This window comes from Gossypium arboreum, chromosome 4 (genome assembly GCF_025698485.1).
Source record: "Gossypium arboreum isolate Shixiya-1 chromosome 4, ASM2569848v2, whole genome shotgun sequence".
Lineage (NCBI taxonomy): Eukaryota > Viridiplantae > Streptophyta > Magnoliopsida > Malvales > Malvaceae > Gossypium > Gossypium arboreum.
Window position 1 is genome coordinate 85,577,119 of NC_069073.1, and position 72,089 is coordinate 85,649,207.

The following is a 72,089-nucleotide window of genomic DNA, read 5'->3' on the forward strand; positions in this document are numbered from 1 at the left end:
AGATGGCAATGCTAACCGATAAGCTATTGGTCTAACTTTTTCAATTATTTCATACGGTCCAATAAAACGCGGACTCAACTTGCCCTTCCGTCCGAATCTAAGAACTTTCTTCCATGGAGACACTTTTAAAAATATCTTATCACCAACTTGAAATTTGATTTCCTTTCGTTTCAAAGCCGCATAAGATTTCTGTCTATCCGATGCAGCTTTCAAACAATCTCGAATCACTTTCACTTTTTCTTCGGTTTCTTTTATTAGATCAACTCTATAAATCTGATTTTCCTTGAGTTCATTCCAATACAATGGCGTCCGACATTTACGACCATACAATGCTTCATAAGGAGCCATCTTCAAACTCGTCTGATAACTATTATTATAAGCAAATTCTACCAACGGTAAATATCTTTCCCAACTACCCTGAAATTCCAATACACAACATCTGAGCATGTCTTCAAGAATCTGAACCACTTTCTCTGACTGTCCATCAGTTTGTGGATGAAAGGCAGTGCTGAAATTCAATTTAGTACCTAATGCCTCTTGCAACTTTTGCCAAAACCGTGAAGTAAATCTCAGATCTCTATCCGAAATGATTGACAAAGGTATTCCATGAAGTCTAACAATCTCACGGATATACAATTCAGTCAACTTATTAAGAGAATAATCCGTACGTACCGGAATAAAATGAGCCGATTTAGTCAGTTTGTTAACTATTACCCAGATGGCATTTTTCTTCCCTGAAGTTAACGGCAACCCTGATACAAAATCCATAGTAATCCGATCCCATTTCCATTCAAGAACCATGATAGGCTAGAGTAGTCCTGAAGGTACTTGGTGTTCAGCTTTCACTTGTTGACAAATTAAGCACTTTGATACAAACTCAAAGATATCTCTTTTCATTCCACTCCACCAATACATTTTCTTCAAGTCATTATACATTTTCGTACTGCCCGGGTGAACTGCCAAACAACTATTATGTGCTTCATGCAAAATCTTTTGAATCAATTCATGATTTTTCGGTACACAAATCCGATTTTTAAACATCAAGCAACCATCAGAACCGATTCTAAAATCTGATCCCGTATCAGCTTCACACTACTTTTCCCGTATCAGCTTCACACTACTTTCTCTTGGCTTGCAAATCTTGGTCATTTTTCTGAGCTTTACAAATCTCTTGTAAAAACATCGGCCTTGCTCTTAACTCTGCTAGAATCAAACCATCATTTGATACCTTCAACTGAGTATTCATAGCTCTCAAGGCAAATAGCAACTTTCTACTCAAAGCATCGGCAACCATATTTGCTTTTCCCGGAGGTAGTCAATAACAAGCTCGTAATCTTTCAATAACTCCAACCATCTTCGCTGTCTCAAATTCAAGTCTTTTTGTGACATCAAGTACTTAAGACTTTTATGGTCGGTATATACTCGGCATTTTTCACCGTACAGATAATGTCGCCAAGTCTTCAAAGCAAACACTATAGCAGCCAATTCCAAATCATAAGTCGGATAATTCCTTTCGTGAGATTTTAACGGCCTCAAAGCATAAGCCACCACTTTTCCTTCTTGTATAAGTACACATCCTAAGCCATTTCGAGAAGCATCACTATACACCACAAATTCTTTACCTGATTCGGGTTGTACCAACACTGGTGCTTCAGTTAATAACTTTTTCAATTCTTCAAAACTCTGTTGACATTCTTCCGTCCATTCAAATTTAACATCCTTTCAGAGTAGTCTAGTCATAGGAGCATCAATTATAGAAAATCCATTTACAAACCACCGATAATACCCAACTAGCCCCAAGAAACTTCTAACCTCGATTACACTTTTTGGTGGTTTCCAATCAACAATGGTTGAAATTTTAATAGGATCAACCCGTATACCATCACCTGAAACAATGTGACCCAAAAATCCAACTTCCCGAAGCCAAAATTCACTTTTACTAAACTTGGCATATAACTGCTTATTTCTCAAAGTTTGCAAAACTATTTTCAAGTGCTCGGCATGCTCTGTCTCATCTTTTGAATAAATTAAGATGTCATCTATAAACACCACAACAAATTTGTCCAAGTATGGCCGAAATATGCGATTTATTAAATTCATAAACACAGTAGGAGCATTTGTCAACCCGAATGGCATAACTAAAAATTCATAGTGACCGTACCTTGTTCTAAAAGCAGTTTTAGGCACATCCGACTCTTTACTCGCAGCTGGTAGTACCTAGATCTCAAGTCAATCTTTGAAAACCATGTCGCTTCTTTTAGTTAATCAAACAAATCATCAATTCTTTGCAACGGATACTTTTTTTTTATTATCACCTTGTTTAATTGCCGATAGTCAACACACAATCTCATAGAACTGTAATGACCCAAAATCCACAGGCACCGGAAAAGTGAGTTATAGGGCCTCCATCTTAGTGAAATAAGTTCGAAAATAATTATTAAAAATATTTATGAGCCTAGTGGTGTGTCTAATTAGGATTTAATTAGGCGAAATTAGCTTAATTTAGAATAATTAGCAAAAAGAACTAAATTGAAAAAGGGGTAAAAGTTTAATTCTAAAGTAATAGAAAATAAAAAGGATCAAAACGACAATTAAGCCATTTACATAAATTGAGGCGGCAAATGGAAGAAAAATCAAGATTTTTCTTGAATGTATGTATTATATATATTAAAATTATTATGATTATTTAATGAATATTATATTTTAAATAAATTAAATAGTTGATAAATATATGGTAATAAAATTTACATGTGTAAAAATCATATTGGTACATTTGTAGTTTAAATACTAAATTACTTATAATTTAAGTAAAAAGATATTTGTTAATTAAATAATTAAAATTTTAAATTATGAGATTTTTGTTTGAGAAACAAATTAAATAATGACAAATGTAATAAAATTATTGGTACAAATGTAGAATTAAATATGTGTACAATTGTAAAATATGTAAATGATGTTAAAATAGATATTTAAAATAAATATATTATAATATATGCTAATTAAATAAGTAAAGCAAATAAATATAAAAGAGAAATAAAGAAACAAAAGGGAATAGAAATGAATTGAAAACGGAAGCGGGGGAGAAAAAGAGAAAAGGAAAGAAAATAAAAGAGAAAACTAAGGATTTGAAGCTTGGATTTAATTTGGTAAGTCAATTAAGTCTTTTTAGTTCATCTTGATGTTTTAGAAGCTTTGAAACAAGATTTTGATGATATTAAGTTGATAGTTCAAGAGTTCATATGTTTCCAAATATGGTTCATGTTGGACAAATTATGGAATTAGGGATTTAATTGAATGAATTCTAAGTTAGAATTGATTAAAGGATTAAATTGTAAACTAGGCTATAAGTTTTATGTTGTAGGGACTAAATTGAAGAAATTTCGAAATTAGGGAAATATGCAGGAAATTTTATAGTTAAATATAAGTTTAGACAAAATTTGAATAGAAAAAGAGAGTGAATTGGATTAAGAAAATAATTAAGTTTAGTTAGGATTAAATTGGGAATAAGGTAGGAATTGTTTAGAAATTTAATTATTTATTATAATTAATGCTGTAAATAATAATGTAAATTACTATTATTTTCGTAGCCAACAAAGAACTTGAAGCATTAGCATCAAAAGCAAAGGAGAAAGTCATCGAGGACTAAAACGGGACAATTACGGTGTGTATTACTATAATTAAAATTTTAATTATTATTGATTGCTGAATTTTTAATTGTTATGTATAGTAAGTAAGACTTGAGGTAAGTATGTGAAATTGATATGAATATTGAGTGAAAATGAAAGTGATGCAAATTAAATTAAATTGAATAGAATAAGTGAATTATGGAATATGTGATTATTTGAAAAGTGTATTGATTGAAAAATGAATGGTGATTTGAATTGTGAATTGAAAGTGATATAGAATTGAGAAAGTGAATTGAATACCCTATTAACTAGTCGGGTGAGTCGGATATAGTTGGCATGCCATAGGATTAGAAGTGTTCGGGGATGCTTCGACCTCGAGTCAATGAGACACTGGGTGTCACTAAATTTCTTCGGATAGATTCGATGAGGTCTTTGGGTACCAACTTTACTTGGCTAGGCCGATGAGACCTTGGTGTCAATTAATACTGAACTATCCGATGAGGCACTGGGTGCCATATTGATGTGTTTGGTTGGATTCGTGTATCCACCAAAGTCCGAGTTACGTTAATAGGGTGAAAAATTGAAATGTGAATTTAAGGCATTGAAATAAAAAAAAAGAAATTGAATTATGAATAGAAATTGGAATTGTGATAGAAAGAGAAAAGTATGAGCTAAATTTCATAAGTGGTTTAAATTCAAGTTTGTGAAAAATACATTAATTGACGAATAATTAAATTGAATTGTTATTATGAAATGATGAAAATAAAATAAAAATAAAGTATGAATTAGTATTTACGAAATTAATTGTTATGTATTTTAATATTTATATTTTTGTTATTGATGATATATTTTGAATTATGGTAATACCATGAGTATATCCATACTCAATGACGGTTGTTTCGTATGCGAGTTAGTAGAAGTCAAGTGTCCCGGCTCAGCATCCGAACAATCCCGACTCCAACACAAATTTGGTGATGTATATTTTTCTTTTGGGTAAAGGTGGCATGTACATAGGTGTTGTTTAGTCACTTGAATATGTATATTACTTTGGGTAGTGAAGGATGAATTATAAGATTTAGATGGTTAAATGAATGAAGTTTTTAATCAATTTAGAATGATGCTATGATAGTTATTAAGTTAAAAATTATGTTAATGATATAAATATTAGTTATATGAATGTGAAACATTGGTGTTGGTTGTTTTGGTTTGAATTTGCAGGGCGGTTTAGGTAAAAATAAGCAGAAATGCTGCTGAAATTTTTTATAAAAAAAAAATTCCTGGAATACTCAAACAAGTCTCGTTCTACTTTTAATATGTGTTTGAACTTCAAGAGTCCAATATAGGGACTTAATTATTATATTATACTATGAAAGTTATATTAATTGTAAATTATTCGTAAGTTGTCTAATATGTCCGGTAATGCCTCATAACCTCATTCCGGTGACGGTTTGAGGTTATGGGGTGTTACAAGAACCATCCTTCTTTTTCACAAATAACACGGGAGCACCCCAGGGTGAAAAACTCAGTCTCACAAAGTATTTGTCAGTCAACTCTTGCAATTGCGACTTTAATTCTTTCAACTCTGCTGGTGCCATTCTATACGGAGCAATCGAGATTGGAACTGTTCCCAGTATCAATTCAATACTAAATTCTACTTCCCTGACTGGAGGTAAACACGGCAATTCTTCTGGAAATACATCCGCAAATTCACACACAACCGGCGCTGATTCAACTTTCTTTTCAATTTCTTTTGTATTAATTACATACGACAAATAAGCTTCATAACCCTTTCTCAAATATCTCTGAGCCAACATCGAAGAAATCATACTAGATAATGCCTCTGATTTGTCTGGTTCAACCCGCAGAATTTTACCACTTTAACACTTTAATTCTATAACCTTTTCGTTGCAATTTACTATAACATCATGCAATGTCAATCGATCCATACCCAAAATAACATCAAATTCATCAAGCAAAAACAACATCAAGTCGGCCGGAAAGTAATGACCCCGAATCATTAAAGGACATTTATTGCATACTTTTTCAACTATCCCACATTTGCTTAATGGATTCGACACTCTGATCATAAATTCTGTGTACTCAACAGGTATATTCATACTAGACACCAATTTCATGCACACATATGAATGAGTAGAACCGGGATCAATCAAAGCAATAACACTAACATCATAAAGAGGAAATATACCAGTAATCACGTCGGGTGATGAAGCATCTTCACGTGCCTTTATGGCATAAGTTCTAGCTGGAGCCCTTGCTTCAGGTTTAGCTGCTGAATCTTTGACTACATTCTTGCTACTTTCTTCATTTCCAGCTTTTCTCGAATATCTTCCCCTCAAGTCTGCACCACTAGCTTTTACACTCTGAAATTTTTCTTTCTCGACTCTCTCTGGGCAGTCTCTAATAAAATGATCCAGAGAACCACACCGAAAACATTCATTCACTCTACATGGGCCAAAATGATTTCTGCCACACCGCTGGTACTCGGGCTTAACAAATCTCGTATTTCCCACCCTAGCCGCAGAAGTAGTTTGAGATTTAAGACCCACATTTTTCTTCTTAAAATTTCCATATGATTGTCCTGCCGAAACTTGAGAACGAGGATTCATATTTCTAGATTTTCTAGATTGCTTTGAGAATGAACTACTCGTCAATCTTTTCTTCCAATTTCTAGTCTCAGCCTCTACTTTTTTCTTCTCTTTGAGTAGTTCTTCTGCCTTGCAATCTCGATCAACAAGTACTACCATTTCTTTTAATTCGAGAATCCCAACAAATACTTTAATGTCTTCATTGAGTCCGTCTTCAAATCGTCTACACATTTTAGCCTCTGTAGGAATATATTCTCTAGCATACTTACTCAACCTGACGAACTCCCTTTCGTATTTAGTAACTGTCATGTTGCCCTACTTCAATTCAAGAAACTCTTTATGCTTTTGATCAACAAATCTTTCACTGATGTATTTCTTCCGAAATTATTCTTGAAAGAACTCCCAAGTTACTTTCTCTTTCGGTACTACTGAAATCAATGTCTTCCACCAATGATAAGCTGAATCCCTCAACAATGATATAGCACATTTCAAGCATTCCTCAAGTGTACAAGACAATTCATCAAATACCCGAATAGAATTCTCAAGCCAAAACTCTGCTGCCCTGAATTCTTCGGCCCCTTGCTTACGGATTCTGTCAACTGGAGTTCTGTGAAATTTCATCAGATCTACGCCTTGAGACATCGGGGGTACAGGTTGAGGATTAGTGGGAGGTGAGGGAGGTTTTGCATTCAGGTTCATACGAACGAACTCAATATACCAGGCATTCATCATCTGGAGAAAGGCTTCCCGAGCCCTTTCTCCTCCTCCTTGACCAACAGTAGGAGGTGGATTTTTAGTTGGCACCACCCCTTTAGCCGGAGCTGGTGCATTACTCTCTACATCATCAGCCGCAACTGGAACGAGATCCATTTACTATAAAAAAAATCATTTAAAAGGTCAGAAGTCATCACACTATCACAATATATATATATGGCATGTATAGCAAAACTCGTACATACAACACGTTAGTCCGAGAACCGACTAAACCTAGCTTTAATACCACCAAATGTAATGCCCCCGTACCCGAGACCGTCGCCGGAGTTGAGTACGAGGTGTTACTAAACTTAATTCATTAACTAAACAGCTTAAACAAATATATTTTAGAATTTCCAGACAAGCTGGCTAACTACGTCACAGACGCTTAAAAATTCATATCTCAAGTTCCAAAACTCAAAATTAAGATCCGTAAATTTTCTCTGAAACTAGACTCATATATATATATCTACTAAATTTTTTCTACAATTTTTGGTCAAGCTAATTAGTAAATTTTATTGATTAAAGTATCCCCTGTTTCATGGTTCGACTACTCTGCCCCTATGTATTACGAATCATATATCTCTCTGTACAGAGTTTCAATGATTATTCCATTTGTTTCTAATAAAACTAGACTCAATAAGGAATCTATAAATATAAAACATGACTTCTAATTATTTTTTTACAATTTATGGTGAATTCTTGAAGTCAGAACAGGGGATCCAAAAATCACTCTGGCCCTGTTTCCAAAAATTCAAATATCTAATAAAGTATAATTCATATATCTATTTTGTTCAATCCATATGAAAATAGACTCATTAAGCTTAGATTGCTTAACTTATTCATCATTTAAGTCAATTTCTACTATTTTTAGTGATTTTTCAAATTCACATCATTGCTACAGAAATATTCTATTTTATAACAAATTTCACTTTATTATAGATTTCCATGGACTAAATAGCATTTTAAACATACATGGCATCAAATATGATTTAGATTGGTCATTCCAACTGCTAATCATTCACAAACCCTTTTCTTACCAAACCATAACCATGTCATAAAATCATTTACACAAAGTGAGTATTTTGCCATACATGCCACATTCAAAATACACAAGCCATTTTACCAATTTAGGCCTTCGGATAATGTGAATGAGTCTTCGACCTATCCCGATTCTCAAGCCGGCTTGTCAACAACTACAATGAATGAAAAGGAGGGGGTAAGCATAAACGCTTAGTAAGTTCACATGCAAATAGCAAGTAACATAATCATGCAATTCCATATAAAACATAATTTGCATAAACAACATCAAGACAATCGTGTTTCGTTTACATTTAATATCTTTCTATGATTTCATCATACCAAGTTCTCAACCCGATGACTTAAGCACATACCTGTCAAATTTTCTCATTCACCACACTTACCAATATATCACCTTCGTTTTAGGCATTCTTCTCATTCACTTAAGATTCACCCATTGAACACATCGGAATATAATTCGAATATGCGGATTTCATGAACGTAAGTGCCATAGCCGCAGCTAGACAAAACACAATAGCCTGCGGAACTTATGTATCCAAGCTACCATGTAACCCGCCCATAAGTGAACCCGGACTCAACTCAACGAGCTCGGGCGTCGCATCCATAAGTGAACTTGGACTCAACTCAACGAGTTCGGATGCCTAGTTACATCTCACAAACTCGGACTCAACTCAACGAGCTCGGAACTCAAATATCCTAGTGACATGTCACTTTTATTCTAATCTATTCCCAAGGTTCAAACGGGCTTTTTCCTCGATTACACATCTTTTCCGTCTTCCATGGAATATCGAAATCGATACTTCGGTGATAGTTCAAACTTATCAAGTAATTCACATAATTACATATTATTCAACAATAAATGCAAAACATAACATTTCATGATATTAATAAGCACCATATCATATAAACAACATTAAATTGCTCAAAATGACAATTATGTTACTACATTTACACATGAACTTACCTCGATACAAAATATTAGCAATCGAGCCTATTCCTCGTATACTTTGTTTTTCCCTCAATCACGACTTGAATCTCATTTCTCTTGATCTATAATGCCAAATTAATTTATTTAATACATACATTCATCAAAACAGCCCTTAGTACAAACTTTGGCAAAATTACCATTTTACCCCTAAACTTTCACATATTTTCACTTTTGCACCAAGGCTTGTAAATTAAACCTCGTCCTATTTTCTTATGTTTTATGACATGCTGATCATTTTTCCCTTCTATGGCAACATCAAATTCACACTCTAACATGTACTTATGACTATTTGGTATTTTTACCAATTAAGCCCTTTTACTCGTTTTCACTTAAAACCGAGTAGTACAAGTTGTCTAACATAATTTAAAACCTCATAGTCTATCATAAAACACCAAAATACACAAATTTCACCTATGGGTATTTTTCCAAATATGAACCCTAGGCTGAATTATTGCTAGCATAAGCTTAATCGAGCTACCGGGATTCCAAAAACGTAAAGAACATTAAAAACGGGGCTTGGAATCACTTATTATGGAGCTTGGAAGCTTGAAACGAACCCTAGCTATGAAGAACCCTTGAAATTTCAGCCTAATGAAGAAGATGGACAAAAATTGGCTTTTAATTTTGTTTTTAATTCATTTTAATAACTAAATGACCAAAATGCCCTTCCTACTAAACTTTCAAAAAAATTCCATCCATGTCCAATTTTTTGTCCATAGACTTAGAAATTGGTCAAGTTGCTATTTAAGACCTCCTCATTAATATTCCAAAGCAATTTCATACTAAAAACTCCTAGAATGCAAGTTTTGCAAATTATTCGATTTAGTCCCTAATTTCAATTTAAGCACTTTAGGCATAGGATTTCATCACGAAATTTTCGCACAATCATGCAATCATATTATAAACATCAAAATAATTATAAAATAGTTATTTCTATCTCAGATTTGTGGCCACGAAACCACTATTCTGTTTAGGCCCTAATTCGGGATATTACATGCACACCTACAAGGGTTTTTACATGGCCTGGCACACGCCCGTGTCCTTGGCCCCTGTCCTTCACACGGCCATGACAAGCTCGTTTCCTAGCCCGTGTGCAAAAACATGGACATTCTATTTCTGAAGTCAGCATCCCCAAAATGTCACTCAGCCAAGGCACACGCCCGTGTGCTAGGCCGTGTCCATCACACGACTGAGACACACAGCTGTTTCTCTGCCCATGTGTTTACTATCATGAATACTGACTTGAATTTTTTATGTGCAGGGGACACACGGCCGAACCACACGCCCATAGGGCAGATTGTGCGTCACACACGTCCTAGACACACGTCTGTGTGTTTACCCGTGTGGACAATATGAGGCTATTTACCAAGCCTATTTGCCACCCTTACTTACACAACCTACATATAGCAACCACACCAGTACAAGAATAATTTATTTAAACCAATCAGCCACAATAGACTACATATGAATTAAGCAATTACTCATTCATGAGAGTAACTTCATTTGCATATATCAAAATGAATATTTGCCATCATTCAAGGCTTAATACAAAATGAAAGGTTTCCAACCCAAGCCAACACATTTGGCCAGTTCTCAATGACACAAAAATAGTAAAGCCTAAGTCCTATACATGTCATATTCAAAAATATAAATCAAACTATACCAAATGCTTCGATTGATAGTGTGATCGATATCTCTGACTTCTTTTGGTCCTTGAGCCAGATAGGCAGCACTATAAGAAAATGAAAAAGGAAGGGGAGTAAGCATAAAGCTTAGTAAGTTGCACATAAATAAATATTCAACATAACAGCATAAAGCTTAGTAAGTTGCACATAAATAAATATTCAACATAACTTTACCATTCATCAACAAGTATCATAATACACAAGTGGCATAAGCAAAACTTACTCATCAATATTCAATACACCTCATATAGCATATATTGAGCTCACATTTCATACATACCATATAGGTACCTATACCACTCACAACATGGTTGTACTTTCCTTGTTAACTTGAAATCATACTTTCACTGTTGAACTATTTGGAACATTATTGGATATTCATTTAGCCTCAAACATGGGGTCAGGTGACGATGCCATGTCCCAGACATGATCTTACACTGACACATCTCGTAGCCGATGCATGTCCCAAACATTTCTTACATTGGTTTACGTCTTGAGGCCGAAGCATGTCCCAGACATGTCTTACACTGGTACTCATCTCAATGCCGATGCCATGTCCCAGACATGGTCTTACACTGGCTTACGTCTCGAGGCCAAAGTATGTCCCAGACATGTCTTACACTAGCACTCGTCCCAATGCCGAAGCCATGTCCTAGACATGGTCTTACACTGGCTCTCATAATGTGGCCGATGCATGTCCCAGACATGCCTTACACTATCTCACACAAGTGACCCAAACGTCATGGCATGAATATCCGATTTATTTCCTAAGGTTCAATCGGAAATTCTACTATCTCTATTCTCATCACATTTTCTCATTTCCACAATCAAGCAATTTATGCTATAATAATTTCAATACAAATCAAATACATATACTATTAATATAGTTATACTATTTATATGCAACTTACCTCGGATTACAAAATGTGGCGACTAGTCGATTTGCTTAGCTTTCCCCCGGCCTAGATTTGGATTCGGTATTTCTTGATCTATAATAGTAAAATGAACTTATTTAGACACTAAATAAAATTAGGCAATCGAAATTTCACTTTTCGATGAAATGACCATTTTGCCCCTAGACTTTGACAAAATGACTATTTTGCCCATAGGTTCGAAAATCGATTTTTAAAGAATTTATTCATATCTTGAGCTTAGCCAAACCCTTTTTACTCTTATAGCAATTCCAAATTCCCACTGTTTCACATATTTAACATCTATTTTACAACTTATGCAAAATGGTCCTTTTAGGTGTTTTCATGGAAAATCCTTTCACAAAAGTTGTTTATCACCCAACTAAGCTTCATATTCTTCCATAAAATTTTAGAAAACACCCTAAATTCTCTTATGGAAAAACCCTAGAGTTCCAACCATTTTGCAAAATAGTCCCCTCATTTGAAAGCTTATGCTATAAGGGTTCTAAAAATGCAAAAATCATCAACAAAGGGTATGGAAATCACTTACTTGTGAGAGGAATAAATTGCTGCAATTTTTAAAGCTCAAAACCCATAAAAATGGCAGAAAAATTGGTGTAAATGAGGAGAGAATGAAAGAAAAAGATGATAGCCAGGCTTAGGTATTATTATATTACACCTTATGTCATCAAAATTACCTAATGTTGATTTTTCAACATTTTATCTCCATGGCCGGCCAAGCTATCACAATAGGGTCTAATTTCCCTTTAAAGACCCCCAATATTTATTCTCTAGCTATTTGAAACCATTAGCTATCAATTTAGGACTTTTGCATTTTATGCGATTTATTCCTTTCTCGCAATTGGACTCGCAAACGTTAAAATTACTTCACCAAATTTTTCATGCACTATTAGAAACATGCTATAACATCTAAATAATTATAAAATAATTTATTCAACTCCATATTTGTGGTCCCGAGACCACTATTCTAACTAGCCCCAAATTCGGGCTGTTACAGTGATTCCATCTCTTCTTGTATGGCAAACATCCACTTTTCTAAGTCTTCACAGCTAATTACCTCAGAATAAGTAGATAGCTCTTGATTTGCATCTATATCTTCAAGCACATTTAAAGCATAAGCAGCTAGATCAGCCTCGGTATATATATTTGGAGGTTTAATTTCTCTTCTAGTTCTATTTTTAGCAATAGAATAGTGTGGTAAAGAAACGAGTCTGTTATGAATTTCTGTACTAACTTGAGGGGTCAACTCTGTTGTAGATATTGGATCAATCTAAAGCTTCACCTACTTTTGTTGTTCTTTATTTGAAAAGTCTTTAAGAGATAAGTTAGGCAACGTAGTAGTTTCATCAAAAATAACATCTCTGCTAATCACAATTTTTCTATTTTCATGATACCATAACTTATACCCTTTTACACTAGCCCTATAACCATGAAAAACACATTTAATGGATCTCAGTTCCAATTTTTCATTATCAACATAAGCATATGTAGGACGCCCAAAAAATTTTAAATCATAATTATCACCAGGATTACCAGACCATACCTCTTATGGAATCTTTTTCTCAATGGCAACAGATGGAGATCAATTGATCAAAAGACATGCAGTAGAGGTTGCTTCAGCCCAAAACGACTTCGGTAGATTAGCATTTGAAAACATACATCGAATCTTCTTCATGATCGTCTTGTTCATTCATTCTATAATGTCGTTTTGTTGTGGAGTATGACAAACTGTCAAGTGTCTCACGATCCCTTCTAATTTGCACAATTCGTTAAACTCATCAGAACAAAACTCCAAGTCATTATCTGTGCAAAGGTGTTTTATCTATTTTCCTGTATGTTTCTCAACCATAGTTTTCCAAGACTTGAATGCAGAAAACACATCGCTTTTCTGCTTCAAGAAGAACGTCTAAACTTTTCTAGAAAAATCATCAATAATTTTTAATATATAATTAGATCTATTTCTCGAAGGCACTCCAAATGGTCCCCAAATATTAGAATGAATATAATCCAACATTCCCTTCATGTTATGGATTCTTCTGGTGAATCAAACTCTCTTTTTCTTCCCAAAAATGCAGTGCTCATAGAACTTCAGTTTGAAAATTCCTTGCCCATCAAGAAGTCCTCTTTTGCTCAATTTTTCCATGTTGTTCTCACTTACATGTCCTAGACGCATATGCTAAAGTCTAGTAACATCATCATCTGATAAGAAAGAGGAAGAGAAAGCGACGGCTACAACACCAATAATAGTAGAACCCTATAAAACATATAACTTAGTAGTTTTTCTCTGCCCTTTCGTTATAATGAGGGAACCCTTGCTAATCTTCAGAACCCTACTTCCAGCTCTGTATTTGTGTCCTTTTGAATTAAGAGTACTCAACAAAATCAAATTCCTCTTCAATTCTGGTACATGCCATACGCCACTAAGTGTTCTAACGGCTTCATTAAACTTCTTGATTTTGATTGTGCCAACACCTATGATTTTACATAAAGCATTACTTCCCATCAAAGCAACACCTTCAGACACTGTTTCATAAATTCTAAACCAATCCTGACTGGAACTCATATGGAAGGTGTATCCAAAATCAAGAATCTACTCCTCGCTCACTTTAAACTTTCTGGTAGAAGAAACTAGGAGTTCACCATCACTGTAGTCTTCTACAACATAAACTTCACTAGTTTTCACTAGTTGTTTTTCCTTTTGATTCGTAACCTCATTTTTTTATCTTGTTTTGCAACTTATAGCACTCAGATTTAATGTGCCCTTTCTTCTTGGAGAATTATAGATTTTACCATTATTTGAAGATCTCGATCTACCTTTAAATGTATTTTGAGGATTTCGATCCTTTGTCCTCCCAATATCATCATCAGTATTTCATTTTTGCCACCCATGAACAGTGAGACCCTCTCCATGAAAGTTGGATCCAATCACAAGATGTTTCATCTTGTCATACGAGACTACTGAAGCATAAACCTCATCAACTGTGAGAGATTCGTAACTATACAAAACTTTCACTCTGAACGTGTAATAAAACAGGGGCAACAAGCAAAGTAGAATCAACCATAAATCTTCTTTATCATACTAAACCTCCATGTCCTCCAAATCTGAGACAATTTCTTTAAACATAAGTAAGTGTCCATGCACAAAAGCACCTTCCTCCAAATGATGAGCATAAAGACGTTGTTTTATATATAACTAACTAGTCAGGGTTTTCGACATGCATAGCTGCTATAGTTTCGCCCATAATGTAGCGACAGCCTTCTCCTTCATCACATCCTGTAAAATTTTGTTAGACAAGTGCAATATAGTTGCATCAAAGCTTTTCAATCTTTAAGCTTCTTTTTCTTCCTCTATCAACGTTGAAGGCAACTTATCTATCCCTAGCAAGGAAATTTCCAAATCCATCTACACAAGAACTACCTGCATCTTTATCTGCCACAAAGCAAATCTGGTGCTTCGATCGAATAACGAAATTTCATACTTCAGTGACACCATTATCGTGATCAAGATAAGCAACCCAAAAAGCTTTGATACCAATTTATGAAAATTGAACGTTGATAATGGCAATGAACCATAAAGTTAGAGAGAAAAGAACATGCAAAATTTTACGTGGAAACCCTTTCGGGAAAAAGCCACTGGCAGAGGAAAAGAAAATTCACTATATCGAATTCAAATGATACAAGAGGAGTATAGACTACGTCTATTTATAGGTTTGTAAAACCATTTTCTAATGTTCGTAAAACCATATTCTAATCAAAGTCAACTAGAAGTAATATAGTAAGGTTAAAAATCCTTATTCTAATCAACATCAAATAGAAGAAGTAAACTTCTATACGAAATTCACTTCTGTAGCCTATACCATTGATCGCGTAATTCGTAACAAGTAATAAATATTTATAATGAAAATCAAACCTAGACTAACTATTATCACGATGAAAAGGCAAACACACCTATCGAACAATAGTATAGTCATGGCAAGACCGGGATATCGTACCCAAGGGAACCAAAAGTACTAATAATAACTATCTTTTTATTATCTAGCCTAAGAATAAAAGGGTTTGTTTTAATTAACTAATTATTTAAACTAAGAATGCACAGAGAAAAGAATTAGGGAATTGCTTTTGGGAAAATCGATTGACTTGAGACAATACCTAAGGAAAAATCCACCTAGACTTTACTTGTTATTTTGGCTCCGAATCGGACGATTTATTCATTCAACTTGTTCCGTAGAGATCCCTAAGTTATGTTATTATCCCTATTCAAGACTAATAACGTTTAATCCCTAGATTGAAAAACCGAGACCTTTCACTAATTAACACTCTAAGGTTGCATTAACTTGATCTATGGATCCCCTTATTAGGTTTCACCCTAATTCGGAAAAATCTTGTCACCCTATTTCTAGGCGCGCAATCAACTCCGCTTAATTATGGAAATTTTACTCTTAGACAAGGTCTATTCCTCCTCTGAATAAGAGCGTGTCTTGAATCAGTATCCTGGGATATCAAAACAAGAATTAAGAACAGATAATTAAGAACAAGTTAAATATTTATCATACGATTCAGAAAATAATAACAAGATTCGTCTTAGGTTTCATTCCCCTTAGGTATCTAAGGGGTTTAGTTCATAATAAAATAAGAGTACATCTCAAAAATATAAAAATAACAAAACATGAAGAAAACTCTAAAACCCCTGAAGGAATTCTGAGAGAGATCTTGAGTCTTGGAGTAGCTCCGGCTTTTGGGATGGATCGTCTGGCTTCCTTCAAGTAGTTACTGGCTTGTGGTTCTGTATTCCAGAAAAGTTCTAGAAGAGGCCCCCTTCGAGGTCACACTTAGGGTGTTTATATAGGCTTTGGATTGGCTTTCTTACTCCCTAAGTATCCTTTTCCGTGGAAAATACAACTCTTTGAAAAAGGGACATGCCCGTGTGCCACGATCGTGTGACGTGATTGGCAGGCCATGTTCGATCGATTAAATTGCACACGGCTGTGTCGGCTCAATGGCCTGGCCGTGTGAATCGTAAAGCCACGGGCGTGTGAGATGCCCATGTGGCAAGGCTTAGGCTGTATGATCTTCTCGATTTGGTATGTTTTGTCCCTTTTTAGCTTATTTTTGGCTCCTTTTGACTCTTTGTGCTCTCTTGAGTACAAAACATGAAAAAACTAGATTAAGAGCACCAAAATCCACAAATCTAATAGTAAACATCCATAAATATGCTAAGTATTTTGGGTTTAGATATGTATAATTTGGCGTTTATCAAATACCTCCACACTTAAGCATTTGCTTGTCCTGAAGCAAAATTCTCATTTACTGCTAGAATTCATTCTTTTCAATCACATGATTAGTATTGATAATGTTACAAACTATTCCACAGAAAATCATACAGTGAGAATTTAACTATAGGGTCGTTAAAATCCTTAAACAATCTAAATCGGATATTTTGATAATAAAATCATAGGTAATCTCCTTCCTCTAAGTAATTAACTTTAGTCCTAAATATACAGGAGATGACATCCTCACTAAAGATTCGCTCAAATCACTCAAAGTGTTTAAGGTTCAAGATTAAGCACTCGATTGTCTAACATGAAAAGTTATTACCATAGGCTTGCATGAAAATCAAATCTCCACCACTTGTAAATGATACGATATACTAATCAAAAGGTCTTTGCATGGTTGTAATGGGGTTTAGGTTACATGTATGGTTACAAGCTGAAGAGAAAAGGGTTAGAATCGAGATAATTTCAATATATTACCCCACTATCAAAAACTTAATTACTGAACCACAAACAAATATCTAGAACTATTTTACATGAGTTCCTGACAACTTTAGCTTGCTGAGAATTACAATAATAATACTGAGTTTTTTTTTTTAAGAACAAATCAAGTCAATACAATATGGAAATCAAATTTCATGATTCAGTAACAAAAAATGGTAAACATAGTGAGGTAACAGTATTAAATTCAATCTCGATAAAAAGGGTCAAACTAAGTAAGAGGATTTCAACAATAATGGGTTAATAGGTTAATGATGAGGGTTAATCAAAGAAAAGGGTTAGTAGGTTCAAAGGGGTTCCTTAAAGGTTTAATTATGTGGGAAGGCTTTTTATTGAGTAAATAGGTTAAATCTTAAGTGCCTTTATCATCTCAGTATATCAAATCATATGTGTGATCTCGACATGTGTAATCGAAGCAAGTTCTAGAATAACAGTTCAATGTTGACACACTCAAACCACAAAAGAAGTGAGCAAGAAAGAAAGCTATATGCTCAAAAGGCTCAAAAATCTCACCAAAAATTTGGGTTTTTGATGTCATTCCTGTATCCTTAGGATTTCAAGATAATACCTCAATTTAGGAAAAAATAGTCTAAAAACTTTTATTTCTCAAAATATCAACTTATCATGCTCGATTCTTTAAGGTCCTATAATCAAATAATCATGCATAATTCCCTTGGTCTAATTTAGGACATATCAATAATAATTATAGATCAATCAAAATTCATTCTATCAATATTATGAGAAAATCACTTAAGCACAAGACCAAATTCAAGGATTTGAGAATAATGTAAAATTTTAGTTTCCATGTTTACCCCCCCACGCTTAAGATATACATTGTCCTCAAAGTGCAAAGATAGATTATTTAAAATAAAGAAAAGAGGAAAGGAGGTGAAACTCCCTGTTACATGGATGCGGAGCTTAATTCTGAGGCTGGAGTGTTCGGGGAAAGTGGTAGCTACTATTGTTCTTGGCTAGATGAAGAAATTGGGTCGTTGAACATGGCACTCGTGAGGTATTGTTTCCCTTTTGTTTCCTTATTCTGTAAAATATTCCTAGCACCTTTGCTTGGAAGTCTGTAGAATCATGAAGAGCTTATTAAGAGTTGGTGTGGAAGAAAGCGTAATGGAACTACTTGTTAGAAAAACCAGAAAATGGAAAAAAGTAAAATTTACTAATATAGATATGTCTTTCAAAATAAAATAATAAAATTGAAATGAAAATAAAAATCAAAAGAAAAAAATAAAATAAAAATAGGTGGATTCAATGATCCTCGTCGCAGTGGCGATGTGAAAGTGTTGGCACAGCTGCTGCATCATGGCCTACATATCGTCCATCTGTCGGTCCCGTCGCAGATCTCGCTCGTGAATCATTTCGAACTACGTAGTGCAATACTGCTCGAAGTGGGTGAGTCGGTTGGAAAGATGTGCCAATGAAGCAGCCGCATGAACTAGTCGTTCCCTAGGTGGCACAGTGGAATACTCCTCGTGTTGTGGGGGAACATCATCAGGGATGTCGTCAAGATTCTCCTTGTCAATGGCATGCAAGAGACGGTACTAAGGAGGATCAGTCCCACGTCGGCGCTCGATCATCCTCATGTGTAACATAGTCGTGATGCCTTGTGGGGATATCTGACCTATCAGGGTAAGCACTGATGACTGGGCCGCGGTGTTGAGGAGGCCAAAGTGTCTGGCAAGGCGCGTCATGAAGGGGCCGATAGAGATCACTCCCTTCTTATGCCACTCGGTCTGATGGCGAATGGCGAAAGCAATGAAATATGCCAAGTCAGTCACATGTGCATTAGCCATGCACCATAAATAGTAGGCGTCGTGGGTGTTGACTATGTCAGTGCTCTCTCTCCTTCCGGTCAAGGTGTGTGCCAATATGGCATAGAGATATCGAAGGGAAGGGGGGAGAGCTGAGGCCTTTGGGGGTCGTAGGTGGAAGAGAGTGGTGCCAAAGCCTTCCAGCACAAGAAGGGGGAGATGTGGTTATTGCGTGGTAGTGCATTCATGTCCTCCTCCTCCATAAACTCATCGGTGTAAAGTCCCAGAGCAACTCCAAACTCTGAGACACTCATCGCATGAACTAGACCACCTAATCGGAAGTGAATGGTGCCTAGGTCGTCATTGTTCATCATCACCACCTATAAATGAAAAGTAGAGCATAATTCTAAAGTTAGCTCTAAATAAGTGGGCTTGGTAATAGCAAAGAACCGTTCCCATGGGTTTGTGGACAGGAGGGCGCAGATGGAATCAGCGAGCTAGACTTGCTCTAAGGCAGCCCAATCAATGCAGCGACCTGTAGTGATGGGTCGCGCGCGTAGTATCTAAAATAGCTCCTCCTGCGAAGCTTGTGGAAATTCAAGGAACGAGTGCCGAACTTCAGCTGCAGCATGCACCGAGGAAGAACCCGGTCCCCTACGTCTCTTTGAGGATGGGACCGCGACCTTCTTTCCTCTCAATGATGACATAATGTACCTGAAAATATATGAGCATTAATAGAATTCAAGAACATCAGTAGTTAAGCAAGAGGCCAAAAACTAGTATATTCTATTTAGTGGCTTAAATAATTCAAATATAGAAAATTCTAAAGCAAATTCCTAACTTGTCTAAAGCAAAATAGTACAATATCTATGTAAAGCATGTAGAATACTAATGTAGCAATACAAATTGGAAAAATAAAGATGAGAAAGTGAACCAAAGGCTACTGTATGGTGGTGCACGGGCGTGTTGATGTCGACCACGGGCGTGTGACGCGGGGATATAGCCGTGTGGAGGAAAATGGAGGGTATAGGGAGGCGAAAATAGGGATTAATGCAAGGGGGTGGATTTGAGGGTGGTTTGGGGGTTAGGGAAGTGAGAATCTAGGGAATGGTGGCTGGAATAGGGATTAGGGGTTGGGGGAGGGCAGATTTCGGCTAGGGTTTTGAAAGGAGGAAGAAGATGAACAGTGGTTTGTTTATATAGGGGAGGGTCAAACGGCCTAGGGCCACACTCGTGTACTTTGAGGTTGAGCCCGTGTTTTTCAAATTTTGCAAGTTAGGTCGTGCCCAGCTACTATCACATGCCCGTGTGTCTTGGGCATGTGTCAAACACTGCCATGTCGCACGACCATGTCGAGCTTTGTTCGCTTCTCCCATGCCCGTTTTTTATGGTAGCACGCCTGTGTATTGTTGTACACGACTGAATGGCACGGGCATGTCGCACGCCCGTGTCGAAGAAATAAAATCAAGCCTTGTCCCTGGCACGCCTGTGGTTTTCTATCCCCACGCCCATGTTTTTCCTATGAAGTTCACCCACGGCCATGTCGCATGCCCGTGGGGATTTATTGTACCCTGTGTTTTGGGGAAATCATGTCCTACTTCAACACGGTCGTATCGCACGGCCGTGTCTCTTCCCCTGTTTGGCCACAGCTTTAGGCACGCCCGTGTGCCTGGCCGTGTGTGCTGAAAAACTTTACAATTCAAAGATTAAGTTAAGGATCCAAAGTGTTAGAAAATAAAAATAAAGAAATCAAAATATGTTAGTGCTCGGGTTGCCTCCCGAGAAGCGCTTATTTATAGTCTAAGCTTGACTTACCTCTCCGTTTAATGATCATGGTGGTTTGAGGAGTTCATACTCCTCATTCTTGCTTTCAATCTTAAAATAAGGTCTTAAGGGTGTTGTTTACCTTAAAAGTTTTGAACTTGGATGACTCACCTCCACCGTACCGAATGGAAAAATGCTGAGTACCGTAAGAGGGATTTCCTCATTTGGTGTGGTAGTGACAATGTGGGGATCTACGGCATCTAGGAAGACTTTATCGCCAACCTTCAGTTGATTGGGAGAGGTATCGGGCTTGTTTTGGCGTAGGTTCAGTTTATCATATGTTCTCGGTTTGTATGCTCGCCATTTATCTAGCTCCTCTATTTGAAGCCTTCGTTCCTCATGGGTGTCTTTGTTCGCTACTTGATAATAGTGAGCTGCCTCCGTTGTCTTGGTTCGAGGAGGTTCCTGCAAGGGCGATTGAATATTAGTTTTATCATTGACAAGTTTCATAGCAGTATCTTGAGTCGTAGAGGTTTTGACTGAGTCTCGTGCTTGGAGTGTTACTGCATCGTCACCTACACGAAGTGTTAGCTCTCCTGTGCCGACATTAATAATGGTTCTAGCAGTTGCTAAAAATGGTCGTCCTAAAATTAAAGGTGCCTCATTATCCTCATCCATATCTAAGACAACGAAGTCTACTGGGTAAATAAATTTATCAATTTTAATAAGAACGTCTTCAATAATACCCTTAGGAAATCTAACTATTTTGTCAGCCAATTGTATGCTCATCCTAGTCTGTTTAGGTTTACCAAGACCTAATCGTTTAAACATTTTATATGGCATAACATTTATACTTGCCCCTAGATCAGCTAAAGCATTATTCACAGATAAACTACCAATTAAGCAAGGAATTGTAAAACTCCCTGGATCTTTCAATTTGTTAGGTAGCTTATTCTTCAGAATAGCTTAGCAGACTGCATTGAGTTCCACATGCGATGTAGCATCTAATTTTCTTTTCTTAGCCAGAAGTTCCTTTAAGAATTTTGCTGAGTTAAAGATCTGCGAAAGAACTTCAATAAAGGGTAAGTTAATATGTAATTTCTTTAAGAGTTTGACAAACTTACCGAATTATTCTTCTGTTCTGTCTTTCGTCATTGCTTTAGGATATGGCACACGAGGTTCATAATTTGTACTTGCCTGTTTAGGATCATTATTGTTTACCTCTGCTCCCCCTTTGTTCATCGCGTTGTCTTGTTGTAATTCTGGCTTTGGTGCAATGAATCCTTCTTTATCTTGGGCACTAATTTCATTGAGGTGTTCCCTCGGATTAGGTTCAGTATTACTTGGTAAGCAACCTTGTGGTCGTTCAGAGATTAGTTTGGATAGCTGGCCTATCTGAGTTTTGAGTCCTTGGATCGATGCTTGTTGATTCTTAAGTGCTATCTCGGTATTTTGGAAATGGGTTTCCGACACAGAGATGAATTTAGAAAACATCTCTTCAAGGTTTGGTTTCTTCTCCTGTTGATAAGGTGGCTATTGAAAACCTAGAGGATTTTTTGGCTTTTGATTCCTTTGACCACCCCAGGAGAAATTTGTGTGGTTCCTCCAACCTACATTATAAGCATTACTGTATGGGTTACTTTGGGATCTAAAGTTATTATTACCCATATAGTTGACTTGTTCTTCTTCAGTTGTAGGAATGAACGGTTGGTATTCTGTATGTACACTTCCGCCACTTGAGTCACACCTCATTACTCGATGTACCTGCGTAGAGCCAAGTAAACCGTCAATCTTTTTATTGAGAAGTTCTACCTTATTAGAGAGCATGGTGACTGAATCGATGTTATAAACGCCGGTCGTTTTTGTCGGCTTTGTCCTCATAACTTTCCACTGATAATTATTCAGTGACATCTCCTCTATAAATTCATAGGCATCTTTCGGTGTTTTATTGTTGATGGTTCCGCCAGCAGCTGCGTCAATCATTTGTCTTGTCGAGGGATTCACACCATTGTAGAACGTTTGAACTTGCAGCCAAAGCAGTAATCCATGGTGAGGGCACCTTCTCAGTAAGTCTTTGTATCTCTCCCATGCATCGTAAAGTGTTTCTAAATCCATCTGCACAAAAGAAGAGATATCATTACGTAATTTAGCCGTTTTAGCCAGTGGAAAATATTTTAGTAAAAATTTCTCGGTCATTTGTTCCCAACTAGTGATAGACCCTCGTGGTAACGAGTTCAACCACTATTTAGCTTTGTTTCTCAGTGAAAAGAGAAATAATCGAAGACGAATGGCATCATCAGAAATGCCATTGATTTTGAATGTATCGCAAAATTCAAGAAAATTCACCAAGTGCGTGTTGGGATCCTCATCCTGCAAACCATCAAACTGAACAAACTGCTGTATCATTTGAATTGTGTTAGGTTTTAGTTCGAAATTATTCGCAGCAATAGCAGGTCTAACTATACTAGACTCAGTTCCTATTAAAGAAGGTTTAGCATAGTCATACATAGTACGTGGAGTAGGATTTTGATTAGCTGCAATTGCAGGAAGTAGCTGGTCGCCTAGGTTTTCGGCCATCTCTTCGGTTGGGGTTTGAGTATCGTCTTCTCGCTCGTTCTCTGTGTATCGTAAACTACGCCTTATTTCTCTTTGATTTCTACAAACTGTGCGATCGATTTCTTCATCAAAAATTAATGGTCCTAATGGCTTTCTTCTAGTCATAAACTATAAAAACCTGCCAAGAGAGAGAAAAAGTAAATTAATAAATAATAAAATAAAATAAAATTGAAAGAAAAATAAATGGCTAAAGTAATAAAAATTTAGTGTTCCTAATATTTCAGTTCCCCGACAACGGCGCCAAAAACTTGATCGTGTGATTCGTAACAAGTAATAAATATTTATAATGAAGATCAAACCTAGACTAACTATTATCACGACAAAAAGGCAAGTGCACCTATCGAACAATAGTATAGTAATGGCAAGACTGGGATATCGTACCCAAGGGAATCAAAAGTACTAGTAATAACTATCTTTTTATTATCTAGCCTAAGAATAAAATGGTTTGTTTTAATTAACTAATTATTTAAACTAAGAACGCACAGAGAAAAGAATTGGGCAATTGCTTTTTGGAAAATCGATTGACTTGAGACAATACGTAAGGAAAAATCTACCTAGACTTTACTTGTTATTCTGGCTCCGAATCGGACGATTTATTCATTCAACTTGTTCCGTAGAGATCCCTAAGTTATGTTATTATCCCTATTCAAGACTAATAACGTCTAATCCCTAGATTGAAAATCTGAGACTTTTCTCTAATTAACACTCCAGGGTTGCATTAACTTGATCTATGGATCTCCTTATTAGGTTTCACCCTAATCCGGTAAAATCTTGTCACCCTATTTCTAGAGGCGTAATCAACTCCACTTAATTATGGTAATTGTACTCTTAGACAAGGTCTATTCCTCCTCTGAATAAGAGCGTGTCTTGAATCAGTATCCTAGGATATCAAAACAAGAATTAAGAACACATAATTAAGAACAAGTTAAATATTTATCATACGATTCAGAAAATAATAACAAGATTCGTCTTAGGTTTCATTCCCCTTAGGTATCTAAGGGGTTTAGTTCATAATAAAATAAGAGTACATCTCAAAAATATAAAAATAACAAAACATGAAGAAAACTCTAAAACCCCTGAAGGAATTCTGAGAGAGATCATCAGTCTTGGAGTAGCTCCGGCTTTTGGGATGGATCGTCTGGCTTCCTTCAAGTAATTCCTGGCGTGTGGTTCTGTATTCCAGAAAAGTTCTGGAAGAGGCCTCCTTCTAGGTCACACTTAGGGTGTTTATATAGGATTTGGATTGGCTTTCTTCCTCCATAAGTATCCTTTTCCGTGAAAAATACAACTCTTTGAAAAAGGGACACGCCCCTGTGCTACAGCCGTGTGACGTGATTACCAGGCCGTGTTCGATCCGTTAAATTGCACACAACTGTGTGGGCTCAATGGCCAGGCCGTGTGAATCGTGAAAGCCTTGGTCGACACCCTCGAAGGCCACGGACGTGTGAGATGCCCATGTGACAAGGCTTAGGCAGTGTGATCTTCTCGATTTGGTCTGCTTTGTCCCTTTTTAGCTCGTTTTTGGCTCCTTTTGACTCTTGGTGCTCTCCTGAGTACAAAACATGAAAAAACTGGATTAAGATCACCAAAATCCACAAATCTAATAGTAAACATCCATAAATATGCTAAGTATTTGGGGTATAGATATGTATAATTTGGCGTTTATCAACCATACCGAGGGGCCCTAGTCCATTATTTTGCTTATTGGGAATCTACGATTGGTTGCTGCCTTCACCCTCGTAGATCCTTCTATCTTGCCACTTGTATTTTATTTTAACAGGAATTTGGGTCACACAACTTCTAACAGTTATACGTGAAAGGTCAATATGTGTTAGTATGAAATGAATTGACATTATAATGTGGTTCTGTTAGATATAATGGAAATGTACCTTGATACCTTATGACGTAGCTTGATGTTGGGAGTTCTCGATTTTGAAGAAATTTAACTTTTGGGATCATCCAAGTATTTTTGTTATTGATGTTAAATATTTTTAGCATTATATTCCCTCATTGTTGTATCTCGATGAATGACATTTGTATTTTTCAATCTAACAATTTATTGTAGTTTGGTTATTTTCAATTTGGCCAAAGACCTTTTAAGTTGCTAAGGAATTTGGTTAATAAAACTGTATATATGTTTTGAATTTCTAAGGTGCAATTTTGTAACTCCCCGTACCCGAGACCGTCGCTGGAGTCGAACACGAGGTGTTAACAGACTTAATTCATTACTTAAACAGCTCAAACAATTTATTTTTAAAATTTTCAGTCAAGTTAACAATCTCCATCATAGTCGCTTAAAAATTCATATCTCGAGTTACAAAACTCAAAATCCAATTCCGTAAATTTTCCCTGAAACAAGACTCATATATCTATTTACTAATTTTTTCCTAGAATTTTTGGTCGGGAAAATTAGTACAGTTTATTAGTTAAAGTCGCCCCTATTTCAGGGTTCAACTACTCTGACCTCTGTGTATTACAAATCAGATATCTCCCTGTACAGAGCTTCAATGACTATAACGTTTGTCTCTAATAAAACTAGACTCAATAAGGAATCTGTACATATAAATAATGACTTCTAATTATCTTTGTAAAATTTATGGTGAATTTCCAAAGTCAGAACAGGGGATCCAGAAATCGTTCTGGCCTTGTTTCACAAAAATTTAAACATCTCATAAAGTATAGCTCATATACCTGTTTCGCTTCTTCCATATGAAAATAGACTCATCAAGATTCGATTCCATAACTTATTCATTACTTAATTCCATTTCTACTATTTTTAGTGATTTTTCAAATTCACGTCACTACTGCTGTCTGAATCTATTTTATGGTAAATTTTACCTATTTCATGGTTTCCATGGATTAGCTAGCAATTTCACATACATAACACCAAATATGATCATGATTAGCCATTCCAATGGCTAATCATTACCAAGCATTTCCATACCACTCAATAACCATATCATAAGACCATATATACAAAATGATTATAATGCTATACATGCCATACTCAAAATATACAAGCCATTATGCCAAGATGGTATACGGATAGTGTGAGCGAGCCTCCGACCGTTCCCGATTTCCGAGCTGGCTTGTCAAAACTACAAGGAATGAAAAGGAGGGAGTAAGCATAAATGCTTAGTAAGTTCACATGCAAATAGCAAGCAACATAACCATATAAGCAAACATAAAACATCATTTGCATAATCATCACCAAGACATTCATATCACATTTTCATTTATCATCTTCCCATATTGTTGTTATATCGAGTTTTCAACCCGAGGGTTAAGTACATACCTGTTCAAAGTATTCATTTCACAACACTTACCAATACGTCCCTTTCATCTCGAGTATTCATCCATTTGAGTAGAATTTTACCCGTTGAACACATCGGAATATAATTCGGATACATGGAAAGTTTGCACATAAGTGCCACATATGTAGCCAAGCTACCATGTAACCCGCCCATAAGCGAACTCGGACTCAACTCAACGAGCTCGGGCGTTCACATCCATAAGTGAACTCGGACTCAACTCAACGAGCTCGGATGCCTAGTTACATCTCTCGAACTCGGACTCAACTCAACGAGTTCGGACATTTGCATCCATAAGTGAACTCGGACTCAACTCAACGAGTTCGGATGCTCAACCATCCTAGTGACATGTCACTTGTATCCTAATCCATTCCTAAGGTTCAACGGACCTTTTTCCCAATCATGTGTCTCAACCATCTCCTCGTATGCTGAAAATGGCTACTTTTACCATTTCGTCCACAACTTGGTATTTTCCCCATTTTAGTCCAATTTCAATTTTCCTTGCTAATCGAGCTTGGAAGCTTGAAAACCCTAGCCATGGTTTCTCCTTGCTATATTCGCCATGGGGTTGAAGATGAGCAAAATTGGCTTTTAATTTTGTATTTTAATTCATTTTACCCTAAATGACCAAAATGCCCTTACTACTAAACTTTCCAAAATTCCATCCATGTCCAATTTTTGTCCATAGACTTAGAAATTGGTAAAATTGTTATTTAAGACCTCCTAATTAATATTTCAAAACAATTTCATACTAGAAACTTCTAGAATAAAAGTTTTGCAAATTATTCGATTTAGTCCCTAATTTCAATTTAAGCACTTTATGCATAAAATTTCTTCACGAAATTTTCACACAATCATGCAATCATATCATAGACCTCAAAATAATCATAAAATAATTATTTCTATCTCGGATTTTGTGGTCACGAAACCACTATTAAGCTAGGCCCAAAATCGGATATTACAACTCTCCCCCTTTAGGGATTTTCGTCCCGAAAATCTTACTAGAAAAGTGGTCTTCACTTTTAATCTCATATTCGTGTCGAAGAACTTTCACTTAGGTGTACCTCCAATACATCTCTTTAATTTCTCATATGATCCGAAAGCTTACGGTCTCAACTCTCAACTGTTCTTAAATTTTCAACCCTTCTCAGTTTCCCATGATATCATGACATAAAACCCGGATCTCAACTTGATTTAATGGAGACCGGAATTCCAAGAAATCCAACAATCAAAGAGACCTGAAATTCCATAGATCTGATGAGTAGAAATTCATTCAATACCGATATGATTTATAGATCTCGCCAAACATTTAACAATAGGATACATCACATTTTCCTCTTTCCGCCATAGAAATAATTCTGATACGGCCTCAAGAATAATCCTTCTCATTTCTATCCCAATATCAACACTGACAAGGATAATTTTGATAGATCCCGATGCTCGGCTTTAACCCCTTTAACAACTCCGATTTTATGTAACATCAGATGCTCTAAACTATCACATTACCTCACTGTCTTGAAACACATCACAATTCATACAACAATACATTACTGAAAGTCAGGAAGTCTTTGTGCAATGTAGACTAGTCTAGTTCAGACGCTTCGGTTACCAATATTCTCATCTATCCGAACTCTGTCAACATGTAATAAACTTTTCAGCTTTCACAAGATGGAAACCTTATCATTCGTAGTGACTTAAACTAATATCCAACTCTTTCTAATAAATATACACTTCTCGTTCAAACTATTTACTCTTTTATCCGTACAAAATGAAATTCTATTATCGACTTGGGAAAATAATCCGACATAATTGTCACATGAAATCTTTCAAATAGATAATTCACCATACCAACCTGAAACTCGCGCTTTTATCACTTATGCCTTTCTCGATGTCAAATCCTTACGAAATTAGAAAAAAACCCAATACTAAAATCACCACATTACCAATATCAAATTAGAAGTATAGTCATATTTGACATGATTATCACGAGTGAAGAACCCACTTGAACATGAGTCGAATTGACAAATTATGGAACAAAGATAACAAGAAAACCGAATAAAGAAATCCAAGATAGAGAAACCGGAATAAAGAAATCCGAATAAAGAGATCCGGGATAAAGAAACCCAAGATACGATACTATCTTTGGAGAATCGAAAACCAAACTCATAGAGAAAACACGGAATACCCCGATAATTCTTCAAAGAAAGAAAGTCCGAAGAAAACATCATTTAATCCCATCGAAATCAAATATAACAAGATCAATATATCTTCCCATACATATATATCAGATGAAGCATCAAGAAGAAGAAACAAAATCATAATATCATATGTATTCTCTCATCAATTCTTATCAGACGAAATGAAATAGAATACCCGATGAAATAGAGCAATATAAATTATAAACCAGTCAGACTACCAATGCTTTCATCCAACACCGGAATTAGAAGACATTCCCATATAACAAGAATTTCTTCAGAAGATCAATAGCCATAGAAATATTTTTGAGAACGGGTAAACACATAGAACATCTCAAAAGAGACTGCTAAATCTGTCCAGTCATAACTGTCACACTAAGATAGTTCACATTTCAATTATCATTTCCCCAACTAGTTCTGCCGTCACAAATTTCATATTAAACCATTCACTAAAGAATGTCAGTTCTGAATAAATTTCAATTTACACTTTTCTCGACTTTGCACCTGAGTAATTCGATTTACCAAAGAGAATTCCTTCTCTAGCTGGGACAGTGCATAATTCCAATAATCTTTACGTCAATCCGATACTTTACTGGCTCTGACTTTACTTATCAGCTCATTTTCAATCTCTAATCATACTTATAATTATTCTATCACTGTACTCTTTGGGTTCTCAACCGGAAACTTATTCAATACAAATCTCATGAAATTCCATTATAAGTACCACTTCGGTAAGGGGGAGGGGTTGTAGGACCTCTGACTCGACTTTCTTATACATACACATATGACACAACTTCCATCATCATAGTAACATCATAAAAATCATGTCATTCCTTCATGTTGGCTTACACCAATTTTCCTATTATCCCATTTAGACAATATACTTATGCATACATTCTATGTTTTCTAGATAGCTTTACTTATCCATTCATTTAATTAATTTAATTCATGCTCATGACATCATATAAGGCCAAACAAACATAGATATTTGCATCACAATCACAACTTTCATTTCGTGCATCATCGTGTACATATCATTGCAATCATATAATTCAGTCCAACAATTTAGCATAGATAAGTTCATTTCATTATAATCCTTTATCTCATAAAATTATATATCATTAACATTCATCAACATTCGACGTCCAAATCAAGACAAGGACATTTTCATTCAGTATCATAATATTATGATATTTATTCATACCTCTACTACTTTCTATTTTTTCCGTTCATCTTATCAAGTAAGCCACATACACTACATCATATGAGCATTAAGCAAATATGAATATTTATCACATATGTATCATAAACTTTTATTCGTACTTTTCTAAACCGAGACTTATCATAATCATAATTTTACTCAAATACCTTCACATAACATTAAACATGGTCGGCGAAGCTCGGTTGGAGAGTACCCTGTCTAAATAAGACGGTATTGTACTCATACGCGTTGGAAGACATCACACTATCACAGATCAGTGGCATGTATAGCTAAACTTTTACACATGCTAGGTTAGTCCGAGAACCGACGCTGGAGTCGAACACGAGGTGTTAACAGACTTAATTCATTACTTAAACAGCTCAAACAATTTATTTTTAAAATTTTCAGTCAAGTTAACAATCTGCATCATAGTCGCTTAAAAATTCATATCTCGAGTTACAAAACTCAAAATCCAATTCCGTAAATTTTCCCTGAAACAAGACTCATATATCTATTTACTAATTTTTTTTTAGAATTTTTGGTCGGGAAAATTAGTACAGTTTATTAGTTAAAGTCGCCCCTATTTCAGGGTTCAACTACTCTGACCTCTGTGTATTACAAATCAGATATCTCCCTGTACAGAGCTTCAATGACTATAACTTTGTCTCTAATAAAACTAGACTCAATAAGGAATCTGTACATATAAATAATGACTTCTAATTATCTTTGTAAAATTTATGGTGAATTTCCAAAGTCAGAACAGGGATCCAGAAATCGTTCTGGCCTTGTTTCACAAAAATTTAAACATCTCATAAAGTATAGCTCATATACCTGTTTCGCTTCTTCCATATGAAAATAGACTCATCAAGATTCGATTCCATAACTTATTCATTACTTAATTCCATTTCTACTATTTTTAGTGATTTTTCAAATTCAGGTCACTACTGCTGTCTCGAATCTATTTTATGGTAAATTTTACCTATTTCATGGTTTCCATGGATTAGCTAGCAATTTCACATACATAACACCAAATATGATCATGATTAGCCATTCCAATGGCTAATCATTACCAAGCATTTCCATACCACTCAATAACCATATCATAAGACCATATATACAAAATGATTATAATGCTATACATGCCATACTCAAAATATACAAGCCATTATGCCAAGATGGTATACGGATAGTGTGAGCGAGCCTCCGACCGTTCCCGATTTCCGAGCTGGCTTGTCAAAACTACAAGGAATGAAAAGGAGGGAGTAAGCATAAATGCTTAGTAAGTTCACATGCAAATAGCAAGTAACATAACCATATAAGCAAACATAAAACATCATTTGCATAATCATCACCAAGACATTCATATCACATTTTCATTTATCATCTTCCCATATTGTTGTTATATCGAGTTTTCAAACCGAGGGTTAAGTACATACCTGTTCAAAGTATTCATTTCACAACACTTACCAATACGTCCCTTTCATCTCGAGTATTCCTCCATTTGAGTAGAATTTTACCCGTTGAACACATCGAATATAATTCGGATACATGGAAAGTTTGCACATAAGTGCCACATATGTAGCCAAGCTACCATGTAACCCGCCCATAAGCGAACTCGGACTCAACTCAACGAGCTCGGGCGTTCGCATCCATAAGTGAACTCGGACTCAACTCAACGAGCTCGGATGCCTAGTTACATCTCTCGAACTCGGACTCAACTCAACGAGTTCGGACATTTGCATCCATAAGTGAACTCGGACTCAACTCAACGAGTTCGGATGCTCAACCATCCTAGTGACATGTCACTTGTATCCTAATCCATTCCTAAGGTTCAACGGGACCTTTTTCCCAATCATGTGTCTCAACCATCTCCTCGTATGCGAAAATGGCTACTTTTACCATTTCGTCCACAACTTGGTATTTTCCCCATTTTAGTCCGAATTTCAATTTTCCTTGCTAATCGAGCTTGGAAGCTTGAAAAACCCTAGCCATGGTTTCTCCTTGCTATATTCGGCCATGGGGTTGAAGATGAGCAAAATTGGCTTTTAATTTTGTATTTTAATTCATTTTACCCCTAAATGACCAAAATGCCCTTACTACTAAACTTTCCAAAAATTCCATCCATGTCCAATTTTTGTCCATAGACTTAGAAATTGGTAAAATTGTTATTTAAGACCTCCTAATTAATATTTCAAAACAATTTCATACTAGAAACTTCTAGAATACAAGTTTTGCAAATTATTCGATTTAGTCCCTAATTTCAATTTAAGCACTTTATGCATAAAATTTCTTCACGAAATTTTCACACAATCATGCAATCATATCATAGACCTCAAAATAATCATAAAATAATTATTTCTATCTCGGATTTTGTGGTCACGAAACCACTATTCCGGCTAGGCCCAAAATCAGGATATTACAAATTTAGTATGATGTATCTGAGATGTAACTAGAATATGATATTTAGCTAAGGTAGCCTCTCTGACCTTATATTCACCCTATATTTACTTCATACTCAATCGAATTATTGAAAATGTTGAAGAGAAAGTTAGCCTGTATTTCCATTCATTCTTCTTTAGGTCTATCAATAATATACCTGTTTTAGATCCATTTTTACTAGTAAACTTGTCAACATTTAATGTTCACATTTCCTTTGGCAGGATTTTTACTAGTTGAACGCCTAGTTGAAAGAACTTCTAGATCGAGGATTTATTCAACCGAGTGTATCGTCATAGGGAGCCACGATCCTGTTTGTGAAGAAAGACTGTGTATAGGTGAAAACATTTTTAAACATGGAAAGGTGAAAGAGACTTTGAACATGATTGAATGTTAAGTAATTAGATACTTGAATTGTTTGCCATGATGTTGGTTTCATGGTTACATTCTTGTATAAGGTTGATGAATGAAATTGATAATGTTTTAAAGTTCATTGAATTACACTTTGTCTCAAGAAACCTAGTTCAAAAGGTATGCACAAAAATTATTGAGGGTTGTATATCCTTAGAATCTTTTGCATAGGAGACCATTCTTTCTAGAAGGTTCACCATTTCACCTCCAACAACTATTTCTATATATGATATTGCCCCAGGAATAGTTGCCATCCCATATTAATTCTTAGGCACAAGTTCATTTGGCCGTCAAAGTGGATCCTTCTATATGCCTCTATTATCTTGGTTATTGATTCTTGGTTTCCTTCTTATCTTGTCGACACAAAACCTTGGCTGGAAGAACTTTCTTTCGCCTCTGCATAGCGATGCGCTTTTTTATAAAGGGCATACAACTTTTCTGAATGGTGTTATATTAATGCATGTTTCATATTTCGTAGATTACCTAACTCCAAAGGCATGAATCGTCCAATCATTTGTTAGGCCTTGGATTTCTTTTGTAGGCATGTCAAACTATTAAATGTATTTTTGAAAACCTTCTCATTCCTTTGGCCTCATACTAAGAAAAGAGGTGAGGCTTTTCAATACATCCGACAACTTCTGCCTAAACAAAATCGTACAAAAACAAGTTTCCTACCCAAAAACTCACCGAGTTTTGTCTAAAATAATACCAAATCATTTTTAAACATTAAAGAACATTATAAGAAAGTTTTAAACACTATTTTAAGCATATCTAGACACATTCAAACACATGATCTCAACTAAGAACACAACATCACCAATTCATATGTCAAAATCATTTACTTGGTATGCAAACAACACCTCAAATATGACATAAACATGGAAATATGAGCGTGCATGCTTTCGCAAGCATAGAATTACCTATTTACACATCATTAACATATAAGATCACATACCATTTAAAAGATTCCAACATTGTAGATACCAAAATGATAACAAGGACTATGACACTAGGTACAAGCCAACTTGTTGAAAAAAATACCAAAAGCTATACAAATTAAGAATTGAGTCTTGAATGTTCTACTTTTCAAAACCTCAAGTTCAATCAATACTTGTGTACGTAAATAAACAAAATCGTACATTGAGCCATAAAGCTCAATTGTGCTAGCATGATTTGAAAACAAGCTAAAAAGTGTAACACCCCCCACACATATCCAACGCCGGGACAGGGTTCGAGGCGTTACCGGACTTAATCTTTTACCAACATACCAAACCGGGTAACTAAATTTCGCCCAAAATTAAAACTTTTCAAACATATGCATACCGTCCCTTATACTGGCCTTTGAGGCCTAAAATCAAGGCGGTTCGGGACAAAACCTAGAACATTTAATAAATTTTGGACAACTTAATAAATTCTCTTGCTTTAGTGAGTCATATGCCCGTGTGGGTGGGGCCGTGTGGTCACACATTCTCATGTGGCTTGGGACACGCCCGTGCCCTCAGCTCATGTAACTCTTTATTTATGATGTCAGCATGCATTTAGGGGCACACGGCCAAGACACACGCCCATTGTCTAGCCCGTGCACGAAACTGACTTAAAATTTTAGGTGTAGGGGACGCACAGCCAGACCACACGCTCATGGGGGTGATCCGTGTGTCACACATGGCCTAGACACATGCCCGTGTGTCTACCAATGTGGACCTTGTAAGGCTATTTTCCAAGCCCTTAGTCACCCTCTATCAACCAATCATACTTATGGGTTACCTTAATACATAATAAAGCCAGATTACACACTTACATATAATTTTGATAAACCTCATTGCATGTAAACCTCAAATCATCGGTTTTATACATGCTAGGTTAATTCCCTTTTTGCATTAAGGGTTCCCATGCCTCATTTACACATTTAAAACTGGCTCATTCTTGTAACTCACTGCAATTATAGCCAAACCATCCCATGCAAACATAAGCATACATAAATTTGTAGGTCATAGCCTACTTCAAAATAAACCAATTCCCATGGCCAAATACAAGGAAATATGTAAACTTTTACAAGCCTTCATATAGGCAATTCAAATGACACATATCACAAAATAAACCAAAGGCCTATACATGCCATTGAACAAAATAAAACTGACTATATACCAAAACTGGACTAGTTAATAGTGTGTTGACTCTCCAACAGTCTTCCAATCTTTACGAGTCCTTGAGCTCTGTAAGATAGGGAAAAGAGAGGGGTACGTATTTACATACTTAGTAAGCCTGAATAACTGGAAACTAAACTTACCGATTAATTAGCATACAGCAATATTAAGCAATAGAACCAACAATAATAAAATGGTTTCCCTATCACATGCACTTAATCAACAAGTTAGTCACAATAATAATGTACCATGTAATTTGTCTTAGATGAGCTTATCATCCAACATTTTCATTTTTATATCTCATGTGAATCCCGTTGAGTTTCTTGGAAATCTCGATGGATTATCCATTTACCGTCAAGTCATAAGAGCAATCATCTCATGTACGCACTCCCGCAAACCTCACATCTTACAGCAGGATTACCAGTCCAGGCTAAATCCCCCCGCATCGTAAATTCATAAGGTGAAGTCGGGATTACTAGTCCAGGCTAAATCCCTTATAGCGACAAACACCCTAAATAAGCTCGGATCTGAATTACCAATCCAGGCTAAATTCAGACCCTAATCGGATTACCCATCCGGGCTAAATCCTCAATGCACACATATTCTTTGGGAGGCTCGATCACTCAAGGAACACCCGTCCGGGCTGGATCCTTTCTATATTTGAGATCAACGGATTACCCGTCGGGGCTAAATCCTCAATGCAACACATGCAGGATCTTAAGTCATATGTAAACATGGTTCATCCATCGAACTTCCTTTTCAACCTCAACAGGGACAATTACCAACATGTTATTATTAAGAATGCATTTCATAGATTGTCATGCCATCATCAAATACAATTATCATACATTCATAAATCATGCAACTAAGCATACAATGAGTTTACTTTGAGTTATTCGAACTTACCTGGTATTCGTCTCGATATCGTGTTTCAGTTATTCCGAAACCTTTCGTTTTCATCGATCGACCTCTGGAATTTGTTCCTCGGGGTCTATAACAATAAAAATAAATCATTAACACTCACATTATACTTTTTGAGTCTTCATTTCACCCCCGGTCCAAATGACCATTTTGCCCCTAAACTTTCATATTTTTACGATTTAGTCCCTAGGCTCGTATAATGAAATGTATGCAATTTCTACCTTACCCAAGTCTAGCCATATGTTTTTCCCTCTTATGGCAGCCCATATTTTTCCATTATTTCTCATTTCTACCACATATTTTATGCCTTTTGCAAAAAGGTCCTTTTTGGGGGTTTTTCATGAAAATCACCTAGGAAAAGTTGTTTAACACACATCCAACTTTCATATTCCTCCATAAACCATCAAAATACAAGTAACTCATGCATGGGTATAATCATGAACCCTAGCATGAAACATGGGTAAAAATAGAGAGAGTAAGCTACCGGGATTTCAAAAATACGAAGAACATTAAAAACGGGGCTTGGGAGCACTTACTATTGAGCTTGAAAATGTTGAAAACCCTAGCTATGGTGGCTTGAGAATTTCGGCTCGACAAGGGAGAAGAATGGCTGATTTTTGCCTTCTTTTTCCAATTTTATTTCATTAAAATGCCAAATGACCAAAATTCCCTTAAGCCCTTTCTTTAAAATTTCATCTATACAAGCCCATTTTTGTCCAAAAACTTAGAAATTGGGAAAATTTATCTCTAAGACCTTCTAATTTATAATATAAAGCAATTTTATAAAAATTTCTTCTAGAATCTAAGTTTTGAAATTTATTCAATTTGGTCATTGTTTCCCAATTGGACCCCTTACTCAAAGAATTTCTTCATGAAACTTTAACACATACATATTCTCATATTCTAAACCTCATAATAATCATAAAATAAATATTTCAATGTCAGATTTGTGGTCTCAAAACCACTTTTCTGACTATGCCCTATTTCGGGATGTTACATTTCTCCCCCTTAGGGACTTTTGTCCCCGAAAGTCTTACCAATAAATAGGTTCAGATATTGGCTTCTCATGGTTTCTTCCGGCTCCCATGTAGCCTCTTCCACACCATGTCGATGCCATAAAACCTTTACTAAGGTCACATCTTTATTTCTCAACTGTTTAATCTCACGAGCCAAAATCTTGACCGGTTCCTCACCATAAGTCATGTCCGATCTAATCTCAATCTCTACCGGTGAAATCACATGAGAGGGGTGGCAATGCCAAACGATATTGCCTTAACATTGATACGTGAAACACATCACGAATATTTTCCAGTTCGGGTGGCAATGCCAAATGATAGGTTAATGGTCCAACTCTTTCAGTGATCTCGTATGGTCCAATAAATCGCGGACACAGTTTGCCTTTCCAACCAAATCTCAACACCCTTTTCCAGGGAGATACTTTCAAGGATACTTTATCTCCAACTTGGAACTCAATTTCTTTTCTTTTCAAATCAGCATATGACTTTTGTCTATCCGATGCTGCTTTTAAACAGTCTCATATCACTTTAACTCTTTCTTTAGTTTCCCTGATTAGATCAACCCCATGAATCTGACTTTCCTTGAATTATGTCTAGTACAATGGAGTTTGGCACTTTCTTCCATTCAAGGCCTCGTAAGATGCCATCTTCAAACTCGTTTGAAAATTGTTGTTGTAGGCAAATTATACCAATGGCAAGTATTTTTCCCAGCTACCCTGAAATTCAAGAATGCAGCATCGCAAAATATCCTCAAGAATCTGAATCATCCGCTCAGACTAACCATCAGTTTGCAGGTGAAAAGCTGTACTAAAGCTCAACTTTGTACCCAAGGCTTCTTGTAACTTCTTCTAGAACCTCGGAGTGAACCTCGGATCTTTGTCTAAAATAACCAACAGTGGTACCCCATGTAATCTTACAATCTCAGAGATATACAAGTCAGCCAACTTATCAAGAGAGTAATCTGTCCTTACCGAAATAAAATAAGCTAACTTCGTCAACCTATCCATTATAACCCATATAGCATCTTTCTTTTTCGGAATCAATGGCAATCTTGTCACGAAATCCATAGTAACTCTGTCCCACTTCCATTCAGGGACCATCACAGGCTGTAACAAACCTGAAGGTACTTGATGTTCAGCTTTGACTTGCTAACATATCAAGCATTTTGATACAAATTCAGAGATGTCTCTTTTCATGTCGTTCCACCAATACATTTTCTTCAAATCATTGTACATCTTGGTACTTCCCGGATGAATATACAAACGGCTATTATGTGCTTCTTGCAAGATTTTTTGAATAAGCTCATCATATTTTGGTACACAAACCCTATCTCTGAACATCAAACATTCATCCGGGCTGATCCAAAAATATGATTTACTGTCTGACTCACATTGAATTCTTTTAGCTTGCAGGTCACTATCATTAGTTTGAGCATCATAAATTTCCTGTAGAAATGTCGGCCTAGCCTCTAGCTCTACCAAAACTGAACCATCATCAAGCAATGCTAATTTAGTGTCCATGCTCCTAGTGCAAACAAGGATTTTTTGCTTAATGCATCGGCGACCACATTTGTCTTTCCCGGGTGATAGTCAATGATCATTTCATAATCTTTAATTAATTCTAACCATCTCTGCTGTCTTAGATTCAATTCTTTTTGAGTCATCAAATACTTCAAACTCTTGTGGTCGGTAATTATACGACAAATTTTCAAGGCAAAAACAATGGCGGCAAGCTCTAGGTCATGCGTCGGATAGTTCTTCTCGTGTGGCTTCAATTGCCGTGAAGCATAAGCTATCATCTTGCCATCCTGCATAAGCACACAACCCAGCCCATTTAAGGATGCATCATTGTAGACCACAAACACTTTTCCTGGTTCAGGCAATACTAAAACAGGAGCTTCAGTCAGCAACGTCTTTAACTTCTCAAAACTTTGCTGACACTTTTCTGTCCATTCAAACTTAACGTCTTTCTGCAGCAACCTCGTCATTGGAGTTGCTATCATGGAAAATCCTTTTACAAATCTTTGGTAGTAATCGACTAAGCCCAAAAAGCTTCTAACCTCAGTTACATTTTTAGGCGGTTTCCGTTCAACAATAGTAGAGATCTTACTTGGATCAACTCGGATACCTTCACCCGAAACAATATGACCTAAAAACCCAACTTCTTTAAGCCAAAATTCACTTTTGCTAAACTTGGCATACAATTATCTTTCTCGTAAGGTCTGCAACATAGTTCTCAGATGCTTCACATGCTCTGTCCCATCTTTGGAATAAATCAAAATGTCATCAATAAACACAACGATGAACTTATCCAAGTATGGCGGAGAGATCCTATTCATTAGGTCCATGAATACAATCGGTGCATTCGTTAACCCAACCAGCATAACAAGAAATTCATAGTGGCCATACCTCATTCTGAAAGCTGTCTTAGGTACGTCCGATTCCTTAACTCTCAACTGATAGTAGCTGGACCTCAAGTCTATCTTAGAGAACACAGTGGCTCCTCTCAACTGGTCGAACAAATCATTGATCCTTGGCAAAGGATACTTATTCTTGATAGTTACGTTGTTCAGTTGGAGATAATCTATACATAGCCTCATCGAACCATCTTTCTTCTTTGCAAACAATATGGGGGCACCCCAAGGTGAAAAGCTTGGCCTTGCGAAACCTTTATCCGTCAACTCTTGCAACTGTGCTTTTAACTCTTTTAGCTAGGTTGGCGCCATCCTGTACGGAGCAATAGAAATGGAAGCTGTCCTTGGCACCAATTCGATACCAAACTCTATCTCTTTTTCAGAAGGTAATCCGGGTATTTCTTCTAGGAACACATAGGGATATTCACATACTATTGGTACAGACTCAATCTTCAACTCTATTTCCTTATTGTTCAATACAAAAGCAAGGTAGGCTTCATACCCTTTTCTCATATATTTATGAGCAACCATTGTCGTCATTACAACTGGCGGCATACCCAATTCTCTTGAATCAACCCATAGAATCTCACCATCTGGGCATTTCAGTTCAATATACTTGCTACCACAGTTTACAATTACATCGTGCAGGGCTAACCAATCCATACCAAGTATTACATCAAACTCATCAAATGGTAACAACATAAAGTTAGCCGGAAAGCATTGATCTTGAATCGTCAAAGGACAATTCTTACAGACTTTATCAACCAGGACTGATTTGCCTAGTGGGTTCGACACTCTAATAACAAATTCCGTAGGTTCAATGGGTATGTTCATACTAGACACCAATCTTATGAAAATGTATGAATGCATCGACCCCAGATCAATTAAGGCAACAACACATGTATTAAAAAGAGAAAAAGTACCCGTAATGACATCAGGAGTAGAGGCTTCCTCTCAAGTGCGTATTACATACGTTCTTGCCGGGGCTCGAGCCTATGATTTTGCAATGTCTTTGGCCACAACTCGACTGCCACTAGCACTTCCAGGATACCTCGAAGGTCTACCTCGTGCAATAGGAGTACTCGACTTCGGGGCTATATCCACTCCTTTATCAGTTCACTCTGGGAAGTCTTTGAGGAAGTGGTCAAGAGAACCACATCTGAAGCATGCACCGCTTTTCATCTAGCACTCTTCGAAGTGAAATTTGTTGCAACTCTTACACTTCGGCTTTTGGTCATCTACACTCCCCACACTAGTCACCATCGGGAAGGAAGACTTCTGATTACGTCGTTTGGAGCCTCTCGCTCTACCCGAATATCCTACCGATGAAGTGGAGCATTCATGCTGGCTCTTTGACTTCTTTGAGGGAAACGAGAGCGTCTTACCGTTGAACCTCTTGCTCAAAACTCGAGCCTCTCTCTTTGCTTGCTTTCTTTCATTATTAAGCTCCTCAGCCTTCTTGGCCCGATCAGCTAATGCGATGAAGTCCCGTATTTCTAGAATCCCAATTAATAGCTTAATTTCCTCATTCAGACCTTCCTCGAAGTGTTTACACATTTCTGACTCAGTTTGAACCCATTCAGTTGCATACTGACTTAGCCTTACAAACTTCCATTCATATTCTACTACATTCTTATTTCATTGTTTGAGTTCCAGGAACTCCTTTTGATTCGAGTCTAAGAACCTTTGACTGATGTATTTCTTCCTAAACTCTGCTTGGAAAAATTCCCAAGTGATGTTTTCCTTTGGCACCACTAAAGAGACGGCCTTTCACCAGTGGTATGCAGTATACTTTAGGAGAGACATGACACATTTTAAGCACTCCTCAGGTGTGCACGATAATTCATCTAATACCTGTGTAGTATTCTCGAGCCAGAACTCAGCTTTTTCAGCATCATCGTCTATCTTAGCTCTAAATTCCTCAGCCCCATACATCCTAAGTTTGTCCATAGGGGCTTTACCAATTCTCACAGGTGCCATACCTCGTTGCAAAACCTCATTACGTTGGTTAGGGGGAGGGGGAGGTCGTGATATGTTGGGGTGATTCCTCAAAAAATCCCCAAACCATTCATCCATCATATCAATGAAGGTGGCTCGAGCCTCTTCCCAGCCTTTAGACATAAGCCTTCTACTACTACTAGATACAGCTCATTGTACGGAAGCTAGAGCATGGCTCTCGGATCCCTCAGACTCATCTTGTGCTTGATTGGAAGACATTTACAATATTCAAAAACAATTTAAACAGTTAGGAGATGTCACACTATCAATATTCGAATAATGACATGTACAGCGAAACTTAATACTCTCTACGATAGTCCTAGAACCGATTAAATCGTAGCTCTAATACCACTAAATGTAACACCCCTCACTTGTATCCAATACCAGGACAGGGTTCGAGGCGTTATCGGACTTAAACTTTTACCAACAGGCCAAACCGGGTCACTGAATTTTTCCCAAAATTAAAACTTTTTAAACACATGCATACCGTCCCTTATACTGGCCTTCGAGGCCTAAAATATGCATCAGGGCAGTTCAGGACAAAACTGAGAACATTCAATAACTTTTGGACAACTAAATAAATTCTCTTACTTTAATGAGCCACATGCCCGTGTGGGTGGGGCCGTGTGGTCACACATTCCCATGTGGCTTGGGACACGCCCATGCCCTCAGCCCGTGTAACTCTCTGTTTATGACGTCAGCATGCATTTAGACCTTGTAAGGCTATTTTCCAAGCCCTTAGTCACCCTCTATCAACCAATCACACTTACGGGTTACCTTAATACATAATAAATCTAGATTACACACTTACATATAATTTTGATAAACCTCATATCATCGGTTTTATACATGCTAGGCTAATTCCCTTTTTGTATTAAAGATTCCCATGCCTCATTTACACATTTAAGACTAGCTCATTCTTGTAACTCATTGCCAATTATAGCCAAACCATCCCATGCAAACATAAGCATACATAAATTTGTAGGTCATAGCTTACTTCAAAATAAACCAATTCCCATGGCCAAATACAAGGAGATATGTAAACTATTACAAGCCTTCATATTGGCAATTCAAATGACACATATCACAAAATGAACCAAAGCCCTATACATGCCATTGAACAAAATAAAAGTGCCTATATACCAAAGTTGGACTAGTTGATAGTGTGTTGACTCTCCAACTATCTTCTAATCTTTACTAGTCCTTGAGCTCTGTAAGACAGGGAAAAGAGAGGGGTAAGCATTTACATGCTTAGTAAGCCTGAATAACTGGAAACTAAACTTACCGATTAATTAGCATACAGCCCTATTAAGCAATAGAACCAACAAGAATAAAATGGTTTCCTTATCACATGCACTCAATCAACAAGTTATTCACAATAATAATGTACCATGTAATTTGTCTTAGATAATCTCATCATCCAACATTTTCATTTTTTATATCTCATGTTAATCCCGTTGAGTTTCTTAGAAATCTCGATGGATTATCCATTTACCGTCAAGTCATAAGAGTGATCATATCATGTACGTACTCCCGCAAACCTCACATCTTACGGCAGGATTACTAGTCCAGGCTAAATCCCCCGCATCATAAACTCATAAGGTGAAGTCAAGATTACCAGTCCAAGCTAAACCCCTTATAGTGACAAACACCCTAAATGAGCTCAGATCTGAATTACCAGTCCAGGCTAAATTCAGACCCTAATTAGATTACCCATCCGGGTTAAATCCTCAATGCACACATATTATTCGGGACGTTCGATCACTCAAGGAACACCTGTCCAGGCCGGATCCTTTCTATATTTGAGATCAACGAATTACCCGTCCGGGCTAAATCCTCAATGCAATACATGTAGGATCTTAATTCATATGTAAACATGGTTCATCCATCGACCTTCCTTTTCAACCTCAACAGGGACAATTACCAATATCTTATTATAAGAATGCATTTCATAGATTTTCATGCCATCATCAAATACAATTATCATACATTCATAGATCATGCAATTAAGCATACAATGAGTTTACTTTGAGTTATTTGAACTTGGTATTCGTCTCGATATCCTGTTTTGGTTATTCTGAAACCTTTCGTTTTCCTCGATCGACCTCCTGAATTTATTCCTCGGGGTCTATAACAATAAAAATAAATCATTAACACTCACATTATACTTTTTGAGTCTTAATTTCACCCCAGTCCAAATGACTGTTTTGCCCCTAACCTTTCATATTTTTACGATTTAGTCCCTAGGCTCGTATAATGAAATGCATGCAATTTCTACCTTACCTAAGTCTAGCCGAATGTTTTTCCCTCTTATGGCAGTCAACATTTTCCATTATTTCTCATTTCTACCACACATTTTACACCTTTTGCAAAAAGGTCCTTTTAGGGGTTTTTCATGAAAATCACCTAGGAAAAGTTGTTTAACACACATCCAACTTCGATATTCCTCCATAAACCATCAAAATAAAAGTAGCTCATGCATGGGTAAATTTCCAATCATGAACCCTAGCATGAAACATGGGTAAAAATAGAGAGAGTAAGCTACCGAGATTTGAAAAATACAAAGAACATTAAAAACAGGGCTTGGGAGCACTTACTATTGAGCTTGAAAATATTGAAAACCCTAGCTATGGTGGCTTGAGAATTTCGGCTGGACAACGGAGAAGAATGGCTGATTTTTGCCTTCTTTTTCCCATTTTATTTCATTAAAATGCCAAATGACCAAAATGCCCTTAAGCCTTTCTTTAAAATTTCATCCATACAAGCTATTTTTTGTCCAAAAACTTAGAAATTGGGAAAATTTCTCTTCAAGACCTTCTAATTTATAATCTAAAGCAATTTCATACAAATTGTTTCTAGAATCTAAGTTTTGAAATTTATTCAATTTGGTCCTTATTTCCCAATTAGACCCCTTACTCAAAGAATTTTTTCATGAAACTTTAACACAAACATATTCTCATATTCTAAACCTTATAATAATCATAAAATAAATATTTCAATGTCAAATTTGTGGTCCTGAAACCACTATTTTGACTAGGCCCTATTTCAGGTTGTTACAAATAGTATAATTAAGTTAAACATGTACCCAAAATATGTAATTCACATATATATAAATCATGTTAACATTTCTTGTCTCATGCCTTTTTTATTATCATACTTTCATGCTTGTTTAACATGTCACATATTCACAATTGAATTCAAACATCATACAATTACCATATCATCTCAATTACATGTATCATAAAGCATTTCATATACACATATTCATTTTCTCATTTCAAAATTGAATCCATTGGTTCGTTTTATAACCTTATCGGCCCTTAAGGCTCGTAATTTTTGAATCGCATGGTCTTTCACATACCACTTGTCACTCCATTAATAATCATATGCAATACTCAATCAACATTTAACATTGAATATCGAATGTCAATTAGCATATCACATATTTTATAATCCTTCTTAAATGGATACAGACTCAAGATGGATACACAAATAGACCAACCATCACACCAATTGTAATTTGCACCCAGTGTGTCATCAGTACGTCTGAAGTAATATGCGCTTCGTGCTTCATTAGTATAATTCGAGGTAACATATATATATGTGCCAAGAACCTTATCGGTACATTCAAAATGCACTCTGTGCCTCATTAGTATAAACTGAAGTAAACCCCCTATACTAATCCTTGGCATGCCAACTATACTTAACTCTAATCAAACCCATAATATGGTATTCAATGTTTCAAACCATACATGTTTCACATGTTATAAGCCATTATATAGAAAATTCATATCATACTCAAATCATTTGCATATCATTACATGACATTATCATGCTTTCTCATATTATCTAAAACATTCATTCCATACTTATATTTTTGCATCAAATCACCATATGCATATCATCATGTAATCATTCATCACATTTCCACAATCTAACCATAGCACAAGTATACTAACCTATCATGAGACAAAGTATTTAAACATTATGTTAGTCAATTTAACTCCTAGCACGCTATATATTGAAATCAAATCATCAAAGCATAAACTGGAATAAGGCTAGTCCTCTATAGCCCTCGCCTTTCCCTTATCTCACGACATCCCAATGTTGTCTTTAGCTACACATGATAAATTCAATTGTAGAAACAATATTAGTTTCACACAAACATGTGGGAACACATCAATTAAATATGAATTGCATTTTATTCATTTTAGTCCCTATAAGCCCTAATATCTAAAATGCTTGTATCTTTTGTTATTTAATATCGAATCAAAATCTAATTTCATATCTATACACTAGGGACCTCTAGCATTCAGTCCATGACAAACCGTTCTAACAGCTTTCAGTCTATTCAATTTAGTCTCTAATACCAAAAGTCAACTATAAGGCTAAATTAAAATTCTAGTTTAATCTATTGCTTTCCAACATGGTCCAAATATAATCTAACCTATTTATTCAACTATTCATCTCTTTCAAGCTTTGAATCTCACAAAACACTTAATGTACACTTGATACTTTAGAAATTCAACACATGAGTTAGCTTAATCAAGATCCTATAATCAAGAATTCATAAAAATTTAAATAAAAAGACAAGTTTACATAAGAAAATTTTAGACCGAATGACTAAGAAAATGAAAAAAAGTTTTCTTCAAACAAACGAAAGTTTTCTTCATTCTTCAAGCTATGTACAACAACAAGGAGAAAAAGATGGCCTTATGCTTCTCTCTCCCACTCACTTAACCATATATATAATGATTAATGATTTAATTAATCCTTAATTAACTTACTAATCTAATGGTTAACTATACTTTAATGATAGTGGAAAATGATGACATAATTGGTACTTAAGTAATAACATGAATTACAAGTGGTTTAATTACTCCAATATCCTTAGTTAATTTTTAACTAAGCACTATTGCATTTTCTAAATTAAAACTCAATAGCAATTACACTTTTGCAATTTAGTCCATTTATTATAATTAACGGCTTTCTGGATTAATTACTCAATCACTCAATAATATATTCTCATACTAAATACGTAACTCTTTCCATTCGTAACACCACTACTTGATTTAGGAAATTCATTTTTGAAACTATATTTTTTTTATACTGACTAAAATCGAGTTATCACAACATATGTTAGATGAGTGTTGGCCTTCAAAGTGGTGAGTCAATTCATCAAAGCTACTTTTGAGCCTTGCAAAGAGCATTAAGTACTAATTTCTAGCATGCTCCCACAAATTCAAGTAAAACAACTTACACTTGAGGGCATTGGAGGCTCCCATTATCCTCATGTAACTGTTATGTTTAGGGGTGAGTAAAACTCGATTCAATTCAATAAAATTGAAAAAAAAATTCTGAGTTAAATGAATCGAGTTATTCAAGTCAACTTGAATTCTTTTTCGAATTTCGAGTTCTAATTGAGTTTCATTTTCGAATTCGAATAACTTAAATAATTCGTACCAAACTATAATATTTTACATTTTTACCCCAAACTCCCAAACCTCTATATTTTCCCCCAAAAACTTTTACTCCATCTCACTTTCCCCCCAAAACTTTTACTCCCCTCCCATCCCACCCCCTTCTACCCCAAACCCATCCCCAAGGAAATTTTTTAGTATTCCTTACCCATCTACTTTCCCCCCAAAATTTTACTCCCTCAACCCTTAAAACTTTTTATTTTCCCCTTAAATTTTTAATTTTCACTCTTTACCCTAAATCAAAATTAAAATCATTAAAAAATCTCTAAACCTAATTATTTATATCTACTATTTATATTATTAAATTAAATTACACATTTTGTACTATTTATATTATTGAATTGTTTAATCATATTGAATCTTTATAATTTTTGTTAAAATTGAATTATTGATGATGTCATTAAATATCCGTGTTAAAATTTTATATTGGTATCAATTTCACATATTATCTTTAAGATAACTTTTATTAAAAATCATATTTTTACATTTAATATAATTTTAATTTCAAAATACATAGTGACAAGAATGGGAAGATAATTGAAGCAACTAAGCAAGCAAAGAAGATAACTTGTATATAAAAGATTAATAGATAAATTATGAAGCGATGAAAGCTAATAATAAATTTGATTACAATGGGCAAATTTTGTAACACCCCTAACCCGTATCCGTCGTTAGAGTAGGGTTACAAGGTATTACAAATCAATACACATCATTTAGCATACATAACTCATACATTTATGCATTCATACTCAAATACAATTTAATCACAAACACATTATACCTTAAAAGGGGCTACAAGGCCTTAAACATGCTTTAGAAATGGTTCAGGACTAAACCAATCACATATGAAAATTTTGGAAACTTAGAAAAATTTCAACCATATAGGGGTCACACGCCCATGTCAATAGGCCGTGTGTCTCCCACGGCTCCAAACACACCCGTGTCTCAGGATGTGTGGACACACGGCTCCAGACACGCCTGTTTCTTAGGCCGTGTGGAAACAAGGCATACATACTGACCTGTATCACACGGTCGAGGACACCCCCGTGTGCCAGGCCGTGTGAAAACTAGAGGGTATACTAACTTGGCCACACGGTCGACCACACACTTGTGTGTCTAGGCCATGTAACTCACTGACTTGATTTCTAAGCATCACCAAGGGACACACGGCCGTATACCATGACCGTGTGTCACACACGACTGAGACACATGCCCGTGTGTCACACACGGCTGAGACACAAGCCCATGTCTTCGCCCGTGTAGACAAAAATAGGCCATTTGTAAGGCCAATTTGTCACCCCAACTTCAATGTACCTACACAAGGAAAAATGTACAATTTCCATACATAAAATGCAGCTAAATCAATCCCAATTCAAGCACAATTCATGTTATACAAATACAACCATTTCACTTACTCAAATATATACCAAAACAACATAATCTTTCACCTTAATTCATACAATATATATGTATATACCAACTTAATATTCACAACTGAAAACCATCCTCAACTCAGTCAATTCATTCCCTGTAATACATACCATATAACTACCAATTTGACAAGTAAATTCATGCCACAATAAGACCTTTCTCAAGCTTTCATACACATAATTCAAATAAACATTTTAACTTCCATAATGTCTTGGTTACAACCATGCCAAAGCAAACCATCTCACAAGGCATTATAAACATCTTACAAAAGTCATTAACAACCATTTCTAATAGCCAAACATACATCAATATTAACATCATTTACAAGCCAAATCTCATGGCTATAATCACAACGAAAATACCACATCTAGCCTATACATGCCATATACCATAATTGTATAATTCAAAAGTACTAACTTAGATGTTTGATAGTGCGATGATGTTCCTGACGACTCCTGGATCCAAGCTAGCCTTGTTTCACTATAAAACATAGAAAATTAACATGAAGTAAGCTTCAGAGCTTAGTAAGCTCGTATGTGAATAACTTAATTCATCGTATAAATGTAAATCAACCAATTAATCATGACAAAACCATATACACATTAACTACAAACCTTTCACATGTCTCAAAACATGATCAAATACAAACTCATCGAACTTTCACTATTTAATACTCGAATAGGTTCTGCACATACCTGTATCGCCTCGTACAAACCTCTTCCTCAACCACATCATTCATTTACCCATTGAACCATTCAGAATAGAAATAGAATACTCAGGAGTCTCGACGATAAGTACCTATAGCATGGCCTGTAGCCAAATCAAGGTAAATTATCCGAAGAAATATCATCATGGCCCGAAGCCAAATCGGTAAAATATGCACCCGAAGTGCTAATATCACAGCCTGAAGCCAACTCAACGTATCACTTACTAACGTTTCAATAGTATCCAAAATTATTCTTAAGGTTCAACCGGACTTTCACACTTTTCGTTTCTATCATCGAATGCATTCGTAGAGTCATTTTCATAATTCAAACATTATCCATAATCTTGTTTTAATGAATTATGCAATATTAAAGCATTTTAACATACATTTATAATGTAATCATCACGTACGAACTTACCTCGTATTCGGAATTGACAGATCGGATTGACTACTCGATAACCTTATTTTTCCCCCGATCTAAATCCGAATTCTTTCTTTCTTGATCTATATGAATTCAAAATTAACTTATTTATTCATCCACTCATTCAATTAATCCAAAAATACACATTTGGGAATTTTTACACATTAACCCCTAAACTTTCACATTTAATCAATTTAGTCCCTATTTCACAAATACATAAAATTCACACAATTCAACAAAACCCATGCTTGGCCGAATTATATATAAGTCCTTAGCAGCCCAAAATTTCCATTTATTTCACATTTCAACCAGACAATTTGCACATTTCACAATTTAATCCCTATTATGCATTTTCACTAAAAATCACCTAACAAACTTGTTAAACTATCAACAACTATTCAAAATCTATCATCAAACATAAAAAATCATACATATTCATCAATGGAACTTTCAAAATATTTAATATTTTTGCAAAATAGTCCCTGGGATAGCTAAACCTAGTTGCAACGATCTCAAAAACGTAGAAATTATTAAAAATGGGGTAAAAATCGTACCTTAATTGAGCCTTGAAGTAGCTAGACTTTTCAAACCCTAAATTAGCTTTTCTTCATGATTCATTCAGCCAAGGATGATAATAATAAGATAAATTTTGTGTTTTGTTTTATTTAATTAACCTTTATTAACCATTTTACAAAAATAACCTTAATGAACATTAATTATTTCACTACTTGCCAAACCATTATCATCCATTAACACTCTAATGGGTAATTTATCACTTAAGGACCTTAAATTTAAGGTTTTATAGCTAATAGATACCTTTAAATATTAGAACAGCACTTTTGCATTTTACGCGATTTAGTCCTTTTTATCAAATTGACCAATTAAACAATAAAATTTCTTAACGAAATTTTCACACAATCACTCAATCATGCTGTAAACATTAAAAATATAACAAAATAAATATTTTGACTTTACACTTATGGTTCTGAAACCACTGTTCTAATTTGACTAAAAACGGGTTGCTACAACTCTCGCCCCTTAGGGATTTTTGTCCCCAAAAATCTTACCAGTGAATAGATAAGGGTATTATTTTTTCATAGCTTCCTCGGGCTCCCATGTAGCTTTTTCAACCCCATGACGATGCCATAATACTTTCACTAATCTGATTCTCTTATTTCTCAGCTCTTTGATCTCACGAGCTAAAATTCGAATCTGTTCTTCAGCATATGACATATCAGATTAAATTTCAACCTCAGTCAGGGAAATGACATGTGAAGGGTTGGCTCGGTATCGTCCAAGCATCGACACATGAAACACATTATGTATCTTCTCTAACTCGGACGGTAAAGATAGTTGATAAGCCACTGGCCCAACTCGCTCAGGAATCCCATTCGATCCGATGAATGGCAGACTCAATTTCTCTTTCCGACCAAACCGAAATATCTTTTTCCACGGCGACACTTTCAAAAATGCTTTATCCCTGATCTGGAACTCAATATCATTCCGTTTCAAGTCTGCGAATGATTTCTGTCAATTCGAAGCTGCTTTTAAACTATCGCAAATTACTTGCATTTTTTCTTCAGTCTCTTTGATCAAATCAACCCTGTGAATCTTATTTTTTCTGAGCTCACTCTAGTACAATGGTGTTCGACATTTACAACTGTATAGAGCTTCGTACGGTGCCATCTTTATACTCGATTGGAAGCTATTATTGTAAGAAAATTCAATCAGTGGTAGATATTTCTCCTAGCTACCTTCAAACTCAAGAATGCAACAACGCAACATATTCTCAACTATCTGAATAACTTGTTCGGATTAACCATCCGTTTGTGGGTGAAATGCAATGCTAAAATGCAGCTTTGAACCCAAAGCTTCTTGCAATTTCTTCCAAAATCGCGAAGCGAATCTTTAATCTATATCCAAAATAATAGATAGGGGAACACCATGTAATCTCACAATTTCAGAAATATACTGTAACAGCCCCTTTTTTTTAGAGTTGATCGGAACAGTGGTTTCGGGGCCACCAAATCTGAACGAGTAGGTTGGTAAATATTATATTTAATATTTACGAGTTAATTGTGATTTTAAAAATGTTTTTGATATTGTGATTTTTGTTTTATAAGCGATTTATTAAGTTTAAGTGGTATGACCCTAAGGTCAAGTGGGTTTAGAAAATAAGGTATCGGGACCTTGTTTCTATAAACCGAGTCGTAAATATTTTTATAAATATTTACGTAGTGGCAATAAGATGGTATTAAAGTTTCGTTGAAAAATTTTATCGTTTCGATAGTTAATTAAACAAAAAGGACTAAATTGTATAAAGTGCAAAAGTTGTGTTCTATAACCTAAAGGTATTAAATAGATATAGAACTTAAAAGTAGAAGTCCTTATTTGGTAATTAGCCCATTAAAGAGATAGTGGGATATGATGGCTTGGCATTTGGTGTAATAAATAAAGTGTATAAAGGTTAATATTGTAAATTGGTTAAAAATAATAATAAAATGAATATAATAAAAGAATCAAGGTGTCATCTTTTTCATTCTCTTTTTACCAGCCGAATATGAAGGCTTGAGAAGCCATGGAAGAAGCTTCCAACTTTCAGCTAATGCATGATCAAGATCGGGTGGAAAATCGAGAAAAATGAGAAAACTACCAAAATGCCCCTGAACTTTGGTATCTCTACAATTTAGCCAGGTAAGTTCGTATGCAATAAGCATTGTTAAATTGATGTTTCTAATGCTTTAATATTGTATAAATTGTATATACGTGAATATTTTAAAGTCTGACGACATATAGACAAAATGTGGCACTTAGTGTGCTGGGCAATAAAATATGGTACTCAGTGTACGAAATATTGAGAATGGCACTTAGTGTGCGAGATATTGAGAATGACACTTAGTGTGCAAAATATCGAATGATTCAAAGGGAAATTATAAATTGTGATTGAATGATTAAATAGAGCAAAGTGAAAAGGTATACATGCTATATTATATGAATTGTTTATGAGACGACTTTATAATGGTGATATTTGGGCTTTGAGCCTAGCAAGCTTTAAGCTGGTGAATAATATTATCGGGTTTAAAACCTAGCAGGCTAAATGCCGGTGATTTGATAAAAGTCTAAGACTATGAGACCTTGTGTTAAATCGGCAATTGAATTTGTTCAATGCATTAAGTTGGCAAGGTATGTGATATATTCTTATGCATGTTAGATCAATTGGAATTGAATCATGAGTGTGAAATGTGAAGCATAGGTGAAAATGCCTATGTCATATATGTGAGTAAGGGCAAAACCATCGTAAATTATCGATAAGGGTGGACTATGTGCGGAATCATCTTATAATTGCTAATTTGAACGGTTGTGTGCGAATCATTGACAATGATGTATTGTATTGAGATTATGTTTGAGTGAAATTATAGATATGTGATGAAATTGATTGGTGATATACATGTTTAAATAATGTGAATGCAAAGAATGTGTGAAAGAGTAAATTTGTAATAAATCTGCTTGGGACAACAGCAGTAACGTGATTTTGGAAAATCACCATAAATTGTTGGAGTTGAGTTAGAAGCGGAATAAATTATGTAATTAAAGCTTAATGAGCCTATTTTCTTATAAAAGAAATCGTGTAAGCAAAATAATTGCTGATAATGAGATATTTGAAGTGGCGTGGGATAGAGTCAAATGACTTCGGGGTCCCCTATTCTGTTTTTAGAAAATCATTATAATTTTTAAAAAAATGGTTATAAGATAAAATTTATATTCTTAGACTCCTTAATGAGTCTAGTTTCAAATGAAATCAAATAGAATATATTTTGAATTCTGTACAATGAGAAATTTGATTCGTAGTGAAGAGTGGTCAGATTAGTCAAACAGTGAAACAGGGGAAACTTTAAGAAATATCTGGTATTGATTGGCCAAACCTAAAATTATGAAAATTTTATGGATGGAAGATATATGAGTCTATTTTCATGGAAAATTAACGGCAATTGATTTGGAGTTTTGTAGCTCCAGTTATAAATAATTTAGTGACTATTGCGCAAGAAGACAACTTGTAGTGAATTTGTGATTATGTTGTAAACATTGATAAAACTTGTTAATGAGTTGCTTATTGTTTTCTTATGAACTTATTAAGCGTAAAGCTTACTCCCCTTTTCTTTCCCATATTCCCTAGGGTTTCCAAGTTAGATCGGGTTGGAGGCCGTCAGAGATATTATCACATTGTCAAGTCTACGCTATTGGCGTAAGTAAATCTTAGTGTTTCGAGTCTATGGCATGTATAGGGTTGTAAAGTTGAGTAAGTAAATGATACAAGACTAAGATATTGGTAAATATTTAATAATGCCTCATGAATATTTTGGGCCTTGTAAGCCCGATTAAAGGATAATATACGTGTGTATGAAAAGTTTAAAATTGATCAAAAATTTATACGGTCTAGTTTTATATAAATGGATGAGTTTAAATCTGGTAGCACCTCGAACCCTGTTCCGGGGAGGGATACGGGCGAAGGGTATTACATTTTATTGGTATCAGAGCCATGGTTTAGTCATTTCTAGGACTACCATGGCGTATGTGAGTCTAGCTGTACATGCCATATTTTACCTGCGATAGTGTGATATCTCCTGACTCTGACGAAAATTATTTGAATAGGACAGATAAGTCTTTCAATCAAGCTAATTTTAATAGTATAGAATATGTACTCAGATGTTCAAATGAAATTGTGTTCTATACTGATTTGATTAAATTAAAGTTGGCTCTGAAATGTTTAAGTGTTCATGAATATATGAATCCAAAGTTAAATGAAATGATATGTTCAAAGTGCACATATGTGCTGTTTTATAGACTTGGTTAAGTCACTTCAATGTGCAACAACAATTGAACATAGGCACTATGTGTGTGAGTTAATGAATCGAGCACTATGTGTGCGAGATCGGTTGTTGAGGCACTTGTGTGTACGAAGTTTAAAGAATCGAGCAATTGTGTGTGCGAGATCGATTGTTGAGGCCTTGTGTGTACGAAGTTCCAAACCGAGAACCCTTGTGTGTGCGAGATCTGTTGTTGAGGCTCGTGTGTGCGAGTTAAGAATCGAAAACCTTTGTGTGTGCGAAGTTTCAGAACCGAGCCTTGTGTGTGCAAGATCGGTTGTTGGGGCACTAAGTGTGTGAAATGAGATCATGTAAGACCTAAATGCAGAGACGAAGGCATTGATTTGAAGTAGTGTATAAGAACGATATGCGGGACACTGGCATCACTTATGATTCGTGTAAGACCCTGTCCGGGACAGTGGCATCGATATTGAATAAACTTGGTCAGATGTATGTAGTTCATGTGAAAATGAGACGTGATAAATAACAGATAAATATATGCTATATGTGCTTGACATGTGACCTTGTGGTTCCATGAATCAAATAGGGAAAAATATGACATGTTTTGGTTGGTATGTATTGGATATGTGCAAGTTTTGTTCATACGAATGAATTGACAGTTATCACATGAATTTAAAATCATAGTCATAAGTTATTAGTAAATATAAATAAGTGAAGCTATTTAATAAGGTTATATGAACTCAAGAGTACTATGAATGTATATGCAATTGAGATTATTTTTCAATTTGGATTAGTTATATGGAATTTTCATAATCATTGAAATGATTTATTTGCTTAAGGCTTACTAAGCTTTCAAAGCTTATTATGTGTGTTTTTCATAAGACAAATATGCTTTCCAACCGAGCTAATTCTGATAGTACAGAATGTTATACTCAAACATTTGAGTGAAAATGTGTTGGTGATGAGTTGAAACTCATAAAAAGGTATGAATCAGAATGCATGATATTCTGCTATTGATAAATGTTATAATTATATGAGTATATGAGTTGTGATGTTGGGTATATGATTGTTGTGTGAATATTTTGATTTGGAATTTATGATTTGATTTAGCGTATGAGCTATGTGTTAAGTACCAAATGATTATAAGTAAATGATTGCTAGATGTTTGAGAATGCGGAATTAGTAATGAACTGTTCGTTCATAATAGTATGTGTGATGTGCATGCTTACGTAAGAGTTAAAATTGTTGGCTTTACAACCCTCACCCCCTCATTGGTAAAGCATTATAATGAGATCCGTACTATATGGCTTAAATAAGCTTACAAGTGCGGAATGACAGAGTCTCGTGATTGAAGGATTAGTATTGTGATCAGATAAGAGAATGAGTCCGCAAGTGAAGACAGTAATAGAAAAGATATTGGATCATGTTGAAGGCTATTTGTAATATGCAAAGTCGCTGTTAAAAGAAAAGTTGAATTAGATGAAACCAAATATTCAGATATGATATCTAAAGAATATATTAACTGGAAGTTCTTCCGAATTGGCCTCCGTTAGTGTTGGGATAATGAGAAATTAGTGATGTCAGAGATAGACAGTAGAATCATATTTGAATTATAAAGATATTTGAGCACAGGAATTATAGTCGAATGGTTTATGAGAACTCTTCTGGGTATTCTATATGTTCAATTATCCTCAGAGGTATGTGAAGCTGTATATTTTCAGATGAAATTCTTATCATATGAGAACGTTATCTATATATATTGATATATGAAAGCATTGTTGGGCTGTTCGGGTTACAATCAGCATTATTATATCTTTCTCTGGTATTCTATTTCATTTTATTGGAAGAAAATATCGACGATTAAATCGTGTGATGTTGGTATTCTCCTCCCTCTTGGTTGTTGATCCGCTTAGTATACATGAAGATTATATTGTTTACATTCTTGTTGATTCCGGTGCATATGAGTGATGCTTTACTTCTGGATTTCCTCTGAAACATCATTGAGATATCTGTCATCTGATATGGGTGCTTTCTTAAAAAAGATTAGTATAGTGGTATATTCGAGAATTACAGTATCTCTGCTTTCTTATGATTCTATATGGTTATCTGTGAAAAATATCTATTGAATGACTGTAACTATATTTCAATTTCTCTTATGTTCAAAATGTATTATTGATAATTGGGACATTATATATCTATACGGTTGAGATGTCAGCCTTATTATGGCACTATGATTTTAAATTATCTGATGGTTGTGGCTTCAGTATGGTTCAAAGCTTCGTTGGTTAATAATTGAAAAGTTATTATTTGACAGTCGAGATCGATTCAGTTGTCTTGTGACAGCCCAAAATTGACCCTAGTCGGAAGGTGGTCTCGGGACCACAAAACCGAGGCATAAAAATAATTAAAAATCTATTTTGATGCCTATAATATGTGTGTGCTCATGTATGACATTTTATGATGATTGATTTAGTGTTATAAGGGTGAATTCCACAAGAAAGGACTTAGTAATGAACTTTGAAAGTATGATAGGAAATGTGTGATGACTAATTAAAGCATGCATGCAAAATAATGGACTTGCATGTCAAATTCCCCTTTATAGGTGGTGGCGGCCATGACAAGGAGGATGGGCTAAACATGTCATGAAACATGTTTTGTTGGTGCATTAGGGTGAAATAATAAACAAAGGTGTATGGGTGATAAAAAATGAAAAAAATGTGTGTGAGTGTGGTAATCCCCCCATTGCCGTGAGTTGTAGAGAAGGAAAGAAAAAAATTTGTTCATCCTTTCTTTGAGCCAAAACTAAGGAAGAAGGAGGATTTTTGCTTCATGCTTGGTTTGGAAGAGATCTAGAAGGAGATTTGGCCAAGTTTGCATCAAGATTAAGCTCAAGAGCTAAGAGGGCCACAATTGGACAAGGGAAGGAAAAGGTGATCGAATAGCAGAAAAAGCCGTTCGACAACATCCGAGGTAAGTCCTCAAGAAGTGACCTTACTTGAATTATGTGAGATGAAATATGGATGTGTATGATTATTGATTATGTGTGTATGAGTATTTGAATTCCACCGGGCTAAGTCCCAAGGCGAATATGCTAATGATTATAATTGTGTTTGAGCCTTAGTAAGGAAAATGAAATATGTATGTCCAATGATTATTGATGTATGTGTGCATGAGAAATTGAATGATATCCGGGCTAAGCCCAAGACAATTATGCTGAAATTTATATCCGGGTTAAGACCGAAGGCAATTGTGCTAGTAGCTATATCCGGCTAAGACCAAGGCATTCGTGCAAGTTGTTAAATCCGGGCTAAGACCAAGGCATTTGTGCAAATCGTGATATCCGGGTAAAGTCCGTTGGCCGTGGTGCGGGTTACCATAACCGGGCTATGTCCGAAGGCGATTGAACGAGTACCGACATCCGGATAAACTCGAAGGTATGTGATTTGAAAATTATGAGCTTGCTGGAAAATTTCAGCTAATGCACTTGTGAAATTTCCCAATGATAAGGTAAGTGCGGTGTGTGCTTATGCGCTAGGAGTAAGAGCGTATGAATATCCGCTCCTATCTTTGGAGCGAGTTATCGGCCTTAATGAAGCCGCTATTTGTGTATGAACATAAGAGTTGGGATGGTAAAGTAAGTATGATTATGTGAATGCGCATTAATGAAATGATGCATTTAACTATGTGAATGTATTGCTGTAATTAGAGTTGATTATATTCCTTGAGACTTACTAAGCATAAAAATGCTTACTCATTGCTTTGGCTCTTAGTTTTCTAGATTTCGCTCGAGGCAATCGGATTTGGGATCGTTGAAGTCGAAGTCATCCACACTATCAAGCCTCCATTTTGGTATAAATTTTGGTTGAACTTGAGATGGCATGTATAGGACTACCCTTGTTTGTTAAATATGTGGTGATGTAAGTATGTACGGCCATGCGAAAATGGCTCGAAAAGGAACATGAACTTAGAATAATTGTGGTTTGTATGTATATATTTGGTGTCATGATGTGGCTATGGCTTGGAAATGGGATTGTTGGTCATATGATCAGCCATTGGCATGGTTAAAATGATCATATATGAACCTATGTATGGCAAAGACTAGTTGGTTCATGGAGACTACCAAATAGGTAAGACCTACCTTAAAACAGATGCTGCCAGCTGCAGTGACGTGAATGTGAAAAATCACCATAATTCATAGGAATGGAATCAAATATTGAATAAGCTATGTAAATGAACCTTGATGAGTCTATTTTCATATGGAAGAAACGAAACGGTCATAGGAGTTACAGGTTAAGAGATATTAAAGCTATTGTGAGACAGGGCCAGAATGGTTTCTGGGTTCCCTGTCGCAACTTTAAAAATTCACTATAAATTATCCAAAAGAATTAGGAGATATACCTTATATGTAAAGATTCCATTTTGAGTCTAGTTTCATTAGAAACAAACGACACCAGCATTAAAGCCCTGTGCAGAGAGATATTCAAGTTATACCGCGCGAAGGTCAGAGCAGTCGATCCCTGTAACTTGGGTAACTTTAACTAATAAACTGTACCAATTGGCCCGACCAAAAATCCTAGAAATAAATCCATGGATGTATATATGAGTCTAAATTCAGGGAAAATTTACGAAACCAGTTTCCGAGTTTTGAAACTCGGGATATGATTTTTAAGGCGACAGTGACGCAGTTTTCCAGCCTGACTGGAAATGTCAAATTGGTGGGCAAAAACATGTGAACTTGGTTTGTTAACCCTCGGGTCCGACACCGGCGATGGTCTCGGGTTTGGGGTGTTACATGTCTAGTTTGATTAGATTAATTGCTTGAAGGATTAATCGAGTTACTTGTATCTGAATCTATCCACAGGGTGGAAATAAAGTTTGAATGTTCACGGATAAATAGATGAATATTCTGAATGCATGATTCATATTCTAGAAGATATGATACAGAATTATATCCATCAGAACGATTTTATTGAGAAATGTTCTTATAGATCGTGATTGGGAAGTCTGAATGATGTGATAATTATCAATAAAGTGGTAAACAGTTGAAGAAATTGTTAATTGAAGCGTCAGTTTTCAGGTGAAGAGTTATTTGACACAAGAATTAAAGATGGTTTGAACTGTTGAAAGATTATGAGTCAGCGATTGATTATCAATCTGGACAAATGATTATAGTCTTTGTGGTTCTAAGCGAGAATCTTTATGTGTTTTACAGCCGATAATCATGTGATTAATCTTATCAAATGATGAGTAGTTATTAGCTGAGCTAGAAACTAAATTGATGTTTAATTAGCAAATTTGTGAGGTTAAGAGGTGTGTCAGTGAATTACAAGTTAAAAAGGGTACAACGTAAATTGATTTCTGATTTAGAATTTCAGATTGGAACCTACAATTGTTCGTTATGTCGAGATAGAGTTCGTGTATTGAGAAATCCAGAGATTTTACAACAATCGTGACATCTAGCACAGTGGTAATTATCTGTCCGTACGGGGAGTACTAAAAGAGTGCTAGTTTTCATTATTCAAATGGAGACACGAGGATTATATCGTGTTACTAAAATAAACTACTATGAGCTTTGGGTATGGAATTACTTTGTAACACTGTGTTCTAGAACTTGAAAGCAACCGAGAAAGACATTTATTGTTGGTTAAGTTTGCATATAATAATAATAGTTATGAGATGAATGTTAAGATAGCATTGTATGAGTGTGGTATGGTTGCAATTACTGAACTTCGTTGTATTGAATTGAATTTTTATAAAAAGAATTTCGGGGTCGATGTGATTGGAAAGACTGAAGGGAAATGAAAGTAATTCACGACCGTCTAAAAACAGTTTCAAATTTGCAGAAAATATGTGGGCTTGATGCGTAAAAGCATTGAATTTTCAATTAGAAAATTGAGTATTTGTAAAGGTATTATAGTGGGAATAGAATTTCTAGATTTAGCTATAAAGAGAAGTTGAGTTCGCAGTTCATCGGATTGAATAAGATTATTATCAAAACTTGAGAAGACCCGTAATGTGTTTTTTTATATATATGATGTGATGATACAAATAAGATCCTTTATCTATAGTATCTCTTACAGAAGTAGAAATTCAGCTTGTTATGATGTATAGCAAAGGGCAGCTCATAATCTTAGCTCATGAGATTGAAAAGTTGAGAAATTCGAGGCTAGGTGAGAAATTGTTGAGGTTGGTGAAAGAAAATCACTAATTTATTCTTTGGAAAGATTTTCAGGGACGAAAATCCCTAAGGGGGAAGAGTTGTAACAGCCCCTTTTTTTTAGAGTTGATCGAGCAGTGGTTTGGGGCCACCAAATCCGAGCAGTAGGTTGGTAAATATTATATTTAATATTTACGAGTTAATTGTGATTTTAAAATGTTTTTGATATTGTGATTTTTGTTTTATAAGCGATTTATTAAGTTTAAGTGGTATGACCCTAAGGTCAAGTGGGTTTAGAAAATAAGGTATCGGGACCTTGTTTCTATAAACCGAGTCGTAAATATTTTATAAATATTTACGTAGTGGCAATAAGATGGTATTAAAGTTTCGTTGAAAAATTTTATCGTTTCGATAGTTAATTAAACAAAAGGACTAAATTGTATAAAGTGCGAAAGTTGTGTTCTATAACCTAAAGGTATTAAATAGATATAGAACTTAAAAGTAGAAGTCCTTATTTGGTAATTAGCCCATTAAAGAGATAGTGGGATATGATGGCTTGGCATTTGGTGTAATAAATAAAGTGTATAAAGGTTAATATGTAAATTGGTTAAAATAATAATAAAATAATATAATAAAAGAATCAAGGTGTCATCTTTTCATTCTCTTTTACCAGCCGAATATGAAGGCTTGAGAAGCCATGGAAGAAGCTTCCAACTTTCAGCTAATGCATGATCAAGATCGGTGGAAAATCGAGAAAATGAGAAAATTACTAAAATGCCCCGAACTTTGGTATCTCTACAATTTAGCTGAGTAAGTTCGTATGCAATAAGCATTGTTAAATTGATGTTTCTAATGCTTTAATATTGTATAAATTGTATATCGTGAATATTTTAATGTCTCACGACATATAGACAAAATGTGGCACTTAGTGTGCGGGGCAATCAAATATGGTACTCGATTATACGAAATATTGAGAATGGCACTTAGTGTGCGAGATATTGAGAATGACACTTAGTGTGCAAAATATCGAATGATTCAAAGGAAATTATAAATTGTGATTGAATGATTAAATAGAGCAAAGTGAAAAGGTATACATGCTATATTATATGAATTGTTTATGAGACGACTTTATAATGGTGATATTTGGGCTTTGAGCCTAGCAAGCTTTAAGTGGTGAATAATATTATCGGGTTTAAAACCTAGCAGGCTAAATGCGGTGATTTGATAAAAGTCTAAGACTATGAGACCTTGTGTTAAATCGGCAATTGAATTTGTTCAATGCATTAAGTTGGCCAGGTATGTGATATATTCTTATGCATGTTAGATCGATTGGAATTGAATCATAAGTGTGAAATGTGAAGCATAGGTGAAAATGCCTATGTCATATATGTGAGTAAGGGCAAAACCATCGTAAATTATCGATAAGGGTGGACTATGTGCGGAATCATCTTATAATTGCTAATTTGAACGGTTGTGTGCGAATCATTGACAATGATGTATTGTATTGAGATTATGTTTGAGTGAAATTATAGATATGTGATGAAATTGATTGGTGATATACATGTTTAAATACTGTGAATGCAAAGAATGTATGAAAGAGTAAATTTGTAATAAATCTGCTTGGGACAGCAGCAGTAACGTGATTTTGGAAAATCACCATAAATTGTTGGAGTTGAGTTAGAAGCTGAATAAATTATGTAATTAAAGCTTAATGAGCCTAATTTCTTATAAAAGAAACCGTGTAAGCAAAAGAATTTCTGATAATGAGATATTTGAAGTGGCGTGGGATAGAGTCAAATGACCTCGGGGTCCCCTATTCTGTTTTTAGAAAATCATTATAATTTTTACAAAAATGGTTATAAGATAAAATTTATATGCTTAGACTCCTTAATGATTCTAGTTTCAAATGAAATCAAATAGAACATATTTTTAATTCTGTACAATGAGAAATTTGATTCATAGTGAAGAGTGGTCAGATTAGTCAAACAGTGAAACAGGGGAAAATTTAAGAAAAATCTGGTATTGATTGGCCAAACCTAAAATTCTGAAAATTTTATGGATGGAAGATATATGAGTCTATTTTCAGGGAAAGTTAACGGAAATTGATTTGGAGTTTTGTACCTCCAGTTATAAATAATTTAGTGACTATTGCTCAGGAAGACAACTTGTAGTGAATTTGTGATTATGTTGTAAACATTGATAAAACTTGTTAATGAGTTGCTTATTGTTTTCTTATGAACTTATTAAGCGTAAAGCTTACTCCCCTTTTCTTTCCCATATTCCCTAGGGTTTCCAGGTTAGATCAGGTTGGAGGCCGTCAGAGATATTATCACATTGTCAAGTCTATGCTATCGGCGTAAGTAAATCTTAGTGTTTCGAGTCTATGGCATGTATAGGGTTGTAAAGTTGAGTAAGTAAATGATACAAGACTAAGATATTGGTAAATATTTAATAATGCCTCATGAATATTTTGGGCCTTGTAAGCCCGATTAAAGGATAATATACGTGTGTATGAAAAGTTTAAAATTGATCAAAAATTTTTACGGTCTGGTTTTATATAAATGGATGAGTTTAAATCTGGTAGCACCTCGAACCCTGTTCCGGCGAGGGATACGGGCGAAGGGTGTTACATATACAACTCAGCTAATTTATCAAGTGAGAAATCTGTATGTACTAGAATGAAATGAGCTGATTTCGTCAATCTGTCAACAACAACCTAGATCGCATTTTTCTTTTTCAGAGATAAAGGCAAACCCGACATGAAATCCATTGTTACTCTATCCCACTTCTAATCAGGCATCATAATAGGCTGTAATAAACCTGACGGCACTTGATGCTCAACTTTGACTTGCTAATAAATCAAACATTTTGAAACAAATTTTGAGATATCTCGTTTCATGCCATGCCACCAATAAAGCTGTTTCAAATCGTTCTACATTTTCGTGCTTCCCAGATGTACTGATAAACAACTATTGTGTGCTTCGTTTAGAATCTTCCGAATAAGCTCAAAATTTCTTAGTACACATATTTTATCATGAAACATCAAAGAGTCATCAGGCCTTATTTGAAACTCTGAATTAGAAGTCGACTCACACTGAGCTCATTTTTCTTGCAATTCATTATCAAATTTTTTAGCCTCATAAATCTACTGTAGAAATAACGGTCTAGCTTTCAACTCGGCTACTATCGAACCATCGTCAGACAAAGCTAATTGTGTGTTCAAAGTACACAAAGAAAATAAGGACTTTCCAATCAAACCATCAGCAACTACGTTTGCTTTCCCTGGATGATAGTCAATCACTAATTCATAGTCTTTTAGCAATTTTAACCATCTCCACTGTCACAAATTCAAATCTTTCTGAGTCATCAGATATTTCAAGCTTTTTTGGTCGGTATAAATATGGCAATTCTCACCAAAGAAGTAATGACGCCAAATTTTCAATACGAACACTATCGCAGCTCACTCTAGATCATGCATCAGATAATTCTTTTCGTGCGGCTTCAATTGTCTTGAGGCATAAGCTACAACTTTGCCTTCCTACATCAAAACGCAACCCAGATCATTTAATGATGCATCACCGAAAACTACGAATTCTTTACCCGACTCAAGCTGAACTAACACTGGTGCCTCTATCAATAATGCTTTCAACTGCTCGAAGCTCTACTGACACTTTTCTAACCACTCAAATTTAACATCTTTTTGAAGCAATCGCAGAGTTGCAATCATCGAGAAGCCTTTCAAAAATCATCTATAATAGCCAGCTAGTCCCAGAAAACTACAGACTTCGGATACATTTCTCAAAGGCCTCCAATCTATAATCGCAAAAATTTTTCTCGGGTCAACTCGGATACACGCGGCTAAACTATATGTCCTAGAAAACTGACCTCTTGTAACCAAAACTCACATTTGCTAAACTTTGCAAACAACTGTTTATCTCTAAATGTTTGTAACAGGATTCTCAAATGCTCGACATGCTCAGATTCATCACTAGAGAAATCAAAATGTTATCAATAAACACAACTACGAATTGGTCTAAGTACGGCCTAAAAATTCAGTTCATCAAGTCCATAAAAATAGCAGGTGCATTTGTTAGTCCGAAAGGCATAACAAGAAATTCGTAGTGTCCATATCTTGTTCTAACTGTAGTTTTTGGCACATCTGAGTCTTTAACTCACAACTGGTAATAACCCGATCTTAAATCAATTTTCGAAAACACTGTTGCCCCTTTTAACTGATCAAACAAATATTCTATTCGTGGCAAAGGGTATTTATTCTTGATTGTCACTTTGTTGAGCTATCGATAGTCTATACATAGTCTCATCGTGCCATCTTTCTTTTTTCACAAATAACACCGGTGCACCTCAGGGAGAGAAACTCGGTCTAGCAAAACCTCTATCTGTCAACTCTTGTAGCTGAGCTTTCAATTCTTTTAACTCTGTCGAAGCCATTCTATACGGAGCTATCAATATCAGTGTTGTTCCCGGTACTAATTCAATACCAAACTCAACCTCTCTGATAGGTGGTAAACCCGATAACTCTTTAGGAAATACATCTGGATACTCGAACACAATTGGTACTAATTCAATATTTGTTTCTATCACTTTTGTATCAAGTACATAAGCAAGATAAGCTTCACGCCCCTTTCTCACAAATCTCTAAGCTAACATAGACTAGATCACAACTGGAAAACTATTCAGATCATCAGATTCAATTTTAATAGTCTCATTATTTTGACATTTTAGTTCAATTGTCTTTCGTCTACAATCCACTATAGCATCATGCATCATTAGCCAATCCATACCCAAAATCACATCAAATTCATCAAATGGCACCAACATCAGATTAGACGAAAAGAAAAAATCCCTATTCATTAACGGAAAATTCTTGCAGACTTTTTCAACCAAAACACATTTGCCTAAGGGGTTCGATACTCTAATCACAAATTCAACAGACTCTATAGGCAAATTCTTACTAGATACTAAATTCATACATATAAAAGAATGAGTTGATCCTGAATCTATCAAGGCAATCACATTAGTATCATAGAGAGTGAAAGTACCGATGATAACATCTAGAGATGACGCTTATTCTCGAGCACGAATAGCGTAGGCTCTAGCAAGTTGTAATATCCTAAATTAGGGCTTAATCAGAATAGTGGTTTCGTGACCACAAATCCTAGATAAAAATAATTATTTTATAATTATTTTGATGAATATGATATGATTGCATGATTGTGTGAAAATTTCGTGATAAAATTCTATACCTAAAGTGCTTAAATTGAAAGTAGGGACTAAATCGAATAAGTTGCAAATTTTGCATTCTAGAAGTTTTTAGTATGAAATTGCATTGAAATATTAATTAGGAGGTCTTAAATAACAATTTGACCAATTTCTAAGTCTATGGACAAAAATTGGACATGGATGGAATTTTTGGAAAGTTTAGTAGTAAGGGCATTTTGGTCATTTAGTTATTAAAATCAATTAAAAGCAAAATTAAAAGCCAATTTTTGTCCATCTTCTTCATTAGGCTGAAATTTCAAGGGTTCTCCATAGTTAGGGTTTGTTTCAAGCTTCCAAGCTCCATAGTAAGTGATTCCAAGCCTCGTTTTTAATGTTCTTTACGTTTTTGGAATCCCGGTAGCTCGATTAAGCTTATGTTAGCAATAATTCAACCTAGGGTTTATATTTGGAAAAATACCCATAGGTGAAATTTGTGTATTTTGATGTTTTATGATAGAATATGGGGTTTTAAATTATGTTAGACAACTTGTGCTACTCGGTTTTGTGTGAAAACGAGTAAAAGGGCTTAATCGGCAAAAATACCTAATAGTCATAAGTATATGTTAGAGTAAGAATTTGATGTTTCCATAGAATCAAAAATTGATCAGCATGTTATAAAACATAAGAATAAGGAATAAAGTTTAATTCCCGAGCCTAGGGGCAAAAGTGTAATTTTTCCAAAGTTCGTATTAAATGTTGTTTTGATGAATGTATGTATTAAATAAGATTAATTTGGCATTATAGATCAAGAGAAACGAGATTCAAGTCACGATCGAGGAAAAGAAAAGATTGTGGACTAAATTGCAAAATCTTTATATTTTGGTACCAAGGTAAGTTCATGTGTAAATAATGTAGCATAATTGTTATTTTTAAGTTATTGATGTTAATTATATGATATGCTGATTTTTATTATGAAATATATGCTTTGTGGTTATTTTTGAATAAAATGCAAATTATGTGTATTAATTGTTAAATATAAAGTACTACCAAGTATTGGTTTTGGTATTTTACGGAAGATGGCAAGGATATGTGCTCGAGGAAAATCCCGTTTGAACCTTAGGAATAGATTAGGATACAAGTGACATGTCACTAAGATGGTTGAGCATCCGAACTCGTTGAGTTGAGTCCGAGTTCACTTATGGATGCGAATGTCCGAACTCGTTGAGTTGAGTCCGAGTTCGTGAAATGTAACTAGGCATCCGAACTTGTTGAGTTGAGTTCGAGTTCACTTATGGATGCGAACGCCCTAGCTCGTTGAGTTGAGTCTGAGTTTACTTAGGGGCGGGTTACATGATTTCTTGATTACATATGAGGCACTTATGTGCAAATTATCCACAGATCCGAGTTGTATTCGATGTGTTCAACAGTGAAATTTCTAGTGAAATGGAAGAACACTTAAGGTGCAAGTGACGTTTTGGTAAGTGTTGTGAAATGGAAACTTTGGACAGGTATGTTCTTAACCCTCGGGTTGAAAATAGATACAACAACGATAAGGTGGTAAGATGATGAATGATGTTTAGAAATGTGATATATGTTTTGGTGATACCATGCTAAAGTTGTTTGGTATATTTGTATTGTTATGCTACTTGTTATTTACATATGAACTTACTAAGCATTTATGCTTACTCCTCCTTTTATTTCTTGTAGTTTTGAACAAGCCACTCAAGAATCGGGACGGTTGAAGGTTCGATCACACTATCCAAAGGACTTTCATCCGGGTAAATGGCTTGTAAAACTTAAGTATGGCATGTATAGCAATATACTTCTTTTGTGTAAATAATTTTATGATATGGCCATGATTGGTTGAGAAAATGTTTGATATTGATAAGTCATGGTGATGGTTAAATTTAGATCATGTTTGATATCATGGAAGTTTAATAGGTTATCTAGTTCATAACAACTCATGAAAAGATGAAATTTGCCTTAAAATAGAATCTTCTGCTAAAGAATGACTTGAATTTGAAAAATCACTAAAAATAGTGTAAATGGAATTAAATGATGAGCAAGTTATGAAATTGAAGCTTAATGAGTCTATTTTCATATGGAAAAAAAAACAGGCATATAAATTATACTTTATGAGATATTTGAAACCTTGTGAAACAGGGCTAGAGTGATTTCTGGATCCTCTGTTCTGACTTTAAAAATTCATAATAAATTGTAAAAAAATAATTAGAAGTCATTATTTATATGTACAGATTCCTTATTGAGTCTAATTTTAATATAAACAAACCTCGTAGTCATTGAAATTCTTTATAGAGAGATATCTGATTCGAAATACATAGATGTCAGAGCAGTCGAACCCTGAAATAGGGGAGACTTTAACTAATAAACTGTACTAATTGACCCAACCAAAAATTCTAGAAAACAATTAGTAAATAGATATATGAGTCTATATTTAGTTAAAATTTATGGATCTTTATTTTGAGTTTTTTAACTCGAGATATGATTTTTCTTGTAACTGTGACGCGGGTAGCTAGAAAGCTGTGAATGTAGAAACAAATGATTTGAAGTTCTTAATTTGATAAATTATGTTCGGTAACCCCTCAAGCTCGACTCCGGCGACGGTTTCGGGCGTGGGGGCGTTACATTTGGTGGTATCAGAGTAGGTTTAGTCGGTTCTTGGACTACATGTTGTATGTACGGATTTTGCTATACATGCCATATGTATGAATTGTGATAGTGTGACGACTTGACCTTTTAAATGATTTTTATATAGTAAATGGATCCCGATCCATTGTGGTAGATGAAGTAGAAAGTAATGCGCCACTCAATTTGAAGGGCGGGCGATGAAAACCCACCCCTACTTGTTGGTCGGGGAGGAGGAGAAAGGGATCGAAGCCTTTCTCCAAATGATGAGTGCATGGTACCTCGAGTTCGTTCAGACGAACCCAAATGTACGACCTCCCCACCTCCCCAATTCCTCAACCTATGCCTCCGATGCCTCAAGGAGTGGATATGATAAAATTTCACAGAACCCCGATTGATGTAATTAAGTAAACAAGGGGTGAAGAATTTAGAGCAAATATTGATGATGATGCGAGAAAGCGAGTTCGGCTTGAAAATTCTATCCGGTATTTGATGAATTATCTTGTACACCGAAGAATGTTTGAAATGTGCTACATCTTTGTTGAGAGATTCACCTATAATTGGTGGAAGACTTTGATTTGGTGGTACCGAAAGAGAGGTAACACAGGAATTCTTTCAAGAAGAGTTTGGAAGAAATATATTAGTGAAAGATTTATTGATCGAAATGTAAAGAGTTTCTTGAGTGAAGCAAGGTAATATGACAGTCTCGAATATGAAAGAGAGTTTGTTCGATTGAGTAAGTATGCCAGGGAATATGTTCTTACAGAAGCCAAGATGTGCCGACAATTTGAAGACGGGCTTAACGAAGACATTAATGTATTTGTTGGGATCCTTGAACTAAAAGAAATGGTGGTACTTGTCGATCGAGCTTGCAAGGTGAAGAATTCATGAAGGAAAAGAAAAGGTAGAATCAAACACGAAATTGGAAGAAAAGACCAATGAGTAATGCACCTCACGCAAACCGAAAGTCAAGAAATATGAATCCTCGTTCCCAAGTTTCAATTTGGGCAATCATATGGAAATTTTAAGAAGCGAAATGTGGGTCCTAAATCTCGGACTATGCGGCTAGTGTGGGAAATACGAGATTTGTTAAACCCGAGTGCCGTGTGTGGTAGAAATCATTTTGGCCCGTCAAGAGTAAATGAATGTTTTCGATGTGGTTCTTGGATCATTTTATTAGAGGCGCCAGAGAGAGTCGAGAAAGAAAAATTTCAGAATGTAAAAGCTAGTGGTGCAGACTCGAGGGAAGGTATCGAGAAAAGTGGAAGTGAAACAAGCGGTAAGAATGTAGCAGAGATGCGTGATTAGATCGAAGGAAGAGCTTGGCTAGAACTTATGCTATTAAAGCGCATGAAGATGCTTCCTCACCCGATGTGATTACGGTACATTTTCTCTTTATGATACTAATGTTATTGTTTTGATTGATCCCAGTTCTACTCATTCATATGTATGTATGAAACGGTGTCTAGTATGAATATACCTGTTGAGAACACGAATTTATGATTAGAGTGTCGAATCCACTAGGCAAATGTGTGATAGTTGATAAAGTATGCAAGAAATGCCCTTTAATGATTCGGGTCATTACTTTTTACCGACTTGATGTTGTTGCCGTTTGATGAATTTGATGTTATTTTGGGTATGGATTGGTTGACATTGCATGATGCTATAGTAAATTGCAAAGAAAAGGTTATAGAATTAAAATGTGAAAGTGGTGAAATCTTGCGAGTTGAACCAGACAAATCAGAGGCAATATTTAGTATGATTTCTTTGATGTCGGCTCAGAGATATTTGAGAAAGGGTTATGAAGCTTATTTGGCGTATGTAATTAATACAAAATAAGTTGAAAAGAAAGTTGAATCAATGCCAGTTGTGTGTGAATTTGCGGATGTATTTCCAGAAGAATTGCCGGGTTTGCCTCCAATCAGGGAAGTAGAATTTGGTATAGATTTGATACCGGGAATAGCTTCGATCTCGATTGCTCCATATAGAATGGCACCAACAGAGTTGAAAGAATTAAAGTCGCAGTTGCAAGAGTTGACTGATAAAGGCTTTGTGAGACCAAGTTTTTCACCTTGGGGTGCTCCGTGTTATTTGTGAAAAGAAGGATGGTTCTATGAGATTATGTGTTGATTATCGGCGGTTAAACAAGGTGACAATCAAAACAAGTATCCATTGCCGAGAATTGATGATTTGTTTGATCGGGTAAAAGGAGCGACATGGTTTTCAAAGATTGACTTGAGATCTGGGTATTATCGATTTGCAGTGAAAGAGTCGATGTGCCTAAAGCGCTTTTAGAGCAAGGTACGGTCATTATGAATTTTAGTTATGCCATTCGGGTTGCCAAATGCTCTCTTGTGTTTATGGACTTAATGAATCGCATATTTCGCCATACCGGACAGATTTGTTGTGGTGTTTATAGATGGTATTTTAATTTATTCAAAGGATGAGACAGAGCATGTTGAGCATTTGAGGATAGTTTTGCAAACTTTGAGAGATAAGCGGTGTATGCTAAGTTTAATAAAAGTGAATTTTGGCTCCGGAAGTTGGATTTTGGGTCATATTGTTTTAGGTGATGGTATACGGTTGATCCTAGTAAAATTTCAGCCATTGTTGATTGGAAACCACCGAAAAATGTAACGAAGTTAGGAGTTTCTTGGGGCTAGTTGGGTATTATCGGCGGTTTGTAAATGGATTTTCTATAATTGCGGCTCCTATGACTAGACTACTCGAAAAGATGTTAAATTTGAATGGACGGAAGAATGTCAACAGAGTTTCAAGAATTGAAAAGTTATTAATGAAGCACCGGTGTTGATACAACCCGAATCGGTAAAGAATTTGTGGTGTATAGTGATGCTTCTCTAAATGGTTTGGGGTGTGTACTCATGCAAGAAGGAAAAGTGGTGGCTTATGCTTCGAGGCGTTAAAACCTCATAAGAGGAATTATCCTACTCACGATTTGGAATTGGTGCATAGTGGTGTTTGCTTTGAAGATTTGGCGACATTATTTGTATGGTGAAAAGTGCCGAGTATATACCGATCACAAAAGTCTTAAATACTTGATGTCACAAAAAGACTTGAATTTGAGACAACGAAGATGGTTAGAGTTATTGAAAGATTACGAGCTTGTTATTGATTATCATCCGGGAAAAGCGAATGTGGTTGCTGATGCTTTAAGCAGAAAGTTGTTGTTTGCTTTGAGAGTTATGAACACTCAGTTGAAAATGTCAGATGACGGTTCGATTCTAGCAGAGTTAAGAGTAAGACCGATGTTTTTACAAGAGGTTTTTGAAGCTCAGAAAAATGATCAAGATTTACTAGCCAAGAGAAAACAGTGTGAAGCTAATACGGGATCAGATTTCAGAATTGGTTCTGATGGTTGTTTGATGTTTAAAAATCGGATTTGTGTACCAAAAAATGCTGAGTTGATTCAAAAGATTTTGCATGAAGCACATAATGGTTGCTTGGCGGTTCATCCAGGCAGTACGAAGATGTATAATGACTTAAATAAAATGTACTGGTGGAGTGGAATGAAAAGAGATATTTCCGAGTTTGTATCAAAGTGCTTAGTTTGTCAACAAGTGAAAGCTGAACACCAAGTACCTTTGGGATTA

The 72,089-nt window shown here is 35.6% G+C and overlaps 1 non-coding gene across 1 annotated transcript; it reads left to right on the forward strand.

Annotated features, from left to right (window-relative positions):
- Positions 1-22,970: 22,970 nt before the first annotated feature.
- On the forward strand, positions 22,971-23,076 carry LOC128292249 (small nucleolar RNA R71). The gene has a single exon (XR_008282233.1). It is a non-coding gene; the product is annotated as a small nucleolar RNA R71 (small nucleolar RNA).
- The last annotated feature ends 49,013 nt before the right edge of the window (positions 23,077-72,089 follow it).